This window comes from Theobroma cacao, chromosome 10 (genome assembly GCF_000208745.1).
Source record: "Theobroma cacao cultivar B97-61/B2 chromosome 10, Criollo_cocoa_genome_V2, whole genome shotgun sequence".
Lineage (NCBI taxonomy): Eukaryota > Viridiplantae > Streptophyta > Magnoliopsida > Malvales > Malvaceae > Theobroma > Theobroma cacao.
This window is the reverse complement of record NC_030859.1, coordinates 16,176,620-16,232,499: the sequence shown is the minus strand read 5'-3', so window position 1 is coordinate 16,232,499 and position 55,880 is coordinate 16,176,620. Positions and strand designations below refer to the sequence as shown.

The following is a 55,880-nucleotide window of genomic DNA, read 5'->3' as shown; positions in this document are numbered from 1 at the left end:
TTTAGAGATAGTTCCAAGAGGTAAGGGGACCTAAAGAATGGAAAAAAATGCATAATTTTGCTTATAAAAAGAGTTTCATAGGCTATCTATCGATACATGTAGAACATCTATCGATAAATAGCAAACATAATGCAATAAGAAGCATTCTACTTCAAATCTATCTCTATATGTCCCAACTCTATTGATAAATGAGTCACAAAATTGTAAGTATTGGTTGTTTGAAAGGTCTTTCAAAAGTAAAAAGGTTTCTAAAAGTTATGCAACTTTTTTATCATGCAAATGTTATTTAAAATGTGTTCAAACACCATGTTTCATGAACTTTATATTTAAATGGTTACAAATGGCATGAGATTATAAGTGCATATTTATGAAACATTCTTATCCCCTGGTTTGTCCCCTTTTTGTATCCACTCACAGAGTTTTTGTGACTGTTACATTATTTTCTTATTTTTTTTTGTTGTAGATCAATGATAGCATTCTAATAACAACTAGTGTCGCGTCTAGACTTCATTCTTTGGTACTTGTCTAGTAGCCACTTGATGCCCAAAGGGTCGGTCATGTTCCGTTGATGAGTTGGTCTTACCTTACATTTATATTCACAAACTATGAACATGTTTATGTTGATGTTGCCAATGTTTGGGCATTTTTATATTGATATTATGTATGAGATTATGATGATGGCTCAAGAGCCTATATGGACACTCGAGGGTGTTGTTGACATTCAATGTCATTGTGCACTATAGTAGTTGCACTTGTTAATATATGTATAAATTTTGCGGTTCATACAATTAAGTTGAGAACTTCCTTAATTGTGTAATGAGTTTTATGAATGCTTGCATGATGATATTGTATGTTAATGTATGTTATAAAACGATTCCGTATGAAATGATGAATGTTTAATGATGTTTATGATGGGAGGCTTGCTTGGGCTTAACGGGTTATGCTCTTTCTGGTCAATGCATCAATCAGATCCTTTTAGTAAATGGGATGTCACACCACTCAACTCGAAAGTTGATTTCTACCAAGTATGCGAATGTCTACTCCAAAAAAATTTCTAGAGTTTCAACGATTCCTAAATACCCAAATAAATTTTTCTGTTAATGCTTTATCTAGGAATCGCATAATAATCATTCTATGCTACTTTACACTATTCGAGGTCACCTAAACTAATTTTCTAGTTTAAATCTATTGCTCATTAAAATACCCATTTGTACAAACCCATAAAATCAACATTCTTACCTTAAGTGAGCTATAGCAAGTGAGAAAAACCACGTAAATCCTCTAATTTGCAGACATCAATAATTTTGGAACAATAAACCATACTTTCAGAATAAAAATTCTAAGATCTAGAGATTCAAGTATGGGAAAATTCTCATTTTTCAATTAAAAACCAAAACCAAGCTCAAATTTTTCAAAAATGGTGATTTGAACAAAAATGGGTTAAACCTTGAAAATACGACTAAAGGTTGCCAACCCTTAGAAAATGTGGTATATTTATAAGCTAGGATGTGCAAATATGTTTTTTCCTTTTTTATTTTTCTAAAATCAATGAAATGTATCAATACGTTTAGCCCATGTATTGATATATTTGCTTTTTGAAAAATTGTATCGATACATTATAAACATATATTAATACATGCTCATCAGAAACCCTTTCTGAGCTAAATGTATCAATACTTCATAAACATTTATCGATACATGTAGTTTCTTAGGCAGATTGTTTATAAAAACCCGTCTAGCTTGTTTACATTAAATACCACTCCTCCCATTTGGATTCAATAAAAATATAAAAAAAATCAAAATTCAAAAGAATCAAAATCTAAATTTTGTTTTCAAGAAACAAAATAGAAAAAGTTCGACTAAAATTAAATTTGCGGTCCCTATTTACCACAGCAAACATACTCCAAAATTTATGAAAAAATCATTTTTAAGTCATTTAAATACCAAGGGAATCATTACCGACTTTTTTATTTCTAAAAGATTGTTCTATAAGAATCATATATTTTGACCCCTTTTAGACTTAGAAAAATTTTTGCTTCAAAAGTGACAGACAACCAAAGTGTTAATGAATTCTTTTTTAAGGTTAAAACTAAGTTTGATATTCAAAACATGTGATCTATATACTCACCTAAGGATTTCCTAACTTATCATCATACGTCAAAGATAGGATTTCACATTTTACCCTTTTTATGAAAATTTGTTCTCGAATTTAATTAGTGTACTAACCTTCACTAAATAAATGCAAGTACTTCATGCGAATGTTGTTCTCAGCTTCCCATGTTACCTCTTTGCTTAAGTGGTTGCACCATTGCACCTTAACCAAATCTCTCTCCTTGGCGAATAACTTCCTCACTTACATATCCAAAATAACTACCAGTATCTCCTTAAAGCTTAAATCATTTTTTAGCTGCAAAAACTCATGTTAAATCACATGGGATGGTTTCGGTTATTACTTCTGTAGTAACAAAACATGAAATATTGAGTGGACACTAGCTAGATCCAACAGAAGTGCTAGTCGATAAGCCACCATGCTAACCTTCTCAAGTATCTCAAATAGCCCAATATACCTTAGGATCCGCTTGCCTTCCTTGCCAAACCTCAAAACACCCTTGGTTGGTGAAACCCTCAAGAACACATGATCACCAACCTTAAACTCCAATTCTCGATGTCTATGGTCGGCATATGACTTTTGATGACTCTATGCCATCAACATCTTCTTTCTAATCAACTATAGCTCGTCGATGGTTTCTTGAACTATTTTTGGTCTGAGTAATTTTCTTTAACCAACCTAAAACCAACATATGAGTAATCTACATCTTCGCCCATACAGCCTCATAGGGCATCATCTAAATACTAGACTGAAAATTGTTATTATAAGCAACTCAACCAATGGCAAGTGTCGGTCCTAAGCAACTCCAAAGTTTATGACACAACCTCTCAAATATCCTCTAGTGTCTGAAAAGTCCTCTTAAACTGTTCATCTATTTATGGGTGGAAAACAGTGCTGAAATTTAGCTTTGTTCTCAAAGCCTATTGAACTTTCCCTCAAAATCCACTAGTAAATTGTGTGCCCCAATCTGACACTATAGTGACTAGGACTCTATGCTATCGCACTATATCATCAATGTATAGCCTAGCATATTGTGTTACTCCATAAGTGGACTTTATTAGTAGAAAATGTGCAAACTTAGTCAACTTATCCATAATCACTCAAATAAAATCACACCCCTTACTTGTTTGGGGTAGTCTAGTCATAAAATCCATAAAGATATGTTCCCACTTCCACTTTGGGAATAGGTAAAGGCTATAATAATCCAACAAACCATTGATGTTTTGCCTTAACCTGTTAACACACTAAACACTTGGCCACATACTCGACCACATCTCTCGTAAGGCCTTCCCATTAGTACATCTCCCTTAAGTCATGGTACATCTTGGTGGTGCTTGGATGAACAACATATGCTGCCACATGGGCCTCTTCTAGAATCTCTAATCTCAAATCATTAGTATCCAAGACATACACTCTAGTTCCATATCTAAGCAATCTGTCGGTGCCATTAGTAAACAAGCATTGTTTCTTCCATTGAAAATCCTCTAAAGCCTTAGCCACAAAATCATCTTTGTCTTAGGCTTCCTTGATACGATCTAACAATATTAATCTCACTCTAAAGTGGGCTAACAATGCCTTAGTATCATCAACCTCAAATCAGATGCCTATATCACCCAACTCGTGCATACCTTACACCAATGATCTCCTTTCAACTGAGATGTGAGCTAAACTCCACGTAGATTTCCAACTCAAGGCATCCGCCACGACATTGGCTTTGCAAGATGATACAATATGGTGCAATCATAATCCTTAAGCAACTTCATCCATTTATGTTGCCTAAGATTGAGATCTCTTAGCTCAAAGATGTTCTTAAAACTTTCATGATTCATATAAATCTCACAAGTCTCACCATACAAATAATACCTCCAAATCTTCAAGGCAAAGACTATAGGTGCCATCTCCAAATCACATGTAAGACAATTCTTCTCATGCTTCTTGAGTTGTCAAGAAGCACACACAATCACATTACCATGTTACGTCAAAATACACCCAAATCCTACTTGTGATGTGTTATAATAAATCGTGCAACTCCCTTGTACCAAAAGGCAAACTCAACACCAAAGCCATGGTAAAACAAGACTTGAGCTTTTCATAGCCCTCCTCATATGCATCAAACCATATGAAATTAACACCCTTTTGTGTCAACCTAGTCATAGGAGCAATAATCTTGGAGAAATCCTTAACAAACCTCCTATAACAACTAACCCCAAAAAACTCCGTATCTTAATAACTGAAGTAGGCTTTGGCCATTTTTCCACTGCCTCAATCTTTTTTGGGTCCACCATCACACCATCCTTAGATACTATGTGACCTAAGAAGCCAACACTATCTAACTAAAATGCACATTTGGAGACCTTGGCATACAAGTGATGCTCCCTCAAAGTTTATAGCACAATCTTCAAATGCTGCTCATGTTCCTATCTACTCCTCGAGTACACTAAGATATCATCAATGAACACAACCACAAACTTATCCAAGTATGGTCTAAACACCCTGTTCATCATATCCATAAAAGCTATATGGGCATTAGTCAAACTAAATGACGTAACCAAAAACTCATAATATAGCTCGTGCGAAAAGCAGTATTAGGTATGTCACCACCTCTAATCCTCAACTGGTGGTACCTTGATCGTAAATCAATCTTAGAAAAACACTTGGCCCTTTGCAACTTATCAAACAAGTTATCAACATGTGGGAAAGGGTACTTATTCTTGATGGTCACGTTGTTTAATTGCTTGTAGTCAATATAAAGTCTCATCGATCAATCTTTCTTTTTCATAAACAATACCGATGCACCTCATGGTGAAACACTAAGGCGTATGAAACCCTTGTCCAACAAATCCTCTAACTGGTCCTTAAGTTCTTTAAGCTTTATTAGTGCCATCTAATACGATGGGATGGATATCAAGTTGATGTCCTACACTAAGTCAATACAAAACTCTATTTCCCTCTCTAGAGGTAATTCAAGTAACTCTTCTAGAAACGCATGATAGAAATAGATTTACTTAGAAAGATATATTAACACTTTAAAGGTTAAGGGTCATGAAATTATGAAATCCAATAGCTAATATCTATGCACAAAGATCGATTTATGCATAGATATGCATAATTCATCTGTTAAATACAGATCATTAGTAGGATGCATACTAATGCACTACTCATATAAGATAAGTCTACTAAATGATCTAACATGAATGATCGGATAATAATCTTTACTCAATGGAATAAATTCAAAGTAATTGAATACATTAAATAAGATAAATATATTTTGTGCACATCATAAGGTTAGTGGGAGTAAGATAAATTACTTATTAAGTGTATATGATACATTTGCGAGTCTAACAAAATGAAATAAGACTAAACAGTTAGAGCTTAAAAGTGGATTCAGCAAAAGAATTTAGGATGACATGTTAAAGGAGTTTAACATAGAGAGAATCTTGAGTGTTAAAAGTGACATAAAGTTATGATTGAGTGGTTATATTTGAATGGTTCTAAAACAAGAGATAATTACATGATTATATCTATAATTAGATACAAACCTTTTGTTTAAGCAACAAAAGGAGACATATTTGGATCATTAGTTTAATAAACCAATAAATGATTCCAAGTTTTCAAAGTAATAACAAAAGCCATAATCATGGAATCAAGGTCTTGTTGTGATCTAAATTAGTATTTCGATTAAGAGAATGGAGATTGTCAAACATCTAAATTAACATATTTTCAAATATTGCAATTTGAGTTGTCCTAGTCGATACACAATTGTTAAGTGAAAAAGTTTGATATTGGATACGTTAGCAATTGACTCAAGTGCAAGTGGAGATTGTTGGTATCTGCCCTTAAGCCAATTGCATTGGTCAAGGAATATATATTGTCATTTAATACATATTTAATCGCATAACTATATGTGATAAAAGTTTTTTTTTCATGTTAGTGCAATAATAATGAGTTATTAAGTACTAGTTGGATGAAGCCCATGGAACATAAAGGGCTTGCAAGAGAATTGTAAAGTTGTTACAATTATAAGATCACTATGCATCAAAGCCATATTCTTAAATTATTTCTGGTCATTGAATTACCAAGATAGGGCATTGACAATGCTTAAAGACTAGTACATGTAGGTGCTTGTTAAAAAAAAAGTTCATTGAACATGACCCACTATGAGAACTTCATTTAGTATGTCACTCAAATGTCTATGGAATATGTTCTCATGTGATAGTCATGCAACTAGTCCTCGAACTTAAGACACTAAGTCATCTTGTATGGGGAATGACATACTTTGATTTTATCTTTATGGGTGTGGAGGCGACCAGATGCCTAAACAAGGTATTTTTGGGCATGCCATGAAGCATACGAAGGTGGATGAGTGGTCAAAAAAGGATTCATCACCCCAAGTGATATGAGGGGATGTATCTTACTTGTTCTCAATTCTAGATTAACTTGTATAAAATATTTGACCAAAGCATGATGAATTTGAGGAAAACTAGTTTCCTAAATTCTTAAGGTTAGTCATAAATTATGAGAACTAATATGGAATGTTATAAGTAGACATTGAGTAATGCTTTATGACATATCTGAGATATTTGATGAAAAGATTGTATTGCACTGAGAAGCTTATCACTGAAGGACTTTGTCAAATTCTTTAATTGACTTATTAATATTTTGGTGGTCATGATGTATTGCTAGATGTCACTCATGATCTATAAATATAAATTAATTATTTGATTAATTTTATATTATGATTTATATTTATCACCAACATATTAGAAGCCTAATAGGTCATATACAATAGTTAACATAGATGAGATTAATTAAGGAAAACCAATTAAGTTGGACTTAATTAGAAAGGACCAAAATAAAGTGGAAATTAATTAAGTCAATAGGGACTTAATTGAAAAAGGATACAAATGTTGTATCTAGGATTGAAAGTTACTTGGCTATATAAATATATTATTATAGCCAACTAATATAAAGTTAACCCTAATAGTTTTTCTTAGCCACTTTTCTGTTAGCCGAAAAGAAAAAAAAAAAAACCTTTCCACAGTGTGTCGCCTATTTCTAGGGAAAAAGAAAAAAGGGGTTTTTCTTTCTTTTGTCAGTAAGATTTCAGTTATTGATTTGCTTTGGACCCTTTTGTTTTTCTAAAGTGATTACTTGCTAGCACAGATATAATCTGTCACTATGTGGATCACCATTAGAGGTTAAACAATCGGGTAGCTAAAAGTTTAACAAAACCCATAGAGGTGATTAAGTAGATTTTGACTATCAAAACAAGTTGTTTTGGAACTTCTTAAGCTTTTGATCACGATATCTAGAGCAAGGTATAAATTTTTGAAACTCATGTGTGTTGACAATTCTTTCTGATAATCGCATGAAAAACATTAAACATTAATCCTACAGGGTTCGGCAATTTGTTTGCTTATCATTCTTAGTTTTTGCTGTGTTTTATTATTTAATTCTTGTTCTTGAGCATGAGGCCGAAACCCAACACATACAAAAGGGGAAAAGGTGGCACATTAGCCAAGCTTAACTTTGTAATATTCTTAGTCCCATATAAGGACTAGAGTCAATATATATAAGGGTAATGGATGGTGCATTTGCCAATCTCATCCTTGTTGTTAGTTAAAATTCTACCTACGCAAGTATACGTATCGAATAGATAGTATATTTACAAGTAGAATATCGATCCCTCAGAGATTTGTCCTAAAAATTTATTAAATGCTAGAATTAAAATAATTTAATTTTATTCAAACAATCAAAATTTAATAAGTAATTAAGCTAAAACTACTCATATAAACTAATTAACACTAATAATGAAAGCTAAAAGATAATTCAATAAAGATCAAATTTGAGAAAGCCTAGGATTACAATATCCCTTTCATTTAATCTAAATCCTACCTCTCTCTCTTTACTTATTCTAATAAGTTGAATTGTTAACCTAGAGTTCTCAATTATTTATAATGCTTTCCCTAGATTCTTATAAAAATATTACTTTAACCAAAACACTATATTCCTATATAAACTGAAATTAAAATAAACTTGTTAAATTTAAGATCTAATATTGGCTACATACAACATATAGGTGTATTCCTATCCTATACATAAATCAATTTATTCATTCAATTAAATAAATATGATCATATGCTATTCAAATTTTAGTCTACACTAAACTACCTTTCCCAAGTTTGTTTAGGTTTCTAGATTAATTTAATTGGTGATCGGGCAATTAAAAACATTAAGAACAAATTGAAATAAACAATTCTATCCCATTAAAATAAACTAGAGAGAGATTGAAAACTTAAACTACATGTGAATTCAATTGCAATCCTAGAAAAAGATATTTAACTACTAATAACTATAAAATTAAATAAAAACATATGAAGTTTAGCGATCAAGAGTAACAAGAATAATAAAAACTAAGGAAGAAGAAAGTAAACAAATTTTTACAGCCTTAATCTTCAATCTTCAGCCTCAACCTCTAACTTCTTGAATCTCTCTTAGGATTTTCTCCTTACAGCTACCTTATCCACAAGCTATCTATTTATACTTGAAAATTAAACCTAATTCTACATAAACTAAACTACTTTAGCCTAATGACTCTTAATTTGGGCTTAAAATAAGTGTAGAGCCCAATAAAAACTTAATCAGCCTGTAGCTGATTCTTTTTCGCATTATTTTTTCAAATTTTCCATCTCGATGTTGCGGCACACCCCCCTAAACCACGTCGCTCCAATGGCTTCATGCCTTTGCTGGCTGACTACTACACTCTGTCAATTTTAACTACGATTTTCTCCATTTTTAAAGTAGAACTGGGCAAAATAATCTTCATAACAGTTGTAGGTCTGTCTCTTAGCTTTTCAATGGTCTAAGAATAGCCTTAGTTGGACATCTAAAGTGAGAGTTATAATCAAAATACTGCAACATGTGCGAATAGGGCTTGAACTCTTTAAACACCTTTCTTTACCAAATTAAGTCTTATTCACCTAGAGTCCTACAAAAATATAAAAACTAGTAAATAATAACCAAACTTAGGAAATAAACATAAAATTAGCATAAAATAAAATAACTTAATAAAAATAAACTAATTAGAAAAATAACTAAAATTAACGAAATCTTAATCTAAAGTCAAGAATTTAGTTAACTTTTACGAACAATTTGAGATCAACATAATTCTACAAAATAGAATTATCACATCTCCAAACTTAAGATTTTGCTAGTCCTCGAGTAAAAGAAAAGAAAACAACAAAATTTAATGAAAAGACTTTTCAAGAGATAAAAATTCACCATGATTTCCTAATTTTTCCTAAAAAACTATCCCACAATTTCAACTTAAGGTAATATACAAATAATCTTCAATTTCATGCATCAATTCAAATGAAAGCTCACTTTAGAATAGACTTTCCTATGTGTGTGAATAATCTCTTACAAAAAATATCATGCAACTCAAATTGGTTTATACCTAGTCTAAGCATAGATTAATACTAAGATCAAAGACTATATCCTAATAAAGACTGTTGAAGTTTCCACTATTGAATAAACACGAAATTTGTGTCCCCCATTTAGATAGATTTGATCATTTTATTTACTCCACAAGAATCACTTGCTAAGATAGAATATACAAAATTTATATCCTTTTACATCTATTATAAAATTTGTTTTTCCGAACTAATATGGATAGAATTTTTTTTCTTTTTATTTATTTATTAGTCAAGAATCAAAACTTAGATTGACTTTTTTCTATAAAATTTATAAAATTTATATTTATTTAAATTTATAAAGTAGAGGTCTGAGTGAAGAAGAAAAGGATTTAGTATATAATTTTTTTTTGTAAAATTATAATATCTATATCTATTTATATAAAGTTTAGTATTGTAAATTTTATACAAAGTGTAAGTTATTATCCTTGACTAATAAACAAAATTATCACAATCATACAAGAATTTAGAGGATTTCTCTTTTGTATATAAAGAATTTAATATGTTCATTTTGGGAAGAATTAACTCCTAGGTAAAAAGGAAAAAAAATACTCGGATGGTTAATGACGTCGTAGTATTGGTGCGAGTTTCTTTCGAAACTATCAACTTGTTTTTAGATAGGGTAATTTGCAAAAATCCATTTCTTGTTTATTATTTATTCTTGTATTATCTTATATTTTTAATACATTCAAAACATTATCATCATTTTTTAATAACTTATTATTTTATTATTATCTTTATCATCATTTATATTTTATCATTCATAATTTAATCATTTTATTATTTATTATCTGAATTATTCATTATTTATTTTTATCATTTTTGCTTCCTTTTTATTTTTTAGAAGGAAATAAAAATAGTACATTTGTATCAAAATGAAATTCCCAAGACATCACTTAATGATGAAATTCCCACGACATCACTTAATGAAATTGAAGCACTGACCTTAAGAGGATATTTAAAAACGTATCATACCAACAAGATATAGAAAAGTTATATTCATAAGAAAATCTATTAAACGATTAGATTCGAGATACATATGAATGATACTGACTTGTCATTCTTTCTTTAAGAGATTTTTAATAGCCAAAATCAAATCTGAATTAACATTTAGTTCATCTTTTTCTATTTGAATCACTTAATGCAACGGTTTTGTTGACCATAACCAAGATCACCTTACAACATCTCTCATCCCATATCATCGACAAACCCTAATAAACACACCCATAATTCGGCTCGATATGCAAAATAGGTTATGAGTTTGACCAAGAAATCGCATTTCCAATTTCTAAAGTGATTATGAATGACCCTTCTTGTAGTGAATTGATGAAATGAAGTTCAATGAGCTCCATTAGTGTTAAGTAGCAATCAATTCTTTATTATTATAATTCTAAATAATGATTAATTTAATTAATTAATTAATTATTTGATATTAAATTTTATAACCATGTGAACTCTTTTGTGTGATCCTAATTTATCTCTCACTTTAAGAAATTACTTTGGAACTATGTCTTTACACATTCCAAGCAATTTCCTATAATTGAGATTAATTCTAATTAATCATAATTAATTATCTTATTTGGTGTAAAATACATTAATAAAAAACATAAAGAAAATAAAATGGGCTTAAAAATATAAAAAAAAAGGTCCAAAGGCTCACTCCAATGGGCTTGGTAGTTGCCCAACAGACCTTAAACTTTCTCATATGGTAAGGATGAGCAAAATTAGATTGAACTAATGATCTAATGAAATTAAATGTAATTTGGATAAAATAGTTCAATCTAATTAATCAATTGAGTCTATTGGTTCAAAAAATTTGATTTAATTAATTTATTTGATTAGTTCTTTGTTTTAAAATTATTGAAACAAATCAACCAAACAATCAAACTAATATTTATATATATATTATATAATATTATATATACTATTTTTAAATTTATATAAAATATATTTTTTATTATTAATTTTTATTTTATGTTTATAAATAAAAAATGAAGTTTATACATTTAATATTATAATTTATAAAAAATTAAAATTTTAATCTTTTTACTTCAAAATCAAATAAATCGAATTAATATAATGTGTAATATATTTTAATTAATTTTTTAAAAATATTTAATTTATTTAATCTTTTAAGCATGACGTATCGAATAGTCCAATTGCTCAAGCTTGTTCTCTTCTCCTTTGGTCATTCTTTCTACTAGACGGTGTCGTTTGGTACCGCCCTCTTTCTATTTATCAACCCCTCTTCCTTATCTCCAAAATCTCCAAACAAACCGCCCCTCCCCCATCGTCTCTATCAGCCGGCGGACTTGCTACACCGTCCACTCACCTGTCACCTCACCTTCCCTCTTGAACCGAACAAAAGCAAGCCCTAAAAGATCCTATAACCTGAAAACCAAGAACTCCCCAAAGAAAGCTCGAAGTTGAGCCTCATCGGCTGTGAACTCTCCTTCTGTTTTTGTATATTTCTTTTGCTTCGGTTTTTTTTTTTTTTTTGTGTTTGGCTGATTGTGATTTGGGTTGCCTAGTTTTCTAGTGTTTTTGATTTTGTGTCTTTTTTTTTTCGCAGGAATTTCTCTACCTTCGATTTGGAAGGCGGTTGTGCAAAAGAGACACGATTCGTACGTAAATCTAAGTGAGTTTCTGTTTCTTTTCTCCTTCTGTTTTTTTTTTTCATTTTTCTGTTTTTAAGTTCGTTTGGAGTATCCATCCTAATCATAAAAGCAATTGCAGAAATAGAGGAGTTAGGGTTTTGAAAAATTCCTAAATGTACAACGGAATCGGACTGACCACCCCTCGGGGTTCGGGCACCAACGGCTATATCCAGAGCAACAAGTTCTTTGTAAAGCCGAAGACGAATCGGGTAACCGACGCTACCAGGCCTTTCGAGGCTGGTCAAGGCACCGCTGGCCTCACCACCAAGAAGCCCAATAAGGATATCCTCGAGCACGACCGCAAACGTCAGATTGAGCTCAAGCTTGTGATTTTAGAAGATAAACTCACTGAGCAAGGCTACACTGAGTCCGAGATCGCTGATAAGCTCATCGAGGCTAGGAAGGCTCTTGAAGCTCAGCAAGAGAAAGATGAGGAAGAAGGAGAAGTTATACCTACCCCTACTCATCAGAAAAAGTAAATCATCATCTTAATTTGTTTTTGGTATTTTTAGATTATTAATTAATTATTTATGGATTAATATTTATTTATTTATTAATTCTTTTTTTTTTTTGTGATGGGTCAGGGTTTCGGATACACAAACTCACCAAGTTGCTGCGAGGAAGGAGAAGCAGATGGAGACCTTGAGAGCTGCTCTCGGGATTGGGATTGAACTTTCTGAATCTGCTGCTCCTCCTTTGATGAATAGTGATAAGCGTGAGCATGCCTTTCTAGATAGAGAGCGTCCCATTGCTACTGCAGTGGATGTGGATGACATTAAGGTGAAGACAGACAAGAAAAAGGGCCAAACAATTGGAGATGAAATTGACAAGTCAAAACACTGGAAAAAGAAAAAGGAGAAGGGGTCTAGGCATCATGACACTGATGCTGAAACAGATAGTAGTATAGAGTATTTGAAGAAGGCTGCTCGCAAGAAGAGTCGTAAGGGTTATGAAAGTGAAAATGACTCTGATGACTTTGCCACTGGCAGGAAGAAAAAATCGGCTAAGAAGCATGATAGACGCAGACCCCATGATAGTGATGGTAATAGTGATGATTCTGATTCTGATTCAGATAGGAAAGATGATGAAACTGGCAAAAGAAATGTTGACAAGCACAAAACATCTCGTAGGAGACATGACTCTAGTGAGGTTGACTCTGATACTAATGGTGGGAAAGAAAAGAAGAGAGGTGAAGTTCAAAGACAAAAGATTGAGTTGAGTGGTAGCCACAGGAGAAGAAGGGACAAAAACATGGATAGTGAATCTGATTCTGATTCTAACGGAACAAGAGATCGTAAAAAAGTAACCGTTAAGAAAGGTCGTTATAACTACGATACAGAAGAGGAGAGTGATTCTGATACTGCAGGTGATGGAAAAGTAGAAAAAAGTAGGGTAAGAGGTAGAAGACATGATTCTGATGATGATGAAGATTCTAGCTCCTCTTATGATAGGAAAATTGGCAAGGTTACAGCACCAAAACAAAGAGTTGGTAGGAGGAGATCAGTCTCTCTGACAGATGATAGTGATTCAAGTTCTAGTGATAAGGACTCTGACAGTAGTGATCAAAAACATAATATAATTGGCAAGAAGAATGTTGACAGAGACAGAAGAGGTCATGGGGTTAATGCAGACAATCGTGGTAGAGGTAGTCAAGAAGATAAGGAGTTTGCATCTGGTGCAGCCAAGAATTATGAGAGGAGGGAAAGGACTATTAATCGGGATGATAGCTTGCGAAAATTAGAGAATAGTAGGGAAATGATGAAGGGTAAGAGGAAGCTTGATGACAAATACACTGATGAGCAACCAGAATCAAAGTCAAGAAGTCGAAACTTAGGAAAAGAGGTGGAGTATGAAAGATATGACCCAAAGGTTGATTCTAGGTTAGTTAGGTCTGGAGGAGAGTTTGATGGTGACAATCGTAAACAGGATGACAGAATTCAAAGTAAGATCAGTGAATCACATCATGGAAGTAGGAGGAATGATTGGGATTATGAAGACTGGAGAGGTGGTGGAAGGCAGAGCAAGGATGAAGAAGAACCTCGAGGGAGAAAACATGCAAGAGATGAGATGGACCATAAATATAGAAGTCACGGAAGGGATGAGGAGCAGCAGCATGGAAGCCGCAGGCAGAGAAAAGGGGAGGAAGATGAACGAGGAAATAAAGGTCGTGTGAGAGATAGACAGTTGGATCATTCTGTGAAGGTGGCATATGATGATGCTCGGTCTAGTGAGAGAAAATCACGGAGAGATGACCGGAGGTGATGGTAGTCAGGGAATAATTGGTGAGTAATATGATTCCTTATATTTTGTTATCTATTACTTTTGAATTGCAACTGCAATGAAGACCTTGGGCAAGTTTGGTCACATTTTTAGATCAAATTGCTCTGTTTCTAAAACATATTCGCATAGACAGTTGACTCAAGTATGGCATAGTTTACTTTTGTGCCAATCCATATTTTTTATTTTTATGCTTATTCGTTGGTTGCTTCATTCATGAAGAAAACAAGGGATTTTCAATTCAGACATGTTGGGTGTAAAAACCTTAATTTTTATGTCGATTCTTTGTTTTTGCCTGGCTGATTATATATATATTGAGAGCTGACTTTGTTTTAACTTTTTTGCCTTTTCTTTTGCTTGCTTTGTGAAGGTTGAAAGTATGAATTGCAACTACTTCGAAGGCTTTATGGAGGCAGGGGAGGCCTTTTTCTGAAAGTGATGGAAATGGAATGATATTTGGTGTTGTTATTTTTTTTCTTTTTTTTAACCTAATTTCCTTTTGTCGGTTTACTTGGTTGTTTTGTACAAGAACAAGAGAATTTATCATATGCTGAGTGATGGATTGTTCTGTATATTTGGGGAAGTATTGTTGTTTTGGATGTTATGCTAGTCGCATGTCCCATATTGTCTTGTTTAATATTAGTTATTGTTAACTGCTATGTAATTAAGTAAGGAGTGAGATGTATTCTCACCATGCCCTCAGTTTTGTTTTTCCAGGAGGATAGAAACGTGAAGGGCTTGAAAATTTGGTATCATAGTTGATCCATCCTATGGACAAGAAGTGTAACAGACTATCTGTCAAAACCTCATGATCACTTTTGAGAATATTTGGGAGCTAAAACAATTCTGTCATGAACTTGGGTATGGTAGTCAATGTATTTTAATAATTCTGTCATGAACTTGGGTATAGTAGTCAATGTATTTTAATTTTATTTAAATATTAAATACAAATTATTTTCTATTTCCTGGATTATATAATTAATCAAAATGATTTGTCTTTATAAATAATTTATATTATATATATGTATATATAAAAGGAAGCTACTAGTGGCTTCTACACTTGACCACATGAAGGTTTTTGGAAAGGGTTGTGAAGCAAGGTTTCCGATAGGATTCTTAAGTGGAAGTTGTAATGGATTTGGTGGGTGGATCACATCCTGAGGAGTATAAGGCGCGTCGCGTGCAATGTACAGATTTGTCTCTAGTATATTTAGCGTGCGTGTGCATGTGTAAAGAATTATAATTTAATTGTTTTTAACTTTAATTACTAATTAACAAGAGAATTTATTTGATAAATAAAAAGAAGTTTAATTATATTGGATTGCTTTCGTTAGAGAATAATTCATTTCTTGTATAACAATAAAATGAATTTTATTTTACTTATTTTCCTTATATACTGTGAGATCCTGTCAAGCTCGATTAAAAGATGGTATTGTACCGCGTGGTACAATTAAGTTAAATCGAGTATTGAACTGGTTCAAATAGAAATTTTAAGAGGAATTTGAAAATTTTGAAACCCACAAAATGGCTTAGAATAGTGATTGAGAGTTTAAGGTCCAATTTGGAGTCTATCAGGAAAATTGTCTGATTAGGGATAAAACGGCTATTTTATCATTTGATGATAAAATGAAGATTTCTAACCAAGATTTGATCACATTTGACCAAGAATAATTATATGAAATATAATTATGATTATTGGAGTATAAAATGATGTTTAGTAGTGAAAAATTGTGATTCTTGGTATTTTTTGAGTATAAGGGCAAAATGGTAATTTTGTCACTAGAGGACTAAACGAAAATTTTTATAAAACAATTTTTGCCCATTTGGTTAATATTGATCAATATTAGTGTGATTTGAGGTTGAAAAGTAAAAATAATGTGCTTCCGGTACATTTCGGAGTATAGGGGTAAAATCGTAATTTTTTCGTTTCAGGGGCAAATCGGTAAATTTTTTGCCCCAGCACTTGTCAAGACCAAGGGATTTTAATTGTGGTAGGATTGGATAAATACCAGAATATTTGTGGTGGAAAATTAAGAAGAAAAAGTCAAAAAGTTAAAAATTGGGCCAATAAGCATGTGACACATGGCATGCTTGATTATTTTATTATTTTCTATAGAAATCAGCCCATTAAATCCCCAATTCCCTCACCATATTCGGCCTAGGCATCCAGCAACAAGAAAAAAGGAAGAACAAAAGGAAAAACAAGAAAACCTAGGTGGAAATTCAAAGAAAAAGTGAAGAAATCAAGGAAACAAGCTAGGTAAGTTAAAATTTCTTTAATTCTCCTTGATACCTAGCTTACCCATGCTTTTGTTCTTGATTTCCATGGTTGAATATTGAGTTATCATGATGAATTCAATTCTGAAAAATGGGTATGGAAGAGGAATTGTTGTTGGAATAATTTGATTTTAGACTATGTTAGTGTTTAGGGATAGTTAAGCATGGTTATGAACAAAAACACAAAAGAAATATTCAATTTCTCTAGGGTTCCTTGTTGGTCGAACCATGAGGGCTGAATATCAATGGGGGATTGTTTTTATTTCAAGGAAAATAGCTTGGAAAATGATGAATTAAGGTGAAACGGTTATGTAGAAAAAAATTTCGGTGCTAGTGCACCAAATGACCGAATTTTTCTATAAGGAACTGTGAGGGTTCTAATGCTGAATTTGGCTTTATTTAAATGGTATGTGGTAAATTAAGGTATTAGAGGAGAAATGGATTAATTTGGAGGTGATTTGGACACAATCGCCAATTAATCGGTGATCAGTCGAATTTAATCGATACCGCGATTAAGCGGTAATCGGACGTATTTTTGCATTTACATATCAAGCATTAGTAATTTAAATTAGTTTATATCAATTTAGGGACAATATAGTAAATTCCTCGACTTTGTTATTTGTCAAGGTAGTGAGACATCCGGAAAAGAGAAAGGAATTGCGCTTGAGGGCTATTAGTCCGAGTGCACCCGGAATCTGGATTTTCGATATCGGTGAGTGGACTTGCATTTCAAACTTGTTTTGGGGAATATGAAAGATTCTATCCAACTTGTCTTAGAAAATGTACCTTGGGAACAAGCTTTTGTTAAATGGTTTGATGTTGTGATATGTGATTGCTATGGATTCATGCATTATTGCAATATGATGATATATATATATGTTGTGCATGATGAATGATATTATGTATAATGACTATAACCGTGTGTGTGCACGATGTGGGGGGATGCACATGCCGGTGATGATGGTGGCGTGAGAGATGGATGATGATAGTGCCCGTGTGCACGATGTGGGGGGATGTACACGATGGCACTGATTGTGCACGATGTGTGGGGATGCACACGATGATGCCGGCTATGTGCACGATGTAGGGGGATGTACATGAGCCAAGTGTGATTATGATGATATTGATGTTTGTCTATCAAATTATGCATATCTAGACTTATAAAATGAAAGCTCATGAATGTGATATATGGTTGACATATATGTGAAATTTGATACATTGCACTTTGAGAATTTTTATGAGTTTTATGTTGATTTTGTTGGTTTAGTAGGATGGCCTTCTTGTTGAGTGAAGGGAAACTTTTCTCTTGTTGCTCTGTTTCGCTGCAGCGAGAAACTCTCGGGTTTGAGGGCCTTCACTAGAACTGGTTCTTGCTACAGCGAGAAACTTTTTGTCTATTTTGCTAACTTGTGAGTTTTTGCTATATTTCCCATTTCTTTGGTACCATAGTTGAGCATGGATTTTTGTAAAGTGATTTACTCATGTGAGGTTTACATGAGGGGTTTAAAAGAGCTAAAACAATTGCATGGTTTTGAGAAAATGAATGCATCATGATTTCGATAAACATTCCTTATGGTATGATTGTTCCCTTCTTGTTCACTCACTGAGTATTGTACTCACGTTTTATAAAAATTCATGTTTTCAGATCAGGTGACTGTTGGACCCTAGATCTAGGAGTCCCCGTAGTGCATCTCCTAGGTATGTGTCTGGCATTCGATAGTAATCCCTTTTATTGTAAATGTCTCCGCTGGAAGTCATGGGTCATTTTGTATTGTGAATACAATCTAACAATGTGAATATGTGTATGCAATGTAAATTGTTAAATACATGACTGGTATAGTTCATGTATGTTATTATCGATAATGTCATTGTGTTTTGGCTATATTCACACCCGAGAAAAGGTGTGTGTGTATGCATGATATGATAAATTTGTTAAGCAAAGGTAAATGGATAGGCTTGCTTGGGCTTAGTGAGCTATGCTCATTGAGCTCATGCGTCGGTTATGGCCTGGGAAATTGGGTCGTGACATATACACCAAATGAAAATAATATTTCGTTTTTTTAGTTTTAACGCTGCCACGGCTAGATCTGGCAATTCGTGTTTTCGTATCGTAAACGTGTCAAACAAGATGAGACACGAAACACGTTAAGGCTAAACATGAACACGATACGTTTAATATTCGTGTCTTAAATTTAAAACAGGTACACATATACGTTTAATAAACGTGTAACATGACACAACACGATTAACACGTTTATTAAACGTGTCAATATATGACACGGTACGATTAATAACAAGTTTAACATGATTAAATAAAAATATTTACAATTAAATATAATTTTATTATTTAAATTTAAAATCTATAATTATAAAAATAATTATAACAAAACAAAAATAATAATAACATCAAATATAATAAAATTTAATATAAATAATATATGTAAAATTCATTATCGTATAATATGATAAAATACATCATTAACATCTAACTTTCAAATACTGATAATATAAAAATCATTCATAATTTTCAATCGTAATAATTACATTATTACATTTATAAAATTAAAAAAAAATTATTAAAATAATTATTTAAAATTATTTATATAAGGTTAAAATAATCTTAACTATTAATTTTTAATAGGTTAATAAACGTATCATATATATACGTTTAAACACGATAACACGATTAAGTAAACATGTTTTGAACATGTTTGTTGTGTCTGACACGTTAAGATACGAAAATTTTCGTGTCTTAATGTGTCTGACACGATTAGACACGAAACATATTAAGACTAAACCCAAAACCTGTTTAATTCGTGTTTTCTCGTGTCGTGTTAACGTGTCGTGTTTAAAATTGCCAGGTCTATTCCTATCTAATCATGAATTTTCATGTCTTAAACGTGTCAAACATGAATAACATGTTAATTAATCATGTTATCGTGTTTAAATATATATACTTAACACGTTTATCAACTCATTAAAAATTAATTGTCAAATACTATTTTAGCCTTACTTAAATAATTTTAAATAGTTGTTTAATTATTCATGGTTGATGATGTAGTTAATGATCTATATTTAATTATAGATGAAAATTATGGATCATTTTAGATATTATTAGTATTTTAACATTAGATGTTAATGATAGATTTTATTAGTATGAATATGATAAATTGATAGTGAATTTTATGTATGTTATTTATGTTAAATTTTATTATATTTGATGTCATTAATATTTTATTTTGTTATAATTGTTTTTATAATTATTGATTTTAAATTTAAATAATAAAACTATATTTAATTGTAAATATTTTTATTTAATCATGTTATTAATCGAGTCATGTTGTACATTGATACGTTTAATAAATATGTTAATTATGTTATGTTACATTGTTATTAAACGTATTCGTGTGCGTATTTCAGATGCTAATATGAATAACTATTTGTATCTTGTTTATGTTTAATCTTGTTGTGTTTCGTGTATAATCGTATCTAATAAGATTAAGATACAAAAACACGAATTGTCAAATCTAGTAAATGATGTACATAATTAATCTTACTCTTAATTCCAAATTTAATGAAGAATCTCGTATGAATCAATTTGACCAAAGAAATCTCCTCATCGGCCTCCAAGGTGTCTGTGATGTAGCCAATCTTAGCAATAATCGATTTTCTTGGTTAATCAGAAAGAAAAGTAGAAGACTGTATTTGAGAACTTCTTGCAAGAGGAAAAACACCTTAAATGAGAGAAAGAACCATTGTTTCTTGTAAAATTCCAATCGTTATACAACTTGAAACGACTTAAGGGATAAATCCCTTCATGCTCGACTATACTTAATTTTCAAGGGGATCAATCCCTTAGGATAATCAATCCTTTCATGCTTGCAAGCAATTCAAGAGGTTTCGGTTTGACAGACAGAAGACACTTCTTGATTATCAGTTTCTTGTTCAATTTTTCAAATTCTTGCACTAGATTAACATGGCCCAAGCTCATTTAGAGTCAGTCAGTTGTAAATTGTATAATCCATTCCCTCAATTGCCTAATCATATCTCAAAATACACTATCATGAAGAATTAACTAGCTAGCAATGGGACTTTGAAATCTTGCATAGGACAACTCTTAGGTTGAGTTCCTTAGGCCACGATAGTGAAGTTTTACCATTGAAACTAATTGAATAAAAACTTAGACTTCAATCAAAATTAACAATTGAATAAAAAATTTTTATTTTAATGAATTTTTAAGAATAATTTCATGAACTTTATCTAAAAAATTACATTTCAATGTATCCTATCTTCGGAAATCCAAAAGATAGCACTTGAAACTCAAATGGAATTGGCGACCAAAATCCCAAAATTATTCCAAATGACTTGTAAAGCCCAATTTTACAATCAATGGACTTACAATGAATGGCTTTCTAACCCAAAGCCAAACCAACCAAATCATGATCCATCCTCAACAGTCAAGGCAGCAGTAGTACTGATCCGGCCACTTTCATTGGCAAGTTGCTTTGAGTTTGTTTATCATCAAACTAGACACATGAATTACTTCTTTGGGCTTACTTTTAAGTGATGCTCTTTTAAATTCTAGGTGTCCAACATGGCATACACTGTCTAGTTCTGCAAAAACTTTCTCTATATTCACTTCTTTTTCACCTTCAAGAGAGATATCTTCAACCTCTTAAAGCTTAAACTAATGCACATTATTACAAAAAACAATTTAGGTCTTCCTTCTCCTCCTCGTCCGTTTGTGGTGATAAACCATGAAAGTTTTAGGTGTAACCCTAATAGAGTAGTCACGGACTTTACGTTTCAAATCGTTTAAACACCTTTTGGATGTACTCTTTTTTTAAGTAAATATATATTTATGAATTTTATTCAGTTATATAACTGCCACATTTATTGGACAATGGCCAACCACACAAACCAAAGTGTCCTCTATACGAATTATCTTATACAATAATCAACTTAAAATTTATACCCAAGATTTTAGACTATTGGATGGTATTTCCCTTTCCTTTTTTCACCTTTAGAATATGCAACATGATTTTTTTTTTTGCAATTTATCTTATTTCATAAATAAAGTTTTAATTTTTCTTAGAGGTTTATATATGATTACCATTGCACCGGTGGAGTTAAGGTTCAATTTTTAATTTTCTTTTATTATTTTACATATGAAATTTGATATATACATATATATATATATAATATGATTATATTTATAATTCCTTTTTAACTACATCTTATGTAAAATTTTGAATTCATCAATGATACTATTGTTTTTTCTTTTAAGTAGATAAATAAAGTTTCCTCACATGTTAAGAAATTTCAAGTCATTTAAGTAACTTTAATGAAAACATTTTTGTCGTAAAAGAAAAAGTTTATGCCTCAAGTTGGAATGGACTCCACCAACGTGCACTCACCGAAACATATTAGAACTCTACACCAACAGTAATTTGCAGTATTGACTAGGTTAGTAAAAAACAGGAGAAAGCAAGAAGACACGAACGTTAGAACTAGCTTGTTTGCTTGCACTGTCAAAAAAGCAAATAGGCTACAGGGACACGCACGGTTTTGTATTACGGAGACACGCCCTATATATATATAAAATTTGCAGTATTGACTGGGGTAGTTAAAATAGGAGAAAAGCAAGTAGACCTGAATGCTAGAACTAGCTTCTTTGAACCGTCAATTAAGCAAATAGGGTACGGGGACACGGTTTTGCAGCATGGGGACATGCAGTATTGACTAGGTTAGTAAAAAAGCAAGAAGGCCTAATTGATAGAACTAGCTTGTTTGCACTGCCAATAATGCAAGTAGGGCACGGGGACACGCCTGCAAACACACACACACACACACATATATATATATATATATATTGTTATTTTTTACAATTTTAGAGTTTGACAGATCAAACATGAAATGCCAATAACCTTCAAAATGTCACCTTGAAAATCATTATTTGAGAGGTTAATGCCGGTTAACAAGATGAAAATTTCACCAATCCAGTCTCTAGTCCTTTTATGGCAATTCTGAAACCCTGCACCCTTGTTTATCATAACCTTTAAATTTAAAAAATAAAAACCATTAAGAAGTTATGCATTATTTCCTGTTTTCAGTAAAATTATTGCTAATCATTATGTTGTATCGAACCAAATTATGATGCTACTTTAGCAATGGGGCACAAAGGCGTTATGACATTCATCAATTTTATAATGACAGTGCGAAGAAGGTTGTTATATTCAAAAGCTGAAGACCTTTTATAAAATGATAAAGTTTCAACGTGAGACTCATGGACCATTGAGCAACCAGTTTCAGGAACCGCGCAGGTTCCTGGAGCTTGCCTTGAGGAATCTTTGATAAAGTTGATGCAGCGGAAACAGATAGCCAAAATGAATACAGGCTAGAATAGACTTCACCGTTTAAGTCTTCAATGTTGACCACAAAAGACTTCAAAAGTTTCTTTTCTACGTTCTGGTGTGCTTGAAAGACGCTGTGTTTATCTGTTATCAATTGTCTACAAATGGTTCAGTCAGTGCCGATGAGTTGAGGGCATAAAGGATTGAGATATCATTATGGGATCACCTTTGTATCTCTCCATTTCAATCAGCTTGCTTAATTTACTCTTACTGTTTTTTCTTGTTTCTTCGGTACGGCCACTGTGCCACCCTGATGAACGCTCAGCATTGTTGCAGTTCAAGGAAAGCTTTGTCATCAATAACTCTGCCTCAAGTAGTCCTGATGCCCATGCGAAAACTGAATCGTGGAAACTTGAGAGGGAAAGTGGTGACTGCTGCTCGTGGGATGGGGTGGAGTGCGACAACGGCACTGGTCATGTAACCGGCCTCAACCTTGGAAGTAGTTATCTTAATGGTTCAATCGATTCTAGCAGCAGCCTCTTCCACCTTGTTCACCTTCAAAGGCTTAATCTCGCAGACAATGTCTTCAAAAATTCTAAAGTTCCTTCTGAGGTTAGGAATCTCTCAAGACTGACATCTCTGAACCTCTCTTACTCCGAGTTCTCTGGTCAAATACCGTCAGAGATCTTAGAGCTGTCAGAGTTACAGCTCCTTGATCTGTCAGGGAACTCATTGAAGCTTCGGAATACAGGCTTGAGCTCTCTGCTTGATAAGTTAACTAAACTTCAAGGACTTTATCTTACTGATGTCAGAATTTCTTCTTCGGTACCTAATATCTTAGCAAAATTTTCTTCATTGAAAGCTTTAATTTTATCAAATTGTGACTTGCGTGGTGAGTTTCCCACAGGAATATTTGAGTTACCCGCTCTTCAGTTTCTCAGCCTGCAGTCCAATCCGAAGCTTACTGGATATTTACGTAATATTCAGAGCAATCACCCTCTTTTGGAATTAAGCCTTGCAAACACAAATTTCTTTGGACAGCTGCCAGAATCATCTGGAAACTTCAAGTCCTTGGAACTTTTGGACATTTACAACTGCCATTTTTCAGGGAAGTTACCGTGTTCACTGGGTAACCTTACTGAACTCAGTTATCTTGATCTGTCTCTTAACAACTTTTCGGGACCTATTCCTCCTTCACTTGGAAATCTGAAACAGCTCATGACTTTGGATTTCTCTGATAACAATTTTTCTGGGGAAATCCCTTCTTTCATAGCCAATCTTACCCAACTTGTTTATTTGTCTCTTGCCACCAACAATTTCGACCGTGGAACCTTGTCTTGGCTTGGTACGCAAATCAATCTAACTTGCTTGGACCTATCAAACACCGGTTTATCTGGTAAGATCCCATCTGCTCTCAAAAATTTGACCCAAATTACTACTTTATATCTCTGGTCCAATAGATTAGAGGGTCAGATTCCACCTTGGATAGGAAACCTAACCAAGCTCACTGAGATCAAATTCCAGAAAAATATTCTGAGTGGTCCGATTCCAGAATCAATCTTCAAGCTTGAGAATCTTGAACTTCTTCATCTACATGTTAATCAACTAAATGGAATTCTTAAGTTGGACTCATTTCTTGAGCTTAAAAATCTCACCAGACTCCGACTTTCAAGGAACAACTTGTCACTGCTCAACACTGTCGGTATCAATGCCACTGCTCCAAAGATCCAGGTTTTAGGATTAGCTTTTTGCAACTTATCTGAATTCCCAGATTTTCTGCGTAGTCAAGATGAATTGGAAGTCTTGCAACTTGCTGGCAACAACATTCATGGCCAAATACCAAAATGGTTTTTGCGCGTGGGAAAAGAAACTCTCTGGCACTTAAATTTGAGCTTTAATTTTCTGACACGATTTGAGGAGCTTCCTGTTCTTCTTCCATGGACTAGCTTAGAGCTTTTCGACCTTAAATCTAGCATGTTCCGAGGACCACTGCCTCACCCACCACCTTCCATCGTCTATTATGATTTCTCAAATAACTCACTGTCTGGAGAAATCCCACCGATTCTGTGCAATCTTTCTTTTCTTGTGGCCTTGGATTTGTCTGATAACAACTTGACTGGGATACTCCCGCGATGTTTAGTCAACCTAAGTGACTCTCTAGAAGTACTCAACCTTCGAAATAATCACTTTGCTGGTGCTATTCCTTCAACATATACGAAGAGCTGTGGGTTAAGGATGATGGACTTGAGCCAAAATCAATTAAAAGGGAGAATACCGAGGTCACTAGCCCATTGTACCAAGCTAGAATTTCTAAATCTCGGAAACAATCTGATAAATGATACCTTCCCTTCTTGGCTGGGTACTCTTCCAAAACTTAAGGTTCTCATCTTGAGAGCGAATGCATTGCATGGTGTGATAGTGAAACCTCAAGCCAAATCGGAATTCTCCAAGTTGCAAGTAATTGACCTTTCAGATAATAGTTTAAGGGGTAAGTTGCCATCTGAGTACTTAAACATTTGGGTTGCCATGGAACTTGCTAATACAAACAGCTTATCCCCATACATGAATGCAAATACAAGCTTCCAAACTAGAGGATATGAGTGGTCTAATTATTATAATTATGTAGTTACATTGGCTAACAAAGACAGAGACTTAAGATATGAGAAAGTTCCAGATTCCATCTCAGCTACTGATTTGTCAAGCAACCAGTTCCAAGGTGAAATCCCTGAAGTCATTGGCAATCTGAAGCTAATTCGTATGCTTAACCTTTCAAATAACAATATCACTGGTCATATTCCATCATCATTGGGGGAAATTACGAATCTTGAATCTTTGGACCTCTCTCGAAATAAGCTATCGGGACAAATCCCTCAGCAACTAGCCAACATTAACTTCCTTGAAGTCTTCAAAGTCTCTTATAACAATCTTGAAGGGCCTATACCTAGAGGAGCACAGTTCGAAACCTTTAAAAATGATTCGTACGAGGGAAATTCAAGATTGTGTGGATACCCTTTGTCAAAAAATTGTGGAAATCCTGAAGTCTTGCAGCCACCACCTCCTTTGATCTCCAAAGAAGATGAAGAAATTGAGAGTTCTTTCAAGTTTGGTTGGAAGATAGTTTTGACAGGATTTGGTGTTGGGCTAATAATTGGACTGTCTCATGGATACAACTTCACCACAAGGAAACATGAGTGGTTCATTACGGTCGTCAGAAAGTGGCAAAGGTATGTGTAACAATTGGAATGTGACCTTGCGTTTTGTTTGGATAAGGTTTCCTGGAATTACTGGGTCCTGTAATATATATATATATATATATATATTTATGTTTGTGTGTGTGCTTAGAATTTGCTGTTTTATTTTGCTCTTTTTGAATTAGAGAGTAGCATTAGGCTGTAGAAAACTTGATTTATGTATGATTATGCATTGATACAAGTAAACTTCCATGTGTTTTGGCCTTTATCTTGTAGCAGCTGGAAGAAATATGTTTTCTGTTGCTGATTAACCTTTATCAGATGTAGCTAAAATAAGCATGACTTCTTTTGTTCCTCTTTGAACACTTTAATGGGGCAAAAAGTTGATTTGTAAGAGATTACAATGGTATTATACTATCTTTTTATTACAATTAATTGAACCCTCATGTAAATATTTACGCCCAATTAAGCTGTTATGTGGACTGAAATATCTTAACATATTCATAATGATTTATGTTAATCGGTGCATAATTAATTGTTTAAAAATGATTTTGTACCAACATTCTTGTGGTTGCTGTATCTTGATATTTTTAGAGCAACTTATGTTAGTTTGTTGCATAATTAGTTTCAGAAAAAAGATTTTTAAACAATAAGTTTAGTCTTTTCCACATCTCAACATATTTGTGATTTCCTAAAATAATCAACAACTTTTTTCTATATGAAATTAATTGTTATGTGTGAAAAGCATACATTTACTATAGCATATTGAACGACCATCGAAGCAAGTAAACTAAATTCGATCATACTCAAACGGTTAATCGATTACGGGCTATAATGGATTGAACCTAGCCCAAGCTAAAAACGAAAGAGATAGCCTTGGACGAAGGTTTAATGGACTGGACTAGACCAAGGCCTTGGCTTTAATAGACGCAGGACCTAGTTTAGTCAGCTCATTGTAACAAGTTACAATAACACAATGACATAGTGTCATAAGAGTACAACTTAACTACATTATGTTTTCAAGAAGTCTTTTGAGGGTTAAAAGTGAATTAAAATACTTTGGTTTTCGCTTTGTGCTGCGAATTACCTGCCTACGATTCACCCTGTTTCCAACGTCGATCCTTGTCATTGAATTAATTAAAAAATAGTAAATTTAACAACATTGCAAAGTCAAATGAAATAACAAAGTGTCCATTAATTTAACAATATTGCAATGTTTGCATCATTTACACATCCCCCGTTGATACACATTTGCAAAAAAATAAAATTACAATTCACCTTCTCCAAACTTGGAAAAATGGGGGAGATGAGCTTGGCAGATGAAAGGCGACGACTCCAAGCGACATGACAGATGACCTCTATGACAGCAACAAAAAAAGGAAATGGCTATATGGGGGAGCTTTAGCCGAGGATGTAAGTTTCCATATATATATATATACATATAATCAATGTTTCGATTAGTGTCAATGAAAAAGTTTTCTCATCGACAATCAAGTCAATCCCTCAAAACATAGTGACAATAAATCGATAAGTTAATTGACACCGATCAATCGAGTCATTGTGGTCGAAACCGATCGATGCTAATCATGGCAATATATGAGAAAATATTATTTAGCTTAATTACATTTGCTTCATGTGCTTCCTATCCCAATTTTCATCATTTGAAGGAGCTCTACATCCTCTTTCTACAATATATCATATCTCTACACCCTATACCCACATGTACACTTTCATTCTTTTCTTCCATTCTCAAAACTCCAAAATCATCATTTCTTGATGCTTCGTAGATAGAATGTCCTTCTTTGAACATACATCTTTGAGCCATTGGATCACTCTAATATTTTTAGACTTACGAAATAGAGTGCATACTATTGTACCACTTGTTACCTCCAATGATTAAAAAAACCAATTAAGAGAAAGGTGAATTGAATTTACCAAAATTTGAAGCAAACTTTAATGTTAATAAAATTCTTGTGAGACATCAATAAAGATAGCAATAAATTAAAAGAGTTGAGAAGAGATATCAAATTCAAGAGGTTCAGCCCTCACCTACATCCTCTTCACTAGCTTCCCTTGTCACTATATCTTCAATTTTACATATATTTTTTTCAGAGTTTGGGTATAAACTTTATAATATCCACTCATGATTAAGGGAATTTTTGAACCAAGTCTCACAAATTCTTTTAAAGTTTTCCCTCCCCTTAACTTCAAAAAAGTGAAATAATCCAACAATGTTTTACAAACTAAAAATGTCTCGGGACTGACTATTTGTCAAATGAATACAATTAGAACTTTGAAGATAATGAAAAAGACTTGGCTATAATTAATTTGAAAGTTTTCACCTTAAACACTTAATGCTCTTAATTTGCTTGAAAAAAAGAACTTAGGAGACGTTGGATTGTGCATTAAATGAGAGAAAGAGCCATTGTTTCTTGCAAAATTCCAATCGTTATACAACTTGAAACAACTTAAGGGATCGATTCTCTACTCTACTTAATATCACTTTTGCTTTCAAGGGGATCAATCCCTTAAAAGAGATGAGCAATCCTTTTATGCTTGCCAGCATTCCAAGAAGCTTTAGTTTGACAAAGGATCAATCATATCAAGAGGGCAGCAGCACCTTCTTCAATTTTACAATTAGATGAGTGGACTTTTAAAAATAGATTTCATTTATATTTTAAGTCCAAGAACAAATATTTGCAATAAGAAAAACATTGTATTTTCTTTTTTAGCTCGATAAGTGATTTTAAAGATTAGGTTTAGTTTGACATAAAATATAAATGTCTTGGTAAGATTTATATAAAATAAAACTTGTCAGAATGATTAAGCAAGAAAATTAATATAATATTTTGTCATTTCAAGATTAAAATCAATTAAAATTAACTGTTGCCTTCGATTATATAATCCAAAATTATATATCTAGAAAACACAAAAAATTCCATAACAAACCTAGCTCATGAATAGGGCTGTCAAGCCAACATGGCCCAAGGCCCCAAAACAAATGGACATGCATGACCCATTTAGGGTCAGTTGTAAATTGTATAATCCCTTCCCTCAATTGCCTAATCATATCTCAAAAAACACTATCACGAAGAATTACCTAGCTAGTAAGATTCACAAATGAAGGGATCAACATAATGGGACATTGAAATCTTTCATAGGACAAGACTTAGGTGAGTTCCTCAGGCCAGGATAGTGAAGTTTTACTATTGAAAATAATTGAATGAAAACTTTCTAATTATTTATTTATTTTTATCTGATCCACCAACTATCGAATTTGATTTCCAATTTACAAATTTTAGTTAATCATTTTTTTAGAATTATTTCATGAACTTTTCCTAAAAAAATACATTTCAATGTATCCCATCTTCCAAAATCCAAAAGATAGCACTTGAAACTCAAATGAAATTGACCAAAATCCCAAAATTATTCCAAATGACTTGTGAAGCCCAATTTTACAGTCAATGAACTAACAATGAGGGGCTTTTCTAACCCAAAGCTAAACCAACCGAATCATGATCTATCCTCAACAGTCAAGGCAGCAATAGTACTGATCCACCACTTTCTTTGTCAAGTTGCTTTGAGTTTGTTTATCACCAAACTAGACCCATGGATTACTTCTTTGGGCTTACTTATTAATGATGCTCTTTTAATTTCTAGGTCTCCAACATGGCATACACAATCTAGTTGTGCAAAAACTTCCTCCATATTCACATCTTTTTCGCCTTCAAGAAAGATACCTTCAACCTCTAAAAGCTTAAACTAATGCATATATTACAAAAACCAACTTAGGCCTTTCCTCTTCCTTGTCCCTTCTTTGTGGTGATAAATCAATTGAAAGTTTTAAATATAATTCTAGTAGAGTAGTCACAAACTAAACATCTTTACATCTCAAAACATTCTAATTTCTTTTAAACGTATTTTTTTGTGACAAACATAATTTAGACGCATGTCTATCTCTCTTTCCTTTTCGACCTCGTTGCTTTGATCATCATCTAAATAAAATTGAGACATATGGTGCGTGATTAATCATGTAGTTAGGTTCACCAAAACCAAACTAAAATTAGTGCATGCTTGCTAATCTAGCCAACACTTTTTAAAGTTACGAAAAAGATCATCTGTAAGTAAGGCTCTTTCCATGTTTTTTGTTTCCATAAGAAATTTCCATCTCGTAATCAACCAAGATAAAAGGCAGTAGATCACAGTCAACTGTTCTCTCTCACTACAGATCAAACAAAGGAAAAATAACACCTTAACCAGTGCCTATAAATACTCTCAATTGAACCTTCCAACATGCGGCCTCACCATCTTTCTGCATGGAATATGGATTGCCATGTAAATATGGTAACATTTTGATTTTGCTTTTGATTATCCAATGGAGTAAGAAGAAGAACTGCGTGCACGTATTGATTGCTATGTATGATGAAGTTGCCATTAGGAACTCTCATTGATAAGGCAATTCCATTTATTAGTGAAATTTGTCAAACCCTCAAGCCTTGGAAGCCTGTTATATTCTTATGTGGCTTCATTGTTTAACCAACTATGATAAAGTTTTTTTTACTTGAATCCTAAGGGTTTTATACCAAGTGAAAAGGTATATATGTGTATCCCACTTGACAAATGAATTGGAATAGGTTCATGGGTTTAGGATTTTAAACAATTGAATAAGGAGAAATTAGTATTATAAGGCATCATTAAGGACCATTGATTTTCTTTATATCTTAATATAAAAATTTAAAGCTCGATTTAAGTTTAATTATGAAGTATCATTAGCTTTGAAATTAACATTTGACGTTGCATATTGAAAGTAATATTAATTAAATTTTATAAACCTTTTTGGTTGGACATGTAAACTATCCCTTGAGTCCTCATCAATCAATTGAACTTTTCAAGTTGATCCATGATTTGTCAATAGTGCATAATGTTCAGTACAAGCTTTTTAAAGACAAAGGATGTCATTCTCGCTGCATAATTGATTTGTCAATCAATAATGCATAATTATCATTCTCACTACAGTGAGAAACTATCGGGTTGGGAGGCTGGCTGCAGTCTTGTAACTCGCTGCAGCTAGAATACATTCTCGCTGCAGTGAGATGTCTATAGGTGGTCTCGCTGCAGCGAGAAACATTCTGTCATGCATGCTACTTTGTTTGGTTTCTACCTTATTTTTCACTTCTTTAATATCATAATTGATCATGGACTTCCAACATCAAGGAATTAATTAATTAAGTTTGAAATGAGGAGCTTTAGTGAGAAACCCTTGGCCAGCTAATGATTTGAGCCTAAATTTCACTATAGCGAATGCCTTTCCGCTGTAGCGAGGATTAGTCATTTCACTTAACTTGCTTGAATGCTACTCAAGTTTTCACTCTTCAAATTCTTTGTTGTGTATGAATCTTTCATTATCAAGTGATTAACCAATTAAGGGTTTAATGAGGGGTTTTAATAAGAACTAAACTAAATTGCATTGTTTTTGAAAATAAGTGCATCATGATTTCTTTAAACTTTTCTTATCGTTTGCTTGTTCCCTTCCTTTTTTTCACTCATTGGGTTTATACTCATTATTTTCAACTTCATATTTTCAGATCAGAAAGCAGTCGGTAACTAGGTCGATGTGTCCTTATAGATTTGTCTCCTTAGTAGGTTTTTCGGCATTCAATAGTTGTACTGTCGCTTGGGTCTCTCCGTTGAAAGTCAAGTATCCCTTTGTTGTGTATAGACAAACTCGATGTAAATTATTAAGATATATGTTTTAGACAATATATATATATATATATATATTGATTGGTAATGCCACTATGAGTTGGCAATGGTTAGCATTATTTTGAATTGAAATTATGAAATGTGACTTTAGTAACTTTTGATGGAATGATGAACAGGTCATATAAATAGGCTTGCTTGGGCTTAGTGGGCTATGCCTATTCGGCCCATGCGCCGGTCATAGCTCAAAATTTGGGTTGTGACACAAAATAGGAATGAAACTACATTCTTATCATTGGATAGGTAAATTAAACGAAACTAGCATGATTAAATCTAGTTCAAATGCAAATGCACATGCATAAAAAAAAATAATGAAAATAAACTAACCTAAAATATCACAAAAACTACAAACAATAAAACCTTCCCCCAAACTTAAATTGCACATTTTCCTTAATGTAAAAAGCTAAAAAGAACAAGAAAAAAAACACCCTTATCAATGGTGACAGTGCGTTGAAAGCTCTAATTTTCTTCCTTCTTATCTTTATGCTTTCCAAACCTGCAAACTCAACAAACAAGCAAGAGAGAGGTTGTAAGTACTTATTTAAATAGAAAAACCAAAATTAACTAACATAACAACTAAAACTAAAAAGATATAGCTTGGGTTGCCTCCCAAGAAGCGTTTTTTTATAGTTACTAGTTTGACTATGATACCCTCTTTTGTTGTCAACTAAAGTACTTGAGGATCTTTAGCGATCCAATTTACCTCCCAAGTAATGTTGGAGACGTTACCCATTCACTCCAAATGTCTTGGTAGATTCACTACAATTATCAATTGCGCCACATTGATAGACCTTAACCACCTTGTATGGACCTAACCACTTTGATTTTTGTTTCCATGAAAATAGCTTGGCTGATTTGGTTAGCAACACTTGTTGTCCCACCTTAAAATCAAGATTAATTGAGGGTGGTGGATCATGCTCATCATAACACTGTTTAGTTTTGAGCTGTGGTGGTAGTGGCTCTGATTTAAGAATTAATGCTTACTTACTTGTAAGGTGTGGAGTAGGATTACGTTTACCTTTATTAACTAAGTCCACTCTATAGCAATGAGTTGTGGTTGAAAGACTTTTAGTTGCATTGAAAATAGTTAATTTACCTACCTACTCTCCAATGCTGAATGTTATTCTACCGTCACTTACATCTATTAGTGTGCTACAGTGGCTAAGAATAGATGTCCTAGTATGATCGAAACCTCTTGATCCTCCTCCATCTCAAGTACTATGAAGTCTATTGGAATGAACAGTTTCTTAACTTTAAGTAAGAAATCCTCTATCACTCCATAGAGGTGCCTTATTGTCCTGTCAGCTAGTTGCAAGGTGTTTGTAGTGGGTTGAATCTCCTTTAGTCTAATTCTCTTAGCAACAGACAAAGGCATAATTGAGACACCAGCACCTAAATCACACAAAGTTTTTAAAAAATTAAAATTACAAATTAAGCAAGGGATAAACAAACTCCTAGGTCCTTAAGTTTTGGGGGAAACTTGTTCTGGATTATTGCACTACACTCTTCAGTGAATGTAATTGTCTCAAAATCCTCAAGTTTCCTCTTCTTTGTCAATATGTCTTTTAGAAACTTCACATATGATGGCATTTGCTCTAAAGCTTTTGCAAAAGGAATGTTGATGTGAAGCTTTTTGAATTCCTTTAGAAAATTTTGGAAGTGTTTATCAAGCTTTTGTTTTTGAAGATGCTGAGGAAAGGGTGGTGACGGTAAAGTTGTCTTTGCTTCCCTCTCTCGAATTTGCTTGTTGGCTGTCTTAATCATTGTTTCATTCTCAACAGGTTTATCTTGAAAAGTAGCTTGCTTAACACTATTGTCAACCTTTTTTCCACTCTTCAAGTTGATTGCCATATCTTGTTCTTTACCTTTTCTCTTTAGATTCACTTCTGTATCGCTAGGTAATGTTCCTCGAGGTCGGTTGTTTAATAAATTGACAAGTTGACCAACCTGAGTCTCAAGGTTTTGAATTGATACTGCTTGACTCTGAATAAAAGCTGTTTGACTTTATATGATGCTATCATTCTGTGTCATTTACTACCTTAACAAATCTCCCACAATTGGCTTCCTTTCTAAAAGAGGTGTTTTGGCTTGTTGTTGGAATCCCAAAGGTGCATTTGGCCTTGAAGTTAAGGAAAACCCTTAATCATTGGCCCAAGAGAAGTTTGGATGGTTCCTCCACCTTGGGTTGTAAATGTTGAAGTAAGGTTTATTTTGCTGCTATTATTCACAAATTGTATTATTTCTATTGATCTTGGACACTGATGACTTGCATGGTTATCTCCACTAAACTCACAAGCTACAAAAGGACTTTGCACACTATTAGTATCAAAAGATTCAAGAGTTTTAATTAAAGCTACTACCTAAGTGTATAATGCTGTCATAGCATCTACATCATGAATTCCAACTACTCTCCTCTACATTGATTGCTCTGTCGACCACTGGTAATTGTTTGCAGACATATCTTTTAATAAATCATATGCCTTATCTATCAATTTAGCGATTAAAGCTCCTCTCACAACAACATCAATTGTGGTTCGAACCTGCTTACGCAAACCATTATAAAAAATTTGCACCTGAAGCCATTTTTGGAGACCATGATGAGGGCAACACCAAAGCAATTCCTTGTATCTTTCCTAGGCTTCATACAACGATTTTGAATCTTACTATATGAATGATGTGATGTCATTTCGTATTTTTGCTGTCTTAGCTGAAGGGAAGAATTTGGCAAAGAACTTTTAAGCAAGATCATCCCATGTAGTTATTGAGCTAGGAGGGAGTGCATTCAGCCATGCTTTAGCTTTATCCCTCAATAAAAAAGGAAAAAGCCTTAAACAAATTGCATCATTTGTGACACCATTGTGTTTGAAAGTATCACAAATTTCCAAAAAGTTTGATATATGGCCATTTGGATCATCATTTGGTAGACCCCTAAATTAGACTGAAGTTTGAATATGGTGATGATGGCTAGCTTGATCTCGAAATTATTTGCTTGAATAGCTGATCTTCAAATGCTCGATGGAATTCCTTATGCCAAAAGAACAACATAATGCCTTATGCAATGATTGTCAACTACTACACGCTCTTGGATTTGCTATTCACCCTATTGATCAGCCATGGTATTTATTGAAGCAACACCTTGTCGATTCTCTCTTCGAAGTCTGTGAAATGTTCTCCCAATTTCTGGATCACACGGGATAGTATCCAAATTGTTTGCTTTTCTTATACAAAAAATGTACTTAACTACAAAACAAAAATAAAACTTAAATTAAGACTAATCTGTAAAATTTTAATATTAGAAAATAACAAAGAAAACAAAATCCCTGGCAACAGCATCAAAAACTTGTTATCAATTTTGCACACTTTTGTTGATTTCTCAATTAAGTGCATGTATCGTTAACAAGTAGTATAGTAATGAATAGAGTATCGTTCCCACAGAGAATTGTTTTAATTCCTACTATTAACTACTAAAATTGACATACTCTAATTTTATTCAAACAACCAAATTTTAAAATTATTAAAAAGAAAATTAAAACTACTAAACTGAAACTTCAATCAACTACTAGACCGAAGATTATAATATCCTTTAATACTTCATCTAATTATTGTCTCTCTCTCTCTCTCTTAACTTAGTTTAATGGATTACGTTGCTAACCTAGAGCCTTAAATTTTTTACAAGTTTCTGTCAAGTTTCTCATAAAAATACCTCTCTCAATTAATTTACTCTATGTCTATGCAAATTAAATTGAAAAAAGATTCATTAAGTTTGTGCTCTAATCCTTGCTACGTATGGCTTATAAGTGTATGTCGACCCTATATGCAAATCAAATCACCTAATCAACAAAGTGCATTCGATCATACGCTATTCTATTCAAAGTCTACCTAAATCTTCTTCGTCAAGTTTTAACCTAGGTTTCCAATTCAATCTAATTGGTGATAAGACGATTAGAAGCATTAAGAATAGAATAAAATAAACAACTTAAATCCCTAAAACATAAGTAAAAGAGAGATAAATAATTCAGACTACATATTGAGTTCAATCATAATCTTAGATTAACAATTTAGTTTCTCATCAAGTCACACATCATCATGGAATAAAGTTTAAACAATAAAAACAAACTAAGAAAAATAAAAGAATAATAAAAAAGATAAAAATCAAGAATTATAATCTTGATTTTCCAAGTCTTCCTGAATCCTTCAAAATCTTCTCAGTTTCAATGACCTTGTAGCTTGACTCTCAGCTTTTAATCTAGAGTTTTTTCTCCTTTCTCTTTTTTCTCTCCCTTGAAAGGTTGTTTTTATAGGCTTTGAAGTTAAGTGAAGTTGGGTGGAGCAAGAAGTCAATTTGAACTAGGATTTCCTGATCAGACTATGTGAGTCACAGCTTTGCCCAATTAATTAACAAAAATTATAATTTCTCTAAGACTAATGCAGTGCGTCAACTTCGATATGATTTTTGACCACCTTCTAAGCCAATCTGGGTGAAGTGGTCAACATGAAAGTTGTAGGGTTTTCTCTTATCTTCCAATGGTCCAAGAATTGCTTCATTTGGAGCTCTATAAAGAAAGTTATGGCTGACATATCGAAACATATGTAGTGGAAGTCTGCACCTTGAAATTGCTCTCCTTCTTTCATTAAAATTCTTCTTTCATCAAACACCTACAAAAGCACAAAAAATCAATAACAACCTATCTTAACCACATCAACACCAAATTAAGCATAAAATTAACTAAGATTAGATTAACTCACCTAAATTACGAATTTAAAATAATTAAATAAAATCTATTAATTTTTATGCATTACTACAAGAACTAAGCTAAATTATTATCAAAATTAAGTTCAACTAACTCTACACTGTAGTGTTATCACACCCCAAAACTTAAGATTTTGCTAGTCCTCAAGTAAAACATAGAAAAGAACCTAACTTTGGAAAATCAAATTCAATTAATGAAAACTAAAATAAATAGAGTCACTACTACTACTAAAAATAAAGTGCACCAATTCAATGATTCTCCTTAATTTCCTCAAAAGTATGTCTATCAATCATTAACTTAAGGAAAATATAGGCATCATTTAAATTTATGTTTCAATTCTAATGCAAGCCCATTCTCGAATGGATTTTCGTGTGTGTGTGTGTAATCTTTTACCAAGAATATCATGACATCTAGATGAGTTTATGCTAACACAAGTTTCAAATTAGTACTAGATTTTCATAGGTTTACTTTTCATCTCTCTCTCCACTAATGTAGACTAATACAAAGCTAGGGATCAATAGGACTTTATAAAGCTTGTAATATATGGCTAGGGTCAAGGTATGATAAAGGATATTAATGTGGCTCAAATCACCCTAAGTAAATAATTATTCTAGGAACTATATATAGAGCTCTATTTTCTTTCTCCAAGTACACCTTTTCTTCCACATTTGAACTTTTTTTTTATTTTTAATACATTTTTTTTTCACAATTTCACACCCCTAAACTTATTTTCTTTATATTGTAGGTAGTCGGGTTATTTTTCATTTTTTGAACTTTTTTTTTCACATCAACATCACTTTTCCACCTTTGTCAATATTTAGATCAATTTATATTTCCTAAAATAATGTACATGCTTAGGAGTGTTGCAAAATTGGAAAATTAATTTTAATGCTAAGTTCAATTATTATGTAGTTATACAAAGAAAAGAGAAATTAGTTCAAAGGGGTTTACTAGGGATAAAAATTTAACAAGGTTAGCTTTTAGGCTCAAACGGTCCAAAGATGACCTAAATCATATCCTTAACTAAGTTTTTTCTAAGATTTCACATCGATAGAAAATCAAGTAAATTCTAGAATTCATGATATAATCTAAAATTCACATCAATCTAAACCTTTTCTAAATATTAATAAAGATTCAAAGTAAAAGATATAGTGCTCAAAATTGTGAAAATCACATTCTAGCAATGATACTTAACAAAAGCATTTAGCATGAATCCAAACTAAAACCTTATTAACAAAAAGTTAAGAAATCAAGACAACTAGTTATCATCGTTGGATAGAAAAAATCATTGAAAAAATTAGCACAACTTTACTCTAGATTCTTAAAATTCAAACAAGAAATAAATTCTTTTACCAACTAATCCTAAGTTATTTATAAATCTAGATAAACATGCAAATAAAATTATATCTAAAACTTCCACAAAATATTCAATACCAGAAAAATATATTCACCTCCCCAAACTTAAACTAAACATTATCCTCAATGTTAGAAAAAATAAAGGAAAAGGTAAAACATACTCCCTTTATGGTTGGATGAATTTTGTAGAAGCTCTAAACCTCCTTTTCCTTATTGCCATCTTTCTCATTCACACTTTTAGGAGGAATTTTTTTTTACTACAAAAAAAAAATAAAGGTTAATGTAGAAATAAATAAATAAAATAAAAATAACTAAAAAGAAAAAAAGGGGTTTTATTGGGTAATGGGTGGCCCAAATAAAAAAGGGGGATTGGATTCGGGTAGTGGGTTGTGGGCTGCCCAATTGGTAGCCCACTTCAAGGGGGCCGCTTAGCTTCCTTTTTTTTTTCTTTTTTATTAACTGAGTCGAGGCTTCGAGTGTAGTGAGCTGCGGCTCGCGTCCTTTTGTGTTCGGGAAGCCACGACTTACCAGTTTTTTGATTTTTTTTGAAATTTTTTTACTTTTTTGAAAATTTTTTTACATGAACCTGCACAAATAAAAGAGAGTGATAATAATTTAATAATTAAATAAATAAAAATAAAAAAATAAAAATAAAAAAAGTAGTTAGAGTGCTTGGGTTGCCTCTCAAGAAGCGTTTCTTTATAGTCACTAGTTTGACTTTGGTTGAGGTTGAGTTTGCATGGAAAAAGCTTGAGGTATGAAAGCAGCTTCCTCTTAAGATGAGGTTGTAGTGCCTTTAACTTAAGATTTGATGCTTGCTTAACCCAAGATGGTGGAATAGGCTGGCTTTTATCTAACTTCTCAAATTGAGTTCTTCTTGAATAATGCGCTTTTGGTATAACTTCCTTAGGTAACTCATCAACTGCATCCAGAAAAAAAATGGGAGGCACATATGGCTTGACTTGTGGTGATGTAGATATTTCCTCTTCTTACTTAATTTCTTCATCTTGAACTTGATTGCTGGAAGTACTTCCTTGATCTACTTTATCACCATCATCTTGAAGTCTATTATTAATGGCATTAGCTAGTTGACCCATTTATGTCTCAAGATTTCAGATTGATTTTGCCTAACTTTGAATGATGGAATCAATCCTTGACATGAATTGCATGAACATATCCTCTATTGAAGGCTTTCTCTCTAGTATAAGAGTTTTAACTTGTGATTGAAAACCATTATGGAAAATAGGTTGTGGTGAATATGTAGGACAATGATCATTACTCCAAGAAAAATTTTCGTGATTCCATTTTGAGTTGTAATTGTTCGAGTATGACTTATTTTGTTACCCATCGAAGCTTTCATTAAATTGCATTGATTCATAATAGGCTGGACAACAATCACTTGAATGCCTATCTCCACAAAACTTGCATGAAACAAAAAGACTTTGAAAAACATTATCACCCCGAACGTTAATTTTCTGAGACAAAGCATCTACTTGGGTGGCTAAAACATTGATTGCATCCAATGCATAATCACTAGCAACCCTCATAGGCACAAATTGTTTAGATGGCCACAGATAGTTCATCACCTCAATCAAAAGTATATGAAAATAAAAAGAAAGGTTTGAAGATTAGGAATGCTTGGTATTAACATTAACAAGAAAGAATTAAAACTCAATTCCCTAGCAATGGCACCAAAAACTTGTTGATTTCTCATGCAAGTGCATGTATCATTAACAAATAATATAGTAATGAATAGAGTATCGTTCCCACGGAGAATTGTTTTAATTCCTACCATTAGTTACTAAAATTAACACACCCTAATTTTATTCAAACAACCAAATTTTAAAATTATTAAAAAGAAAAATTAAAACTCCTAAACTGAAACTTCAATCAACTACCAGACCTAAGATTATAATATCCCTCAATACTTCATCTAATTATTGTTTTTCTCTCTTAACTTAGTTTAATGGATTAAGTTGCTAACCTAAAGTCCTAAATTATTTGCAAGTCTCTGTCGAGTTTCTCATAAAAATACCTCTCCCAATTAATTTACTGTATGTCTATGCAAATTAAATTGAAGAAAGATTCATTAAGTGCATTCGATCGTACGCTATTCTATGCAAGGTTTACCTAAATATCCTTTGTCAACGTTTAACCTAGGTTTCCAATTCAATCTAATTAATGATCAGGCAATTAGAAGCATTAATAACAGAATAAAATAAACAACTTAAATCCATCAAACATAAGTAAAAGAGAGATAAATAATTCAAACTGGATATTGAGTTTAATTATAATCTCAGATTAACAATTTGGTTCCCCATCAAGTCATATATCATCATTGAATAAAGTTTAAATAATAAAAACAAAAATAAAAAAAATAAAAGAATAATAAAAAAGATAAAACTCAAGAATTATAATCTTGATCTTCCAAGTTTTCTTGAATCTTTCAAAATCTTCTCAGTTTCAATGACTTTGTAGCTTGACTCTTAGTTTTCAATCTGGTGTTTTTTCTCCTCTCTCTTTTTTCTCTCCCCCGAAAGGTTGTTTTTATAGGCTTCGAAGTTAGGCCATGTTGGGTGGAGAAAGAAGTCAATTTGAAGTAGGATTTCCTCATCAGACTATGTGAGTCGCAACTTTACCCAATTAATTAACAAAAATCGTAATTACTTTAGGGCTGCTACAATGCGTTAACTTCGATATAATTTTTGACCACTTTTGAGGACAATCGGGGTGAAGTGGTAAACATGAAAGTTGTAGAGTTTTCTCTTTCTTTCCAATGGTCTAAGAATCGCTTCATTTGGAGCTTTGTAGAGAAAGTTATGGCCAAAACACCTAAACAGATGCAGTGGAAGTCTGCACCTTGAAATTGCTCTCATTTTTTCATTAAAATTCTTCTTTGATCAAATACCTACAAAAGCACAAATAAATCAATAACAACCTATCTTAACCACATTAACACCAAATTAAGTATAAAATTAACTAAGATTAGATTAACTCACCTAAATTACTAATTTAAAATAATTAAATAAAATCTACTAATTTCTATGCATTACTATGAGAACTAAGCCAAATTATTATCAAAATTAAGCTCAAATAACTCTATATTATAGAGTTATCACACATGCAAGTATACATATTGAACAAGTAATATAGTGATGAAGTAGAGTATCGTTCTAATGTATATTTGTTCCTAAATCTTTAATAAGTACTAAAATTTATGACAAATCAATCTTATTTAAGCAACTAAAATATTCAAAAAATTAATTAAATCAAAATTAAAATAAACACTAAATTAACTAACAGAAACTAAAATTACTTGAGAAAGGTAATATATTAAAACCTAAGATTATGGGTTCATTCAACACTTCATATGATACTAGATTCTCTTATTATTTACATTCATGGGTGGTTTTACTAAGTACAAGTGTTTGTCTAGATGCTTGCATAAATATCTAACTTAATTGGGTTACTATATGTTTATATCAATCAACTAAATAAGGTTCATTAAGCTAGTGTTCTAATTCGGCTATGTATGGCAATTGGCTTATGCTTACCCAAATCACGAATCAGATCACCTAAGTAACATGAACATATACTATTCAAATCTTAGACCAATATAAAATATCTCTGTCGAGTCTCAATTAGATTAAAAAATTAGTTAATTGTTGGCCAAGTAATCAAAAGCATTAAGAACATATTTAAATAAGCAAAACTATATCCATTCATAGTAAACAAAAGAGAAATAAATATTCAAATTACATGTTGAAATCCACCACAATTCTAGAAAAATAATTTAGCTCATAATAACTAATAAAAACAATACCCAAAGAAATTAAGCCACGAATCCAAGTCAAAGAAACTAAGAAAAACATAAAAGTAAAGGAAGAAATTAATTATTAAAGCTTTGAAATCTCAATTCTCTCTTAGATTCTCTTGTTTTCTTGCTTTGTTCTTGGCTCCCATTTTACAGAATAGTTGGTTGCTGCTTCTCCCTCTGAATGCTTCAAAAAAGGGTCTTAAGTATGTGTAAGGGTGCCTTACTTTCCAATTTTTCGTCAAAGCTTTAATTATGGAAATTGAGTTGGCGTCGCAGCCATGACTTTCTAACGTTGTGGTTGTCCTTGGTAGCACCGTGATGCCGTGCTCTCGAGTGTTTGTATGATGCTCCCCAGATGCACAACGCCACAACCATTGTGCTCTCGGGTTTTTATTGCCTCTCATTCTGAATGCTCTAATTAGACTTGTGATACCAAGTTATCTTGTATGTGAGTTGTCATGCTTTGATTTCACTTTTATAGGTTTAGAGGTGATCAAATACTTAAACAGGGTGCTTTTGGGTGTGGCATGGAGCATGCGAAGAAGAATGAGTAGTCTAAAAAGGATTCATCATCCCAAGTGATTTGAAAGGGACATATCTCATTTGCTCATAGCTTATGTTGACTAAAAGTCCTTGGCCATGGCAATCTTGATAGGTCAATATGAAAATTACAAGACTAATATAGATAAGTTGAAAAGTAGACACCGAGTAAAGTTTTCTATCTATTTGGGATATATAATGAAAGGATCGAATTACACTAAGATATTGTACACTAAAAGGTTAGTCAAACCATATTGACTCTCATGACATTTGGGTGGTCATAATGTATTATTAGATGCTGCTCATGATCTATAAATATAAATATAAATTCTTAATTGAATTAATTTATATTTATTGCCAAAATGTTCGGCACCTAATAGGTCACACATATAAGGTGAATAGTCAAAATTAATTTGAGTTCAATTGCGGAAATCTAATTGATTTTATAGAGGTTTAATCCTATTAAATATTGGACTAAATCAAATATGATTTGATAGAGTATTAAACAAAGGCCCAATTAGCCCAAGACATTTTCTAATCCTTGTTGGATGTGAAATAGGTCAATTTAGTCTATAAAAGAATCCTTTGGCCGCCTCTTGAATGTACGAAAAAGTTCTATTTTATTTTCTCATGTGTTGAGATAAGATCAGAACTAAAAAAAAAGAAACACAAAGGAGCTCAAAGTTGAGAATTTGCTAGCCCAAATTTTGGCTTAAGGATTCACACACTTTTAGTGAAAAGATTTTGGCAAATCACTGAGTGGATCACCATTAGAGGCAGGACAATTGTGTTACTATGGTTTGGTAAGTCCTAGTTAGTATACAAAAGTCAAAAATGAAAATTCAAGGAGGACTCCATTAAAGAAAGCAGACATCAAACTTTCATGTATGTCGAAATCTTTCTCTTGTAGTTTTTCTCGATTAGTTTCAATTAAAGTGATCCATGGCTTAAGGGATTAAAATTTTAATAATATTCTATTGCGTATAATCCATCTTAGCATTATTCGAATCCCCTTCAATGGTATCAGAGCCTCCTTTAACTGATTTAATTTGGTTTTATGTTTAGTTGTTGAAGATTACAAAATTGTTTTTGTTTAGATGTCGATTTGATTCAAAGTTTGAAAAATTTTTTAGAACAATTCTGAATGGATTTTTCAAATCTAATTTATGTTTCAAAAGACCTTTAAAGTCCTGATTTATGGATTTAAAATCTAAATTTAATAAGTCCTTAACGATTTAGTAGATTTGTTTTAAGAAAATTTAAATCTTAAAAATTTGGCAGCATAGTGTGATCTATTTTGGAAATTTTTGTGAGGGACTTAGAGAAGGAGTTTGTGCTTGTTTTTTGGCGAGTAGAAGGTCAAAAGGATAATCTTAACCTATGAAAATTTACAGCATTTAATCACCTCATTGGGTGGTGATTTGATGATGTTTCTACACAAATAGTTTGCTAGAATTGTTTTCTTGAATGAGAGGGACTCTTGCAAAATCATGGCTCTTTGTATTCCAAATTTGCTAAGGTTTTGAAAGCGTTTTGGTGTGATGTTTGGGGCATGGGATGTCTCTGAATTGGTGCCAAAATCGCAACAAACAATGGAGGATGGAGCTCCAAAGAATTTGGGATAGCATAGGTGATGCAGACTTAATAAAATTGCATTAGCTTGTACGATTTCTTCTCTATATAATTAGGAGTTGTACTAATTCGGTTATGACTTGGATTTTGACTCCTAATTGTAGTGGAGTAAATCCTAAAGAGTTTAGGATTGCCTTAAATTAGATTCTAAAATCAAATTGGCAAAGAAATAGGACTCTTGGCGATAAAGATCTAATTCCAGTTAAACTAGGATTGTAAAATTATAACAACAAGGATTAAATTTTCTAATAAGATTAGAAAGCTTAATTGGATTAATATTCCTTGTGAATGTTAAATTTCTAATATAATTAGGATTCCTATTGAGAATAAGGGTCAAATTTAAATTCATAGTCCTATAAGGTTTAAGATTTAAATTGATAGCCCTAGATGATTTGCTACAAACATACCTTTACTTGTGAGGCAGCCTAACAATCTGTAGACTGCTCACCCCTTATAAAGAGTTTACAAAATTTTACAAGTATTCCACCAATAGCCATTACAATGCTTGAAATGAGGACATTTCTTTCCTAGAGGGCCTTTTCCCCCTTAAGACATAACAAGTATTTCTAAAGATGTCACCACGAGTTGTTACAATGTTTGAAAGGGGGGCATTTCCTTCATAAGAACCAAAAACTCAAATCTCCTAGAGAACTCTAGCTTGTCATAGTCCGACACAAGGTTTGCTTATGACATCCTCCCCTACTCAATTTATCAACATTCTCATTGATTGGTTGGCTTGGAATTCTTTAATTTTTTGCTAAAAGGCACGAAGATTGGCTCCCTTTTCTTAAGTGATCTCATTTAGCCCCAAACCATCCTATTTTATCGAGTACTCCTGTGTTGGTTATCGATTGATTATCGTCATCCTTCTTGTCAGAATCTCTTCCATTTGACGTTGTATGGTGGTTTGGTGCTGATGGCGACTCTTGTAGCTAGACTCCTATGTGTATCCGTTAGTTCTGCATAAAACGGCTTCAGGTTGTTGATGTGAAACACGGGGTGTACCTTCATCCACTTGGGTGGATCAATCCTGTAGGAAGTCTTCCCTACCTTGGCTACAATCAGTAGTGGACCTTCATACTTCTGTACTAGTCTTTGATATCTCTTCCTTAGGAATTGAAGTTGTTCGAGGTACCAACTTCACTAGCACCAGGTCTCTCTCCTTAAAGTGTTACTCCCTTCAACCTTTATCCGCCCACTTCTTCATGTGACTGGAGGCTTTCTCTAAATAGGCTTTGTCGATTTTAGTGTTTTGTCTCCACTTCTTAGCAAAGTTGAACGCTTAAGGACTCTTTCCACTATACGATTCCACTAAGGTATGGGGAAGTCTAAGTTATTGTCTAGTGACGACCTCGAAAAGAGTTCATTAGTGGTTGAGCTTTTTTATGAATTGAAACATAGTTGAACCACATCTAGTAGGTTGGGCTAATTTTTCTAGTTCGCTTGTACAAAGTGTCGCAAGTATTCTTCTGACAACTTATTGAATCGTTCTATCTGGCCATTTATTTATAGGTAATAACTAGAAGATATGTGAGTTTTGACCCCAAGAGCTTGAAAAGCTCTTTTTAGGAAAAGCCTGTAAACCTTGAATTTTTGTCGTTGAAAATGCTCTTAGGAACACCCTAATATTTTACCATATGTTTAAAAATCGTACGAACCATTTTTTCTATGGAGCTAAATTTTCGCATCGAAATGAATGTCGCGTACTTGGAGAAATGGTTCACCATTACCAAGATCGCTGTCATATCTCCCATTTTAGGAAGTCTTACTATAAAGTCCAAAGAAATACTTTCCCAAGGTTTGGTCGACAATGGTAGAGGTTTGAGCATTCCCGCCATCTCTATTTGTCTACTTTGTCTTGTTGGCAAATGAGACATGTTTTCATATAATCCATCACATCCTGTCGCATATGAGGCCAATAGTAACCTTATTTCAATAGTGCTATGGTCCGTTGCCAACCTGGATGTCCTGCCCAAGGAGTGTCGTGACATTTTCGTATTAATTTTTGCCTAAGCTCTCTCTTCTTTGGAACGAATATACATAGTCTTTTCGTTAACAGGAGTCTATTTTTCACCTAAAAGTATTAACTTTCCACTCTCCACCAACTTCATAATGGCCATTGCTTAGGGATCTTAGTGCAAGCTTTTGTCAATAAGATTATGGATATATGTGGTTACTTTGCTGGCTGTCGTTGGTGTGACCACCCTTAAGGTTGCAAATTTGGCCTTCCTACTGAGGGCGTCTGCCACACAGTTCACTTTTCCAACTTTGTGTTTAAAGGAGAAATCAAATTCGGCTAAGAACTCTTTCCATCTCACTTGCTTGGTTGTGAGTTTTAGCTGTGTGAGGAAGTGACTTACGATTGTGTTGTCAGTCTCAACCACATATTGTGAACCTAGCAAGTAGTGTCGCTAGGCCTGTAAACAGTGAATCATTGCTAGTAGTTCTTTCTCCTGTGTTGTGTACTTCCTCTCAGCTTCATTCAATTTTTGACTTTCGAACTCAACCGGGTGTCTTTCTTGTAACAAAATTCCTTAAAGCGCAAAGTCTGATGCATCTATTTGTACGTCAAAGGGCATTGTAATATCGGGGAGTGATAAAACAAGATTTATCATCAACATGTCTTTCAAGCCTTTGAAGACTTCTTGGCACTGTTGTGTCCAACTCCATTTTTGTCCTATTTTTAGCAATTTTCCCTCAACCACTCTTACTTGATGGTATCTTGATCTTAATTTTAATTTGAAGAAGTACTTTGCACAATTCAGCTAGTCAAAGAAATCTGCTATAAGAGGTATAGGATATTTATTCTTAATTGTGACTTTGTTTATAGCCTAGTAATCTATACACAATCGTAAACTCCCATCTTACTTCTTTTAAAAGAGTACTAGGGCCTCAAAAGGTGCCTTTGATGGTGAATAAATGTAGCTTGAACTAGCTCGTCTAATTGTTTCCTTAGCTTCGCTAACTCTAAGGGAGCCACCTTGTATGGCCCTTTTGCAAGTGGCTTAACTCTTGGGAGTAATTCTATCTCAAGATCAACAGGTCGTCGATATGGCAAGACCCTAGGTGGTTGTTTAAGCATCATATCTTGAAATTCTTTCAAAACTAGTTTCACTTTTTTTGGATATTGGATTTATGTTATCTTCGCCTTTGTAAATGGGCATGGCCACGTAAGAGGGCTCACCTTTCTTGATCCCCTTTTTAAAATGTATAGCTGATATAATTTACTTCCCACTCTTAGGTAGAATTGTAGCTGGTACCATATATGGTTGTTCTCAAAAAAATGTTAGACAACTCGTAGTAAGGAAAAAGATGGCTTGTGCTTTCTTCATAAAATCAAATCCCAAGACAAAATAAAAGTTATCTATAGTTGCTACAATCATGTTCACCTTTCCTTCCCAAAAGTCAATCTTAACCTTTATGTCTTTGGAGTTCCCCATAATAGCTGAAGCTAACGAGTTAAATGCTTTCATTTGCCTAAAATCTTCCTCAACTTTAATGTTGCATCTCTTTGCCTCTACTAGGGTGATGAAGGTGTTTGATGCCCCTATGTCGAGTATGGCTTTGGTTCTTTTCTCATTCAACAATACCTCTACAAACATTAGACCCCGTTGGAGCTCCTCTCTATCTTTTCTAATTGCACTTGTAAGGCGTTGAAGAAATGAATAGAATCCATTCGTGTTGGTTCTTCCTCGACTTTTTTGATTGTGGTGTGGGTTGGTGGTGTCTTAACATTAGCAGTACATATCGCTTTGAGAGTTGTTCGATGAGGACAATTAGCTACTCGATGTGATTCTTTGAATAAGAAACAAGATATTAGAAGTTGTGGCTTGAAGTTTCATAGCTTGTTTGTTCTCAATTGGGGTGAATCTCTAGCAAATGGTCTTTTATTACCTCCCCTACATGAGGGTCTGCTAACTCTCAAAAATATTACCCCACTATTTAAGCTAGAGCTGTTGGTCTTGGATGCAGGGTCATTCCTTTTATTCGTGTTTTCACTATAATTAGTAAGGCATTTGGTAGCCACCATTGTCGAAGTCACATCCTATACCTTTTATTGTTGTAACTCCGTCCTTGCCCATGGTTTTAGACCCTCGACGAAATAGAATAATCTATTTTTTTAGCCATATCCTTAATATTTAGCATTAGAGTGGAGAAGTTCCTCATGAACCCTGACGCTGATCCCGTTTGTGACAACTCCAACAACTTCAGTCGGTCCATATATTAAACATTCACAAAGAAAAATTGGTTCTTCAATTCTTGCTTGAGTTCCTCCCAAGTGTTGATGCGGCATTTACCATCAATGAATTTGGAACACCATTATAACTTCGCATACCCAGCAAGATACATTGAAGCCATTGCCATTTTGTCCTACTCTGACTCCATGCGCACAGCTTGAAAATACTGCTCCATATCAAAAAAGAAGTTCTCCAACTCCTTAGCATCTTTGGCCCTTTCGTATTGCTTGGGCTCCGATATTTTGGTCTTTTACCTCGATCTCTTGAGTTTGCACTAGCATTACCTGCAATAATAACCAAAAAGATTTATCTGAGCTTTTAATTCTCCAATCTTGCCTTGGAGAGTGCTCAACGTATCCTTGGTTTCATCACTCAAGGTACTAAATATCTCGGACAATTCTCGCTGAACTGTTTCAATTTCATCTATTCGCTCACGCAGGACCATTTGAGCTTTCATTACGACCACCATGGCCTCTAGCTCATCAATCCTCTAATGATCTTTTGGTGAACTCTGTGTGGTCACCATGTTTATTCTTTAGCCCGGCACATCTCAACCTAGCTTTGAAACCAACTATCACGAATTATGATCCTTCGCTTAAGTATGCAATAGTTTGTGCAGCGTTTGAGTGAAAGCTTCCATGCAAGCTAGTCAATAACTCATTTATATCTAAGCAAACATCAACAATAGCCATAAATTAGACTAAGGCAATGCACATCGAAATCGTAAGGCATATCGAATGCCATATATGTAACCATTGACACCAAATAATAGAAAAATATTTTATTAATATGAAAATGAGTACAAAAGGCCCAAGACACACCATCATCGGGCCATAGGGGTAGCCCTAGATGATTCGCTATAAACATACCTTTACTAGTGAGACAACCCAACAAACCAGTCAACTGCTCACCCCATATAAAGAGTTTACGAGATTTTGCAAGTATTCTACTAATAGCCATTACAATGCTTGAAATGAGGACATTCCTTTCTTAAAGGGTTTTTTCCCCTTAAAGACTTAACAAGTATTTCTAAAGATGTCACCATGAGCTATCACAATGTTTGAAAAGAGAACATTTCCTTCATAAGTACATAAGACTCAAATCTCTTAAACTACTCTATCTTGTCATAGTTCAAGACAGGACTGGTTCATGACACCATGCATGTCAACCAAGTATGGACTTCAGTTGATGCACCTGAAAAGGTAAAACCCATAGGATACAAATGGGTCTTTAAGAGAAAGACTAACATGGATGCTAATATACAAATGTACAAAGCTAGGTTGGTTGCTAAAGGTTATAACCAAGTTGAAGGAATTGATTATGAAGAAACCATCTCACCGATAGCCATGATTAAATCCATTCAGATTTTGCTTGCTATTGTTGCATATCATGACTATGAGATGTGGCAGATGGATGTAAAAATAGCATTCCTTAATGAAAATTTGAAAGAAGAAGTGTATATGACCCAACTTGAAAGTTTTACATCCAAGGAAAATCAGCATAAAGTATGCAAACTCCGAAAGTCCATTTATGGGCTAAAACAATTATCTAGGAGCTAGAACATCAAATTTAATGAAACTATTAAAGAATATGATTTCATCAACAATCTTGATGATCCATGTGTTTAGAAAAAGGTAAATGGACAAGCAGTTGTATTCTTAGTACTTTATGTTGACGACATACTACTAATAGGAAATGATATACCAATGCTCTAGACTTTCAAGATCTAGTTATCTAAACAATTCGCCATGAAGGATTTGGGAAAAATGACTTATATTTTGGGAATAAAGATCTTTGGAGATAAATCAAAGACGCTGCTAGGATTATCTCAATCCACTTACATAGACAAGGTGCTAAAAAGATTTAGCATGACCAAGTCAAAGAAGGGACACTTGCCTATGTCACATGGCATTCATCTTTCAAAGGATATGAGTTCGCAAACACAAAAGCAAAGGATGAGACAGATAGAATACCATATGCTTCAGCTATTGGGTCTATCATGTTTGCGTTATATACTAGACCAAATGTGGCGTGTGCTCTGAGTGTCACGAGCAAATACCAATCAAATCCAGGTAAGAGTCACTAGATTACTGTAAAAAATATCCTTAAGTACTTACAAAGAACTAAAGACGTTTTCTTGGTTTATGAAAGGGCTAAACTCCAAGTTAATGGATATGGAGATGTTGCATTCCAATTTGATAAGGATGACTACAAATCGCAAAGTGGGTTTATATTTACCTTAAATGGCAGTTCTATTAGCTAGAAAAGTTCTAAGCAAGCAACGATTGCAGATTTTATAATCGAGGCTAAATACATCTTTACTTCTGAGGCAGCGTATGAGGGAGTTTGGATCAAAAAGTTCATAACTGAACTTGGTGTGGTTCCTAGTATTGTTGATCTTGTAACTTTGTACTGTGACAACAATGGATCCATTTCTCAAGCAAATGAATCAAGGTCTCATCAACGGTTCCAACATGTATAGTGGTGTTATCACCTAATGAGGGAGATCATAGAAAATGTGATATTAATATAGAGAGAGTACCCATGGAGGACAACTTAGTTGACCCTCTCATTAAAGTTCTGTCCCAAAAGAAACATGATTGCCACTTAGAAGGCTTTGGCATTAAATACATGGGCGATTGACTTTAGTGCTAGTGGGAGATTGTTTGTGTAAGCCTTGCAAGCCAATCAATTTTGTGCTTCTAAAACACTACATTAATTAGTCATGTTTCCATGTTAAATACTTTGTGAATTCTTTTTTATAATGTATGAGGTATTTCTTTATCTATTAGTTTATTTATAAAGAGTTATGAGAGGCTTATGTAGATAAAGTCTTTGAAACATAATGACTTTGCAAAGAAATTATAAAGGTTATAATTATGAAATTTTTATGCATCAAAGTCTTGTTCCTAAATATGTTCATGGTCATTGTATTGTCAAGAATAAGGACATTAACAATGCTCAAAGGTTAATACATGCTAAGACTTCTTACTTTGGAAGTAAGCAACTAATCTCATAGGTTAGAATATGTGAGATACTTGGAGATAGTATATGAGTGCCTGTTAAAGAACAAGTTCATTGAATATGAACCGTTGTGAGAGTTCCATTTGGTATTTCACTCAAGTGTCTATGGAAATACTCTCACGTGCCAATAAGGTAAGTAATCCTTAGACTTGTGATACTAGGTCATCTTGTTTGTGAATTGTCATGTTTTGATTTCACCTCTACAGGTCTAGAGGAGACCGATTCTTTAATAGGGTGCTTGTGGGTGTGACATGAACCATGCAAAGATGAAAGAGTACTTTAGAGAGGATTCATCACCCTAAGTGATTTGAAGGGTACATATCTCATTTGCTCTTGGCTTCTATGAACTAAAAGTCCTTGGCCAAGGCAATCTTGATAGGTCAATATGAAAGTTGCAGGACTAATATGGATACGTTAGAAAGTAAAGATCAAGCCAGGCTTTCTATCTATCTAGGATATATGATGAAAGAATCGAATTACACTGAGATACTATACCTTGAAAAGTTAGTCAAACCATATTAACTCTCATGATATTTTGGTGGTCATGATGTATTGCTAGCTGCCACTTCTATAAATATAAAGATAAATTCTTAATTGAATTAATTTATATTTATTGTCAACATGTTAGGCACCTAATGGGTCACACACATAAGGTAAATTGTTGAATTTAATTTGAGTTCAATTGCATGTGATAGAATTGATTTTATAAAGGCTTAATCCAATTAAATATTAGGTTAAATCAAATATGATTCGATGGAGTATTAAAGAAAGGCCCAATTAGCCTAAGACATTTTTTAATCCTTATTGGATATGAAATAAGTCAATTCACTCTATAAAAGAATCCTTTGGTTGGCTCTTGCATGTACAAAAGAGTTCTATTTTATTTTTTCATGTGTTGAGATAAGATCACAGCCAAAAAGAGAGTAACACAAAAGAGCTCAAAGTTGAGAGTTTGCTCACACAAACTTTGGCTTAAGGATTCACACATTCTTAATGAAGAGATTTTAGCAAATCACTATGTGGATCACCATTAGAGGTAGGACAGTTGTGCTACTATGGTTTAATAAGCCCTAGTTGGTGTACAAAAGTCAAAAACGAAAAGCCAAGAAGGGCTCCACCAAAGAAAGCATACATTAAACTTTCATGTATGTCGAAATCTTTCTCTTGTGGTTTTTCTAGATTAATTTTAATTAAAGTGATCCATGGCTTAAGAGATTAAAATTTTAATAATATTATGCTGCGTATGATCCACCTCAGCATGATTTAAATCCCTTCCAATAACATCACTTACAATTAGTATTAAATTATAAAATTTTCATTTTCTCTATATCCAATTATTATATTTATACTTTAATTTCTAAATTACAAATGAAAGTTCAAATATATCTTTTTTTTTCTATTTTGTTTAATTAAGTCTTTGTACTTTTTTTTTTGTATCAAATACACTTTTATAATTAAAAGTTTACTAATTACTGTAACTCAAATGTTACTTGTCACTTTATGTCCACATAATGTTGATATGGAGAGTAAAATTGTTACACACCCATGTTATCATGCAATGTCATCATCTATTATGACGTATCAACATATCACGTTAGTGTGCCAACCATTAAGAAGCAACACAAAAAGGACATTACCCAAGAAGCTATGAAGAAGAGGAGATGTGCCACTTAGAAACCTTACTTTAAATCCATTACGGGTGCCATCTTAAAGGTAATTAAGATGAGGAGTGAAAAACCTGAAGTTCATGATGTTGCCAAGGAAGCTATTCTCCAAGATTTCAAGGAAAAGATCAAGAAAACTAGAGGATGAAAAGAAGGCTGAGAAAGCAAAACTAGCATCAAAGCAATAGAAGACAAGTAAGAAGGGTAACATTCCTAATGGTTTTGCACCAAAAAGTTCCCAAGCTTGGCAGCAACAGTGGAAAACATTGAGTTGCTATGTTATCATTTGTTTTTCCCTAGCCAAAGTAATAGGTAGTATGTTCATTTTAAAGGCATTATGACTGAATGGCCTTGTTGGTCGTGTTGTCTTTGCTTTTCTGCTTATCTTATACCAAGAACCCAATGTTGAAATTGAGTGATCAAGTAATTTCATGGATTTGACTTCTTTTTTCTTACTAAAAATATAATCATTTAATTAATTATCCAACAAGAGTCGAATTTGAACAAACCAAAAACAGCCAAAATCTAACTTCAAATCAAGACCCGTAGTTGGATCTTACATTGAACAAATGCTTAGCTCCTAATTAGTTACTGGGTAAAACATACAATCCACTAATACCATATATCAAGTATCAGCAGATGTTGCCACACTTGTATTACAATGATAACATTACAACATCACCACTGAAACAAAAATGATGCCAGTTGTTATACAATGATAAACATATCTACATGACAACTAAGACAGAGCAACGTCATAAACAAAGCAAAGTAGCCATGGCAAAACAACACCATTAACAATTATCAATTGCCTGCATTAATACCAAGTACAATTAGCCATATACTCGATTACTATGTGAAGGTGAAACTAGAATAAGCATGCGATAGAACAGTGCAAGCAAACATCAAAATCACTAGTAAATCCCAATCAAGTTGCAAATATTACACAAGAAGACTACTACATTCCATTGCAAACATGTGACAATTTCAAATGACAAATGACATTTTAACTAATAACAATTAATTAACCTTTAGTTATTGTAAAAACTTATTTGACTTAAAAGGGCTTAATTAAGTCAATAAAAAATAAGAACTTGTTTGAATTTATCTAAATAATTTAGAGGCTTTTTAGGTATTTTAATTATATTTTTAATAAATAGTAGAAAAAATATAAAAAAATAAAGAAAAGACAATATTTCTCATTACTCTACATATTTATAACTATATATGGCATATCAAGTGAAGCAATTAAGAAAACAGAAATCTCAATAAATACTAGACTAATTAACTAAGAAATACAAGTAGTTTTACTTTATGCCAAAATATAAACTAAGATTTAAATGTACTTTATGTTATTGAAGCTAAAATGCAATTGATGTCTTTTAAGAGCCCTAAATGCATGTCACCTTCTTATTCCTATAACCTATAAAGTATAAATAAGCAATTTTGTTGTAAGTGAAATCCATAGCAATATCAAAGTCTTCTGCCAACCAAAATAAGAGAAACCATTGTTCATTCATAAATGTTGCAGTGGCAAGTTTGAATGGTTAAGTTATTTGGTCATTGTGGCAAGTAGAACAATCATAGCTCTAGATATTGATCCAATCAAGGGGAAAATAATTGCAAAAGCAAGATCAAGATGAACTAGCATTTTGCTATTGATGTTTTCACAAGCATATTCAAAACAACAATTGTCACCGATAATTGTTGTAATGAACTTGTCAAACTTTTCAAGTATGCCATGAAGCATTAGTGAAAAGAACCCTTCAAAATCTTTTATTTAAAGATAACAATGCATAGATAATCTTATCAAAGACTGCACAAGTATTAGATAAGTGCATTTTAGCTGTTGATGTTTGACCAAGTCTTCTTGAAAAAGTTTCAATAATGTAAGACAATAAATTTTATATTTTTTGTTAAGTCAATAAAATTTATATTTAAAAATGATAATAACTTATATCAATCTAAAGCATAATGATTTTTCACTTTTTGATGGAAACTATACCTATAATTAGCTAAGTAAAACATACTGTTCTCAAATTTCTTCATAGTTATATTACTTTCAAAATGAAAGATCTATTGAAAGTTTCATGATTTCAGTAACCTTGAGTATGTATCAAAGCAACAGAAGACAAGTGGCAAGGGTAGCATTCAAAAAGGTCCCAAGCTTGGCAGAGGTGGTGGAAAATGTTGAGTTGTTATGTTACCATCTGTTTTTCCTTAACTAGAGTAATAGGTAGCATGTTGTTCATTTTGAGTACAAGTTCCTAAAGAGTTTTGCTCCAATGGATTACCATTTTCAATTCCCTTGTTTGTTTGAGCTTCAACTAGAACGATGCCCCAACTTGAGTACAAGTTTCAACGTTGATTCAAAAGGTGTTGTGCATGCCATAACAGAGGTACCCACCTAACTTTTTCTTATGTTATGCTTAATTTGTTTTCCTTGATGATGATTGATAATACTAATAATGAAACATACATGATGGAAACAAAAGTCTATACTTCTTTAATCTCAATATCAAATTTTCTAGCAATTGAAGAACTTGAGTTTAAGTTTTCACTTATAATAATTTACCTACTCTTACAAAATTTTTCCATTATTTCAATGAATGCAACTCTTCTTGAGAACCATAGTGTCCATTCCTTGTTCTCTGATTGTGGAGCCTTAAGTTGCTTTGGTTTTAGACTTGGTTTACAAGGTTGATAGTTGATGGAAAGAACAAAGTCAATTCTTAATAGTTTGCTATTGTTTCATCATAAA

At 33.1% G+C, this 55,880-nt stretch overlaps 3 protein-coding genes across 4 annotated transcripts; 2 read left to right on the top strand and 1 right to left on the bottom strand.

Annotated features, from left to right (window-relative positions):
- On the top strand, window positions 11,766-15,372 carry LOC18586947 (serine/arginine repetitive matrix protein 2). 2 transcript variants are annotated; one of them, XM_018129318.1, is made up of 5 exons: window positions 11,766-12,045; window positions 12,155-12,220; window positions 12,319-12,714; window positions 12,824-14,521; window positions 15,234-15,372. In XM_018129318.1, exons 3-4 carry the CDS (start codon window positions 12,353-12,355, stop codon window positions 14,499-14,501), a joined length of 2,040 nt encoding a protein of 679 aa, XP_017984807.1. In that variant the 5' UTR covers window positions 11,766-12,045; window positions 12,155-12,220; window positions 12,319-12,352; the 3' UTR covers window positions 14,502-14,521; window positions 15,234-15,372. The 2 variants fall into 2 exon arrangements, with proteins under 2 accessions (XP_017984807.1, XP_017984806.1); XM_018129317.1 differs by lacking the exon at window positions 15,234-15,372 and adding an exon at window positions 14,887-15,125 and having other exon boundaries at window positions 11,779-12,045.
- Window positions 23,363-26,380, top strand: LOC18587067 (receptor like protein 30). The gene has a single exon (XM_018128854.1). The coding sequence runs from the start codon at window positions 23,363-23,365 to the stop codon at window positions 26,378-26,380; it is 3,018 nt and encodes a 1,005-aa protein (XP_017984343.1).
- Window positions 33,242-33,948, bottom strand: LOC108663632. The gene is made up of 2 exons (XM_018128853.1): window positions 33,600-33,948; window positions 33,242-33,489 (listed from the first exon to the last, which is right to left on the bottom strand). The coding sequence occupies exons 1-2, from the start codon at window positions 33,946-33,948 to the stop codon at window positions 33,242-33,244; spliced, it is 597 nt and encodes a 198-aa protein (XP_017984342.1).

Coding starts and splice junctions, on each gene's coding strand:
- LOC18586947 (XM_018129318.1), top strand. CDS start 12,353: ATGTACAACGGAATCGGACTGACCACCCCTCGGGGTTCGGGCACCAAC. Junction 12,715..12,823: donor ACCCCTACTCATCAGAAAAA/GTAAATCATCAT, acceptor GTGATGGGTCAG/GGTTTCGGATACACAAACTC.
- LOC18587067 (XM_018128854.1), top strand. CDS start 23,363: ATGGGATCACCTTTGTATCTCTCCATTTCAATCAGCTTGCTTAATTTA.
- LOC108663632 (XM_018128853.1), bottom strand. CDS start 33,948: ATGGCAATCAACTTGAAGAGTGGAAAAAAGGTTGACAATAGTGTTAAG. Junction 33,490..33,599: donor AATTACATTCACTGAAGAGT/GTAGTGCAATAA, acceptor TGTGTGATTTAG/GTGCTGGTGTCTCAATTATG.